This window comes from Uloborus diversus, chromosome 3, assembly GCF_026930045.1.
Source record: "Uloborus diversus isolate 005 chromosome 3, Udiv.v.3.1, whole genome shotgun sequence".
NCBI lineage: Eukaryota > Metazoa > Arthropoda > Arachnida > Araneae > Uloboridae > Uloborus > Uloborus diversus.
The window spans coordinates 17646863-17718951 of NC_072733.1; the positions used below are offsets into that span (position 1 = coordinate 17646863).

A 72089-nucleotide genomic window follows, 5' to 3' on the forward strand; every position below is an offset into this window, starting at 1 on the left:
TATTTGCCCTCATCATAATTAATGTTTATTTAAAAACATCCATGTTCGGGGAATGAGCCTAATAAAAATATGTTCGTAACACTCTATAACGAAAATATGTTCATAATGTTTTGAAACCGAAGATATTTAATTTAAATTACTAACCGATTTAAACAATGCGTCAGTGTTTAATGAAAACCATGTTCCTATAATAATATTACTATTATTAAAAGTAACTTGGCTGCAATAATTCCTAGACTTCTCCTCTTGCAAAATTACGAGCATTAAATCCCACAATTGCAAAATTTCCATCACTATGCAAGTGTAAATAGTCACAATGCTTCTCTGGCCACCGCCATCTTGACTAGGAAGTACTTCTCACCTCCCGAGAAAGCCAACTCACCACCTGTCAACCGGGTGAAAACGAGAATGGTCCTTCTCGGCAGCTAAAGTCGGCAGCAAGACGTTTAGGATAGCTTCATGGTAGGCAGAATCGCCGCGTCACGGAATGTGACGTCACGTGCCGAGAAAAAACGATTTTCTCGCTAGCGACTTCGTTCTAGAGATAATCATTGTAGGGCCCAGGGCCCTATATTTATGATATATAGAGTGATATGTGATGAGGGGAGGGGCTATGGCGAAGTGTGACACTTGGTAGCAAAAAAAGAGGGAAAGTGAAAGATGTTCAAAATAGTGTGACATCGTTTTTGGGCCCTCCTTTACCAAAACTTATCGAGGCGCTTCTTTTGACTACCTCGTAGAGATTCTAAAAAGAATATTTGGAGATAAAGACTTGGATTGTATTTTTCCGTTTCAGTTACTCAAATTATAATTCGTTTCCAACTTCAACCCAGTGAAAAGTATGACTAAACTATCAATTAAATGCATTCTCATTAAGTTAAAAGTAAAACATAAAGATGCATTAAAACTAAAAGGCAAGGTGTGTAATGGCTGGTTCGCACTCAAAGATTAAAAAAGGGGGGTAATCGTATAAAGCTACAAGCCCCATAATAGGTGCTAAGGCAGAATTGCAAGCGAGAATGTCACCGTACAAAATTTTCGCACCGTAACAGTCATAAAATGCAAAGAAAATATTTATTAATACATTCATTATTATTTAACTTATTAACGATAAAACACCTTAATAGAAACGCAATTCTTTAGTTTTTCATAAAAATTGACGCAGTAGAGACTACTAAAAATATTCTATGAAATTTACTCACGGTTGTTGAGGTGCTGGCTCAAAAATAGTACATTCTTTTCGAGTGAAATTTTCGGATAAAAACTGAATAAGATATGGATGAATCTGCAACAAATAAAAAACATTTTTGAACACAACATGTATATGGGAAAAACCGAAGAACCTCGAAAGTAGTTTCGAAAAATATTAACTAATACAAAGTTCTGTAAAACGGCAATGTTACAATGTTACCTCAGGGTCCTCCGTACCAACCACTTTGTGGTTTACGAGTTTAATGGGAAACTGCGGATAGTTCTTCAAATTGTCACCAGAGCAACATACAAACTTTGGAAAAATTTTAAAACATATAAACAGAGAAAGACATACAATCATCATATATATTATTTCTCAAAGGTGTTTTTTGTGGGAGCGCCATAACTTCCTTAATAATTCATCAAACTTCATAAGTAAAGCCTTATTTTAAAGATTCTTTTTGCCACTTTCGGCGAAAATTTAACAAACAGTTCTCATTTGGGTGGTTAAAAAAAAAAAAAAAAAAAAAAAAAAAAAAACATATTTCTTTTTTTTTTATTAAGCATTCCTTTCATGTAAAGCGTCCGCGAGGGAGGCTTAGCTCAGTTGATCAATGCGTCGTGCTAATAATGTGAAGGTCGTGAGTTCGAGTTTTTTACTCCGTTCTCTTGAATTCAAAATGCGATTTTTAACGTGCACAGTAGTTTGTTTATGTACCTTGCTCCAACTAATAGATTATTTGGTTGCAGCACCAAAAATTCATTAAGTAATTTATAATTTGATAATATTTCTTGGCATTGTTTGACATGCAGGGAAATGCTTTATTTTGACAAGGCTGAACTGGATCCGGTAGCTTAACTGTTTTACTGGTAAGACTCATTTTAAGTGGTTAACAATTAAAGCTATCTCTTACAGTTAGGTCCAGTTAATCCACTGGAGTATAGGTCAAAATTTCAACTATCAAAATATCACCAAACCGGCAACTGCTTCGTTCAAATGCAGAAGCAATTTTCACCCGTCATAATTTGACGGGCGATTTTCTAGTTTAAAATATAGTTATAAAAAATTAAGCAATTTCAGGCATTTGAAAAAAAAAATTTAAACTTTAGTTGTGAGCATAAGCTTTGTAAATGTAACATAAACAAGAACAATGTTATTTTACAGAAGATAAACAAGCATTCTAGAATTTTTCCCAAAATAAGTAAATAGTAGGTAGCTAATAAAGTAACGAACGACGAAGAAAATAGCTCAAACATCTCTCAGATTTTTTTCCCCCTCACTTTGTTGAAGAGTTCTTAATATTAAAATTCTGAATTGAATACCTCGGATGTAGGGGGTGGAACAGCTTCATTTTTTACAGGTTTTATTTTTTGCATTGAAATGCATATGAAGAAAAGTATCTCACACTCTGTACAGGAATAAGACATTTCCAATCATTATTCCATAAAATATTAAAGGAAAGGTGTTGTAACAGGTTACGTTTTAAGAAAAACACGATACAGCTCCACAAAAACACAACGTATTTTTTTTTTATTGGACTGCTTTTTTATTACAAGTCTCACATTGTTTTCTCGTTAGAACCAAAATGTTATTTGGATTATGATTAAAAATCCAATGCATTCGGATTATCCAATAATAACAATTAATTACGCTTAGGTAACATTGAAATGTCATTTAACTTGGTTTCCTTGAGGCAAATTCTAACATATATAGTATTAAAAATATAAAACAAAATCTTTAAAAAATGAATTTTTCTAATGCTTTTGTGATTTCTGAAAGTTTTTAAACTGTGCAGCTGTCCCCTTCTTGCACCGAAGACTTCAGTTACCCTATATACTTTAATTAAATATGAATGAATCTGTTACCTAATTACCAGTTTGACTTTATTTTAAATATTACTTAATCCATCTGCACGGGTGTGACATTTTTACGCATTAGTAGGCGTTTATTTTACGCGGGTTTGATTGCACACTGTTTAAGATTTAACGTCTTTATTGCGTTTTAAGACGTCAAACATTGGTGAGTTTTGATTTCACGCACATGCGACATTCCAAATAGATGCCCCCCCCCCCCCTTTTCCAAATCCAAACCTTTGAGATTGCAGATAGCACATAATAAACTGCATTTTGGCGAGCTAATCAGCGAGCTTGGGCCACTGGAGACATTTTTTGATATTCCAGAGCTTTTTCCAAAAAATTAGTTATTAAACTCTCACTATTCAGAGGTTAGTGAAAGAAGAGCTTTTAGAAATGACAAAGGAGGATAAAACCAACGAGGATACCGACATTTATGACCCACAACCAAAAACTTTCACAGTGAAACTTAGTCTTTCCGATTTGCTAGTGAAGGAAAGTCCCCCCCCCCCCCGTCATGAAAGTGACACGAGTGATCATGGATGCATTAATGCCCCACAAAGAACTACAAAGAAAAAATAATTGACTGCCAACAGACTATCATGACCAGCAGCTCTTTTTTTATAAACACTAAGTTAATTCATGTTTTCTTTATGCGCGTTGTGCATATGTGTCGAAATTTGTATGCATTAAATTTAGTATCTATTTATCTATCACAAGAAAAGGATTTCTAGTTTATGGAACCTAACCCATATTTTACCACTACTATTAAACCTTAATTTGTGCGTTTTCAATTTACTCAGCATTTCCTGGATCATAACCCCCTCGTCAAACGAGGGTCCTCTGTATTTGTTCTTTATTCCTGGAACTAAAAATTTCTCATTTTTGCAAATGGATTGAGCAATGTTTAATTTTGTATTGGTTACTTAATATCTTTCATGATAGTTTACAAGTGCATGGTTTGCTCCGTAATTTGCTAATTGTTTTCATTTAACCGTCCTTGATGTCCGGTTCCTTTTTCAACCCCACCGTCTTCTGCCCCAGGCGCGACTCCTCCCGGTAGCCGCTGCTCCTGGTCGGTGGCGTCCATGTCCTACACACACGCACGCTCATACACACACGCGCGCCTTTACACACATACACACACGCCAGCGTGCATACACACAGGTCTACGCACACACACAAGCCTACACATACACAACTATACACACGTAACCGTCCAAGAGCAGAGACAGGAACCGTTTCTAGAAACTAGCGAATGGGGTAGTAACCAATGAGTAGGATCCTGTCGCAACTCGTGATTGCGAAAAACATAATTTGAATTAAAAATTTCAAAATTCCAATTAATTTTGAAAATTCGAAAGTTTTTTTTTTTTTTTTTTTTTTTTTTTTTTTTGTATTAGACGTGTGACAAACCATAATGAAAAGTATTATATTCACCTCCGTCATTGATGAATACCTCACTAACTTCCACGGCCTTTCCGGGTCGACAGTGTTTATTCCAGCACTTTCAGTATCACTATCTTTTCCATCATTAAGGCACAAGCAGTCACTGAAAAAGAAAAATATGCAAAAGTCATATTTTTAGCTGATAACTGAAAAAAAAAATATTAATAAGATGTACATGAAATACACCGCCAGCCCAGTCATTTCCAGTCGAGGACTAAGTCACTTTCCTATGCCGGGCTAATAAGTGCTAATAAGCACGAAACTGCAGTCCTCGGCTGGAAATGACTGGGCTGGCGGTGTATTTCATGCATTTCTGCTTCAGCCCTGGCTAATGGGTCGTAATTTACTGAATATAAATAATAAGATGTCTCTGGCCTTTCCCCCCGCCCCCGAATGTTTTGAATTACTTTTAATAATAAAAGCATGCTACAGACTTGATCAACTTTATTTTGTACTTGTTATTTAGATTTTCTGCAATCGTCATTTTAGGAAAATCATTGCTTTTTCAGCAGCAGAATCTCTTTGCATTTTCTGAGTGGTACAACAAGCGAGCCATGTTTTTAAATTAAGTTTAAGTCGAAATTGTACATTACTACTCTGTTACAATGTACTCAACACATAATAAAGTTCACACATTACTTCTTAAATGCATCGCAAAATACACTTACCACATTTTAACTTTGCTTCAATTCTCTTCAGGTGCCACTCAAGTTTTCCATCTTAGGTTCTGCAATATAATGCATTTATCTTTATTCTTCAAAAAGAAAAAAAACATGCATATTATATACATAAAATCATGCATATTATCCAAAAAAAAAAAAATGTGTAAGTGTTCTTTTAATGCTACAGATGGATGGGTTAGAATGATAGTGGTGTAGGTCAAACATTTTACTGTTTGGGTTAAGAGTGAAGTTAGTTGTTTTTAGTTTATTCTGTTAAGTAAACTAATCACGCAAAAAATTCTGAAATATATTGACCATTAGGAGCGTACAAAATTGTTCACTAAAATGAACTGCTATTCAGGTGAGAATGATAGTGGTGTAGTTAATTTCTGTAACTAAGCAGTCGGAATTTTCTGATACCTTTAAATTTATAACAGTCCTGCATGTATTTGGCATTCTTTCAGAATTCCCAACATAAATATAGAATGACAGTGGTGTAGGTCATTTAAAGTAACTTATAAAAAGTTACACATAAGTTTTGATAAAAGTTGGTTTATAATATGAAATAAATGAATAATCTTTAATTTTAAAATCCTGCTCGTGAAAAAAACTACGCAGTCTTGATTTTTTTCACAGATGTTTTACTGTGGTGGTCAGACAGCAATGTTTTTTTTTTTTTTTTTCTTTTTCTTTTTCCAACTAAATCTCAATTGTAAAAAAAAAAAAAAAAAAACTAATTTTTCCCATTTTCTTTCCAGTTTTTTTTTTAAATTATGCCGGGTAACGAAAAACAATTTCTTAAGCATGACGACTTTATTCTTCTAACTTCTTGTTAAATGTCGACATAGATGAAATCACTGAACGACAAAACACGGTTAAGTGCAGCGATCGGTTTCGTTAGATTTGTCGTATAGTTTTCGCTTTCCTTTCATACAAAGCTCCTTCTTGCTTTTGAAAATCAAGTTCAAAATTATCCAGAACGTCGACAGGCGAAACAAACTTAGACAAAAAAGCTTTAAGGCGCCACATTTATTTAACGTTTAATTACTTTTGATGATTTGAAACCTTTAATAACCGTCTGTGATGACATAATAGAGCAATAAGATAGACGCTATACGTTTTTTAGAAGTGCAATCTAAAAAATAAAAATTACAAAATGACGTTTGAAATCAGAACAATTAAAATACGATGTTTTTTGGCCCCTTTTAAGAATCGACATTAAATACATCGATACATCGAAACATCTCTGTCCGAAAAAAAAGGACCAAAACTCGTAATTATCTACTAAAGCGATTAAGGAATGCCTCTCGTCATTATTCCCAGGTTATTCGTTCACAATAATATTCGAAAAGTAAAAAAGTTCTCAAAGCAATTCTCACAAATTCTTATTTTGAATTATTGTAAATAAAACCTGGAATAAATAGCAACACTGTGGCAAAAAGTAATAAATAAATTAATACACAAATAAAATAATTACAATTAAAGGTTAGTTATTTGTGATATTAAATCAGTATAAATTAAAGCTCTCAAAGCAACTCTCACAAATTGTTGCTCATTATTAATGTAAAGAACCCTTTAAAAGTTAACTGCGTAATGTATCAAAAAGGGGAAAAAAGATTAATAAAATTTAATGTGGTTAATTTATGAACATAAATCAATATATATTAAAGTTGAATTGAAAAAAAAAAAAAAACATTTTTCCTTTCCAGAAGTTTTGTCCAACTTAAAACTATTTTACCTCATATGTGAAATATGTTTCTCAAAGTATTTTATGCGCTCTACACGCACAAAATTTTTCTTCACCCCTAAAATATGTAAAATACATTTAAAAACAGCTAATCTCGAACATGTTTTCGAGAGAAACTTTAAGTAAAGTGGGTATAAGTTAAATTTTTCCTCCCCAAAAATTTAATGCATGACTAAATATTTCACCTCACATGCGAAACATATTTTTAAAAAGTATTTTAGGAACTCTTAGTCCACAACCTGTTTCTTCACCACTAAAAGCATGTAAAATACATTTTAGAAAAGAGCTCATCTAGAAAATGTATTCCCGGGAAACTTTAAGAATGTAAGTGCAAATTAAATTTAAAAAAGAAAAAATGTTTTCCTCTCCAAGAACCTAATTCTAGTTTAAAATATTTCACCTCGCATGCGAAACATATTTCTGAAAAGTATTTTTTACACAACCTATTTCTTCACCGCTAAAAGCATGTAAAGTACATTTAAAAAGAGCTCGTCTTAGAAAATGTATTCCAAAGAAAATTTAAGAAAAGTGTATAAATCTAATTTACATATTAAAAAATGTTTTAATCCCCAGAAATCTAATTCATTTTTTGAATATTTTACTTCACATGCGAAACATGTTTCTAAAAAGTATTTCAGGAACGCTGATTACACAACATGTTTCTTCTCCAATAAAAACGTGTAAGATACATTTAAAAAGATTTCATCTTAGAAAATGTATTCCAGAAAAACTGCAAGAAAAGTGTGTAAAAATTAAGTTTACATTTACAAAAATGTTTTCCTCTCCAGAAATCTAATTCATTTAAAAAATATTTTACTTCACATGCGAAACATGTTTCTAAAAAATATTTCAGAAACGCTGATTACAAAAAATGTTTCTTCTCCCCTAAAAACGTGTGAAATACATTTAAAAAAAGATTTCATCTTAGAAAATGTATTCCAGAAAAACTAAGAAAAGTGTGTAAAAAATAAGTTTACATTTACAAAAATGTTTTTCTCTCCAGAAATCTAACCCAACTAAAAATATATTACCTCACATGCTAAACATATTGCTGAGAAATATTTTAAGAGCTCCAAATGCACGTGCTTCTACACCTCTAAACACATGCAAAATAAATTTTAAAAGAATTCATCTAAGAAAATATGTTCGAGAGAAATTTTAAGAAAAGTATGTGCAATTAAGTCTACACTTCTAAAATGTTTTCTCTCCAGAAATCTAGTCCAGCTTAAAATTATTTTATCTCATATGCAAAGCATATTTCTAAAAAATGTTTAGGGAACTCCAAATAGATATGTTTTTTCACTCCTAATAGCACGTAAATTGCATTAAAAAAAAACTTAATTTACCAGGAAATCATACGATGGTGCAATAATGAAAAAAAATTAAATTAATGACATTTGAAAGAGCACAGTAAAACATTTTTCTGAATGCATAAATTATTTGCCCTCGTGTCCCCGTTAGCGAAGTATAAGGTCTTAGAGTCTATAAAAGTTTTAAGAAAAGTCGCCAAATTTAGCTAGTTTCGGTGAGTATACTGGGAGACATCCAGGGCCGCAGAGTGCCAGGCGGGCCCCTTGTCAGTTATGTCGCCGGTTCCCGCCGGGAGAAAAAAAAGGAAAATAATAGGAAAAAAAGAAATCAAAACTGTTTATTAGAAAACAGCTAACTATTTTAAGTGTTTGATGTCCTATCTACCACAGGCAGACGTTGAAATCGTCGGCGAGAAATTGGTATCTTCAAAAGCCTCGCCACGTCTTTAAATTTGGCGCTTTTCTCACAATTTCTTTTAGGCCCTACGCACTCCTGTTTGTGAAAATTGCAACACCATGAAGGAAGCATCATATTTGAATGAAATTTAATACACAGCTGAGTGGTAATGGTACAAATAAATGATTACATTTTCAAACCAAACAAACAATAAAAAGAGATAGATTTTTTTTTTTTTTTTTTTGTGGCCACCTCGCGCCGCAATAAGAGCTGCTACACGACTCGGCATGGAGTGAAACAAAGTTTGAAAATCTGCCTGCAGAAGAGTATTCCATATTGTTTGTATGCGCAACCAAAGTTCGTCTGTCAAAGCAACAGGACGAGGATCACGAGCGAGACGCCGCCCAACGAAATCCCACACATGTTCAATCGGTGACATATCTGGGAAATATGCAGGCCAAGGAAGAAGCTGTAGCTGCGAATCAAGGTAGGATTTGACAGTCCTGGCGGCATGTGGACGGGCATTATCCTGCTATAATACAGCCCCTAAAGCCGGCAATCCTTGCAGGAAAGGAATAGCTTGGGGCTGTAAAACTTCGTTTATGTATCGGGTACTGTTCAAATTGCCCACAATTCGTAGCAATTGTGATCTTCCATGATATGCTATGGCACCCCATACCATAACTCCGGATGTTCGTCCGCTGTGGCATTCGATAATGCACTCCGGAACGTGCCGTTTTCAAGCATAGCGCTTGACACGAATTCGGCCATCATGGTTCCGCAAACTGAAGCGGGATTCGTCAGAAAAGAAGACCTGCTGCCAATCAGCACGCCAGCTCCTATGCACATTGGCCCATTGTAGCCGCTGGTGGCGATGGTTTTGCGTGAGAGGAATCCTGTATAAAGGAATCCTTACGCGCAGCCCACGCTGCAGCAGACGTCTCCGAATTGATGAAGCACACTATGAAACACCTGTAGTTGTTGATCACTGTGCTGCCAATTGTCTAGAAGAAGCTGTGCGGTCCGTCAGCGCCATACGCACCAGGTGTCTCTCATCGCGAGCTGACGTCACATTTCGGGGTCCACTCCCGGATTTCCGAGCTGTCCAACCCTCGTCCGTCCACTGCTTCCAAACACGCATATTATGCTGCTGTTACGCTGCACACGAGCGGCTACAGCACGATAAGGCAATCCAGCTTCACGAAGGCCGACGATTCTGCCCCGTTCAAACTCCGAAATTTGCTCAAATTTCGCTTTTTTTCGTCGAAGAGGCATAGCAAAAATTCATTTAACGTTTACTCTAGCATATAACAACCGATAATCATACACGCCTTGCTACAGCCGTCTATTTATATTCGGTTCGATCCGCCGTTCAGAGGGCGCTGCTCAGCATACGCATGAGCTACTGGTCTGCAATTCTAATCATTTGCATATCATGCCTTACTTTACATTTCCTGCAATTTTCAGCTCACTCGCGTCCTTCGTGGTGTTGCAATTTTCACAAACAGGAGTGTATCTCGATGACGGAGACACTAAGCCAATAATTTTGTGTCAAAAATATGTGTAAGTATGCTCTTTCAATTGCTACCTATTTCAACTTTTTTCATTGCTACACTATTCGTGTGGTTAACTGGTTAGTAAATGTATTCCAGAGAAACCTTCAAAAAAAAAAAAAAAAAAAAAAAAAAAAACAGGAGTACAATTTAAATTTGCCTTAAAAAAATGTTTTCCGCTCCAGAAATCTAATCTAACTTTAAAATATTTTACCTCACACGCGAAGCATATTTCTAAAATATATATATATACATATATATTTGGAGCTCTAAATACACAACATGTTTATGCACCCTTAAAAACCTGGGAAATGCATTTTAAAAGAGTTCACCTCAGAAATTGTTTCCCAGAGCAACTTGAAGAAAAGTTCATCAAAACGTATCTCGAGTAAATTCCTAGACTGAGTACTACAACTAGGTTACTCAAGTTTTTAACCGAGTTCAAAAAAGGAGGTTATGATTTCGTCTTGCGACTTTTTATGTATGTTTTCGTATTACACCAAGAATACTGGACCGATTTGAAAAATTATTTTTTTGTTTGGAAGGGTATACTTTTCAGATGGTGCCATGTTAATTTTGTCTGGATCTGATGAGGGGTCTTGGAGAAATCTAAGAAACTTTAAATTTCATACGCGTTGTGGCTACGTAAACCAGCTTTCGTCAGCTGTGCGATACGTCACAAGTCACGTGGTTTTGGCGTGAACGGTGCATTTTTTCGACGGAGGAATCTTGTCTTGAACAATATTTAATTCTCAAGCATCGGGATATTTGATTTTCACGGCGCCGCATGTTACTTTTAATTATAGTCATACTAATGTATTTATTACTCATGTAGCAAATCAGTAAATTATATGTATTTTGCTACGAAAATAGTTTAATTAATTAATTTAGTTATTAAAATTTTTTGCTAATAAATAACTTTATTTAGTCATTAAAGTGTTTTTCTTATTTATTTTAAATATTTCAATTTTGAAATATATTTAGTGTTCAATTCAAGGGGAACTGAAGACCTAACTCTCCCCCCTCCCCTGCCCCCTCCGACGATTAAATTTATATTCCTTAATAAATATTCGTAACTGGTGTCCGATTTCTGAAGTTTGACAAGTATTCTAGATTTAATATTTCATGACGCCGTCAGTTTAATTTACAGTTATGGCAATACTAATTAACAGACTTCGTTGGAATTTTTTTATGTACTATGCTCCCCGATTAATAGAAGTTGCCTGGACCGATTAGGAAAATTCTTTTCCTGTTTGAAACGGTATACTTCTCCCGTTCGTCTAATCTAATGGTTTTCAAGTCCGGTTATGAGGGATCCTGGAGAAATCGAGGGAACTCTTCAAATTTCCTACTCGCGCTTTCTTGTTTGTAAATTCATAGCGTCTCACTAAGTGAAACTATTTGTATGTTTTTTTTTTTTTTTGTTTAATGGATATGAGTGATCTAACTTAGGTCCCAATCCTTTGCTTCACCATATTTGTTCTCTAGAAAAATGTTATGGGCCAAAAACAATAAACTTCATTTAATTTCAATATTAAACGATTAAATATAAAATCCATTGATTAAAGTGAAAAACCAACGTAAATAAAGCATAAATTGAGAACTATTCTCTCGCGACTTTCGGTTGAGTTGGTGAGCTTTTTGCACTGAGTAAAGAGGCACCATTGTGGCCTTGAAATAGCTATATGCTGTATTTTCTTCAAAATCTGTGCTTTATTTGCGCTAGTTTTTCACTTTAATCATATTGTAGCACAAAGCTTATATGATATTTTTTCATTTATAAAATCCATTGTTAAAGAAAGTGCCATAGAACAAAAGTACTTTGTTTACTCAGCGTTAAAGAAAGTACCATAAAACCTTAATATTAATCACGGGTGCGGGCGGGGAGGGGGGGTGGGTTGAGAGGTATTTTTCCTTTTTAGGGGGCTCTTGCTTACCCCCGTCCCTAAGTATTTCCCCTGTATTAATCATTAGTAGTCATATCGCGAATTTTGAATACGGACTCCTCTGAAGCAAACAGGAAATTCATTTAGTATCATTGCTCTCTAGCAGTATTTTGATCTTCATATATACAACATCACAGTAGATACTCTGTTTCTAGCGTAGTGTTGATCTATGACGGAGCCAAGTAAAGAGAAATGTGACTTTTTTCACGAGTTACGTGACACGTATTATTGTGAAATGTAAAATAGCTAGGAAAGCCATTGACATTTAAATGGTTCTTATTAAATTAGAGCACAAATAAATCCTGGAAAGTTACATAGATCAGTTTTTAGTGCCAATCGTATAAAATGTTCTGCGCATTGAGATTTTTTCTTTTTTAAACCGACTTCAAAAAAGACGTTCTCAATTCGCGGAATCTTTTTATGTATGTACCCCGTAAACTCAAACACGCATAGACCAATTTGGAAAATTCTTTTTTTTTTCTCGTTTGAAAAGGTATATACACTGGCGTCCAAAAGTTAAGCATAATTAATAAAATGCAAGAAAAATCGGTAAATTTTCGTAAAATTATATAAAGTTACTTATGGAGATTCAGTGGCTGAAGAAGAAACAATATGTTTATGCAAAATAGTATAGTCGATGGTGTCATGTGTGAATTAGGTGCGAGTTTCGGAGTGTGGATAAAACAGCTTGCACGCGCATGTACTCGCTCTGAAACGCGCATGAACTCTCTAGAGAGAGTTCATGCGCGTTTCATGCAATTGCTGTACCAAGAAACATTGGATCTGGTGAAACAGAACTATTAATGGCACAAAGACACCAATTGGACATGTTTGCGAAAGGAAGAATCGTTGGAATGCTAGAATCTGGACGATCACAAACTTAAGCGTCTCGTATTCTTAATGTGCCTCAGTGTGTAATCTCGAGACTGTAGCAGAGGTTTTCAAATACGCGAGATGTTACCCGTCGACCAGTACCAGGTCGACCAAGAGTCACAAACGCAAGCCAAGATCGTTTTCTGGCAATTTCTGCACGACGTCATTGGGACAGCTGTGCCAGAGAACTGGGTTCGGCGCTTAGTGCCGTCACAGGAATAACAATTTCGAGGCAAACTGTTTACAGGAGACTCAATCATGTCGGTCTGTATGCCAGAAGACCAGCAGTTTGCATTCCTCTCACATCAGCGCATAAACGCGCTCGTTTAAACTGGAACTTGCAACATCGGCATTGGAGTCTCGGACAGTGGGCTAATGTGATGTTCAGTGATGAGTCCCGCTTTACTCTACAGAGTGATTCTCGTCAGGTAACAATCTGGAGAGAAAAGGGGACTGGTTTCCAACCGCAAAACATCAGAGAAAGACATCACTTTGCGTCAGCAGGAGTAATGGTGTGGGCGGCCATTATGTTGGATGGCCGCACCGACCTCCATATTTTTGAGACAGGCTCAGTCACTGGTCAAAGATACAGAGACGAGGTTCTTGAGCCTTATGTTCGCTTGTTTCGACGTGCTGTTGGTCCTGAGTTCATATTCAGGACGATAACGCGCCATGTCACCGACCAGCTGTGGTCGATGACTTCCTCGAATCAGAAAATATCCAGCGAATGACGTGGCCTGCGAACTCCACTGATCTGAACCCTATCAAGCATGTCTGGGATATGCTCGGGAGACAACTTGCAGCCCGTTCGCCCCCGCCAAGCTCCGCTCCGGAGCCAAAAAGAGCTCTCCAGCATGCTTGGAACTGTTTAAGCTCACAACTCATACACCAACTCATAGAAAGTATGAGAAATCGTTGTGCAGCGTGCCTAGCAGTCAGAGGTGGCTATACACACTATTGAACTTCAGCATCATCTTTTAAAGAAGAATTTTTGTGCAAACAGTAAACTACTCATATGCCTAATTTTCATTTAAACTACTTTTTGGGATGATAAAAGTAAATATTACCGGTTTTTTTGAGTATTTTCCTTATTTTGTAACCGTGTTGCACTCGCATATCATGTTTCCCCCTATTTCGATGTATATTTCTCACATTACTCACATAAATAACAATTATGCTTAACTTTTGGACACCAGTGTACTTTCCAGGTGATCCCATGGTCATCAGGTCAGTATCTCAAGATGGGATTCTTGAAAGATCAAGAAAACTCTTCAAATTATATGGGCAAAGTTAGAGTTTTCTGTTGTTTTTTAGTGACTCGTGATTTTTTTTCGGAAAGCATACTTTGATAAAGTCAGACTGATGATGAAGACAATTTTCTTTGTAAATAATTGCGCATTTGTTAAAGCCTTTCTTCACAGTCTTCGGAAGTCTCCAAGACTCTATGCTGTATTTCTTTCTCTATTTTGCTCATCTTAGCTGTTTTCAGACTCCTGTGCTTGACGCTTCCTCACTCGAAATGTACGAAAAGAGTGTACCACATACTCTACCCTACGTACTTATTTTATATTTACACCACTAAAAAGCGAAAAATAAAATATTTTCAAATAAAAAAAGAACCGAGTTCAAAAAACAAAGAGGAAATAAAAAATAAAAAATAATGGATCATACTTACATACGATTTCCTACCCAAACGTATAAATCAAATTTATTTTATAATTCCAGTACAAAAATCAACTAAATTAAACAACCAATTATAAAATAAACACTGATTTTAATTACTATACGATGAATTATTTGAATAGCTAACTAATTATATACGATCTCTTAATTTTTAATAACCATTTGAAGTCGGGGCCTCCTATAAACTACCACCTAACGTAATGACAACCCACCAAATCCTGAGTTAAACACTAATTTAACAAAACGCGTAAGTCGTTAAACCTAAACCTACTCAATTATATTAGGTAGTAGTTTATAGGAGGCCCCGACTTCAAATGGCTATTAAAAATTAAGAGATCGTATATAATTATTTAGGTATTAAAATAATTCATTGTATAGTAATTAAAATCAGTGTTTATTTCATAGTTGGGTGTTTAGTTTAGTTGATTTTTGTACTGGAATTGTAAAATAAATTTGATTTATACGTTTGAGTAGGAAATCAATCCTACCCAATCAATTATTTTGAATTGATCAATTATTTTTTACTTTTTAGTTCCTCTTTGTTTTTTGAAGTCGGTTCTTTTCTTATTTGAAAATAACTTATAACAAAATAGAATGCTTCACTTTTGCGGCAGATTTCTGTTCGAGAGAAGACATAAATACTTACAATTAAGATAAATTAAAATATGATTATTTAATTACATTTAAATAAAGTCTTCACATTTCCAAAAAAAAAAAAAAAGTAAAGAAACATTAGTTTATCGAATTTTCCTCCCGGTAGTATGAAAAAAAAAAAATAAATAAATGAAGTTACCTTGTTATAGTATTCAATCTATGAATTAAAAATCTACACTTTAAAGCCGTCTTTTTGCTCTCCAGAAATCTTACTTAACTTCAAAATATTTTACCTATGGTGCGAAATATATTTCTAAGAATATTCCGCGAGCTGAAAAAAAAAATATTTTTATCTTCATCTGTCTCATTACCTGTAAAACACATTTAAAAAGAGATCACCGTAGAACGTGTATTCCCGAGAAACTTTAAGAAAAGTGTGTATCAAAACTTGTCCCGAGTTCGAGCACTTGTTGTCTGTAATTTATATTGTTTTCAATTAGAAGGGGAAAAAAGCTTTCAAACTATAATCATAAATTCTGCTTAGCATTAATGTAAGGAAATCGTTTAGAATTAACAACATAATGCATCAAAATATAATAAAATTCATAAATAGTTCAATAAATAAATAAAATTAATTGTGATTGATTTGTGAGCAAAAACAATATAAATTCATTAAACATTTAATTTATGTTAATTTATGCCCTTTTTTTAAAAAAAATAAACTCTTCCAGAAATCTTGTAGAACATACAAATATTTTAACTCACATGCGAGAAATATTGCTAAAAAATATTTTATTTGCTTTCAATACGCAACTTTTTCTTCTCCCCCCAAAACATGCAAAATTCATTTAAAAAAAGCTCACCTCAGAAAATGTATTCCAGAGAAACTTGAAGAAAAGTGTGTATCAAAACTTCTCCCGAGTTCTTCCAGCCCATGTTGCCTGCATGTGTCCGGAAGTTCTGAATTCAAATTTCAGGTGACCCAATAATAAGGGGCGCAGGTTGCTAGGATACTTGCGTGTTTAGATATTCGCCAAAACATTTGAAAGATGAGAGAAAGAGAGTATTCGCCAAAAATTCACGGTATCGTATTTTGATTATGACCTTAGAAAAAATAGGACTCACTCATTTTTATAGGTTTTACTTTATGAAGCTGGGTTAGGAGCGTTGGTTACTCGAGCTTGAAGGATAGCAGTGAAACAGTGGCCTACTTGTTACTGAAATAGATAGCTACCCTAGTTTGGTTTCGATTTCTACAACGGCCTTTACAAATCAATCCCCTCCCTCTCTTTTTTGATGAAGATAAATGATGAAAATCCGAAGTGTTTCTCTGCGTCATCTTGTGAATCAAGATTATCTGAAGTGTTTCATCTCGGTTTTGAAAGGTTAATGAGTTTTTGTTCGGTACACGTGATCCTATGAATAAATGAATGAATTGAATTCATACTTTAAGTAATTAGCGATAGTAATTCCATTTATATTGTTGGTGGGGACATGGATTTACTATTGAATAAATTCAGCGGGATGTGATAAATTTTCAATGAAAATCACAATACACGTGTTTCCTAGTTTCAAAGAACTTCTTGTCTAACATCGCATTAGATTTACATGTATGTGAGGATTAATAAGAACTCTTCAGAGGAAGGAAGCTTCCGCGAAAAGGCTAGAGCTTAAAATATGATATCATGAAAAAATATGGGGGATGTGACCTCCCCCCCCCCCTTTAGTGAAAGTTTGTATTACATCCAGTAGTAAATTTTAAGTAGATAAGTTGGGGTGGGACGATTTTGAAATTTCCGCAATTTTCTTCATTGGTTGTTCTCACCTATTTCAATCCCCAATACACGTAGAATTCATATAGCAAATTGGTTCCTTATAAATTACGAAATTATTGAAATAAAGAATTTTCACAAAGGTGAGCACGAACGAAATAAATTTAATTCTTAGCGCCGAATTAAAACATTTGCCTTGCAAAAGTAGCGTCTACCGGGACAACTTTAGCCAAATGGATCACCTTTGCCGATTTTTGAAAACTATGATATTTGACACTATACTAAGATCCAAGATCAGCTAATAGATGCGGTAAAGCTTTAATTACACAAAGACACTACCGCATCTAGCTAGTTTTACAACGTAGTAGAGCTTCAAATACATATCATCGCTTTCAAAAACTGGCACAGATGTTCAATCACTTGGCAAAGTTCTCCCGGTTAACGGTTAGGGTAATTCAAAAAAATCTTCGAAAAATTTCAAAAAATTTTTTTTTTTAATTTCCTTATTTCGAAATCGCATTACCTCTCAAAAGTTGCAGTTTGGTATCCTCAACTGGGGAAAAATAATAAAACAATTCTAAGTTGACATCTGCAGTTCGCGCATGAGGCTAAAAATTTGAAAAAATGTGCTAAAAATTGAGTTTTTCAAATGAAATTAGTTTTTTTTTATATTTTTATAACGCAACAGCTATAAATTGTCAGTATGTAGCGTAGTTTGAACCTAAAAAAAATATTTTATAGCTTTTACATAAGATCTTTCGTTTGCGCATAAGCCATAAATTGGGCTAAAATCTCCTGTCCAATGTAAGGCGTATGCGCGACATAAAGGTCTTACGTAAAAGCTATGAAATGCTTTTTAGGTTCAAACTAAGCTATATACTGGCAATTGATGGCTGTTGCATTATAAAAAAATACAAAAACTAATTTTATTATTTTTTGAAAAATTCAATTTTTATCTTTTTTTTGAGCAATCACGATTGCTTATTGCTTTCATTTGACTGTTTTTGGCGTCCTATGATTTTATTTTCCCACCGCCACCCTCCGCACCATCACCGTCGACCGCTCCTCACGATGCTGCTCCTATAGCGAAAGCCGTCTGCCGGTTGCATCCATGTCCTACACACACGCGCATATATACACAACTACACACGCACACACACACACGCACATACAAACACATACACACATACACCTACACACACATACACATACCCCCCTCACACACACATTCATACACACAACTACCCACACACTTATGCCAGCACACAGACACAAACACACATGCCTACACACACATACACATACCCCCCACACACAAACACACATACCCCCACTCACAAACACACACGCCTACATACACACACTCGTGATTGCGAAAAACATAACTTGAATTCAAGATGTCAAAATTCAAATTATTTTTTTTATTTATTTTAACTTTCAGCCTCATGCGTGAACTGAAGATACCAACTTATTTTTCCCTAATTGAGGATACCAAACTGCAACTTTTGAGAGGTAACGCCATTCCGAAATTAAAAAAAAAAATTGATTCTTTCGAACCACCCTATTAACGGTACATCACTTTCAAACTTTCACTTCTTTCAATATGTTTTTTTTTTTTTTCCTCACTTATTTTACGCTAACTACTTACGCTAAACCAATGAACCTTTGGCTTTAATGTCTATGTTTCTCATAAATTTTATTCTAAAGCTCAAATATTTGACCAATTTCGTTGAAATTTTGAAAATGAATCGATGACTTTGTCTTCTAAAATCGTACGACAGTAGTCGAGGAGCGACTGCTAATCTTGGACTTGATTGGAAACTTGCAAAAATTATTTAAAAAAAAAATTTTTTTAAAGCTCTTGGACGTGATACTTTAAGGGATGAGGAGAACGATATCACTTTTATCCCTTGAAATAATAGACTCAGTGATAGACATTTTTGAAAACTGAAGAAAGAAAAAAACTTGCTTCTTTTTGAGAATTTTTTTATTGATCATTTGATATTTGCAATGTTTTCAGTATTATCTTTTTTTAAGGTCAACAATAACTCAAGAATACTTTCTTAAATATTTGTAATTTTCATTGATTTAATCCGTAGTTAGAAATGTTAAAAATAACTTCATTTGTGATTTTATACAGATTACCATTGTGCTAACAGACGAGCACTTGAAAGCGCTCGAATGGGGAGCATGGGGAGAAGTATTAAATAATGTGACGCAACTACGCCAGAACACACCTTGCACCGGTCGTATATCTGCAAGTAGCGAGGCAGACAAAATTGTACAAACCACGCCTGAGAAATGCTTGGTTACTTAGATATGACAACGAGTCACCCTTTAAATGGTACTTCTGTGCCCCCCCCCCTCCGAATTATGTTTATTGTTGCATATGAAAATATGCAAATATTTTCTTGAATCAGCTGTATCATGTGACCCTATGACTTTTGACTGAACCAATTTCACTCAAGAGCAAAATGAAGCATATTCAAGTGAATTCATTCAAGAGGCTCAACTCTGTTGGTTGGCGTTGGCAGAAAATTCAAGTTTTCTCAAAAATTTGAAGAGGGAATCTAATGTGTCTCCCATTATTTAATGAGATTATTATTATTTTTTTCTTTCTGGAAGTAATCGTGATGGGGTGTGAGGAGAGGAGTAGATGAAAAGTTGATAGGAAACGATTTATAGTAGCCGAAAATGAGTAAAGCATAGCAGCGAATAAAAAGTTATAAAATAACAAAATATTTAGAGGGAAAAAGTGATGCCACCTATTGAAAGTTATCCACCAAAACACACACACACCAAAGAAAGAAAGAAAAGTGAAAACAAAAGAATAGAAAGAAAGCATAGCCAAATCACAAGGCAAAATAAGGCTAAAATTCATGGCCAACAGAAAATAAAAATTATTTTTTTTTGGAATCGCGAATAAAATTTTTTTGGATTTATCTAGAAAAAAAAGAAGAAAAAAAGAAAAATTAATTTTAATTCTGAAATTTTGAATTCAAATTATGTTTTTCGCAATCACGAACTGAGACAGGACCCTACTCATTGGAGTTATTGTTTCTAGAAACAGCTCCTGTCCTCCCCCCCCCAAGCCTGCCTCTCCTCCTTGGCGGTTACGTATACATAGTTGTGTGTGTAAGTGTGTAGGCTTGTGTGTGTGCGTAGACCTGTGCGTATGCACATAGGCGTGTGTGTGTGTAGGTGTGTGAGTGGGTGAGCGTGCGTGTGTGTAGGACATGGACGCCTCCGACCAGGAGAAGCGGATAGCTCAGGACCGGAGCAGCCGCGCCGCGTCGCCTGCAGAGGACGGTGGGCGGTGGTGCTGCAGAGGCTTCTCGTCCAAGCTGAAAAAGGCACGGAACATCAAAAACGGTCAAATGAGAAAAATAAGCAATCGTGATTGCTCAAAAAGCAAGAAATCAACGAAACGCGATCTGTTGAAAGGAGGTGTTTCAAATGAGGGCACAATCTTAACTTTATAATAATTAAAACGCACGACATAGTTAGAAACTCGGATGCAAATTATTTTAAAACTCATTGATTTAGTTAGTTTTTAAAAAAGGGAATAGTGAAAGAGTGGATTGGAAAATAGGGTGATTCATAAGTTTTGCAGTAGGGGAAGCTGCGGTACCCACGGACGTTTGTACTTACGGACGTTGGTCGGGAAATTCCGGGTATCGTCGAGAGAGATCCTAATTGGGGTTCAACGTGTGTGTCACAGCCTTTTCCAGCACCCCAGGAAGTTTCAATGCCATCAAACGAACATGTAAGATTCTATCACATTTTTTCGGTTTTAGTAGGATCTAAGTAAAAAAAAAACATGAGCAATTTCGGATTTTTTTCGTCCTTCGTGAATTGTATTATTCATTTTTGTTGTAATTATCATGTTTCCCTATATTTTGAAGGTTTTGTTTCTGATTTTTAATGTTGTAAAACTGTGATACTGTCGATGTGACTGGTTTGCAAAACCAAAATGGCGTACCTTTGTACCCAAGGACACATAACCATGTGTACCCACGGACGGCAATTTTTAGTCTCCTTGGGTCACACCTGAGTCTTCTTACAATATGAAGTACCTCAAAATGGTGCCTTGTCATCAACGTCCGAAATTTGCTTTCAACAATGATGATGAATTTGAAGTGGGGCTTGAAGATATAGTGTTGAAGTAACCCCCACCTGTTGTAGGATCTACAGACCGTCCTGTTTTCATTTGAAGTCGACTTTTCCAGATTTTTGTTGGCTTAATCTAAACTGATTTTTTTGTAATGGGTTAATTTTGTAAAAGATTTCAATTTGCATATGAATTGAAGTTATTATGTAGGTACATAGAGAGCCATACTATCATGAATCTAGATAATTTTTTGTTTAAGAACATATTAATTATTCATAACATCATTAGCTCTCTTAAGAGTAACAATTTTTTTTAAAGAGTTCCACTGATGTTAAAAATTAAAGAAAATTAAAAAAAGGAAAAAAACCTTTGGTTAATTTTCAAAGTTTAATTTCTGTTGTATATTTTGTTTAATGTTATTTTCAACGGATGTTTGAAGTATTTCAATATAAAATGGCTTATGAAAATGCATTGAGTATAATTGAGTTCCTCAGACCTATTTATATATTATTTTTTATATGTCCATGGGTAAGACACCTGTCCGCGGTGTGAATGGGGTGTTGTACCCACGGACAAAAAAGATGGTTTTTAAGAAAAAAATTTTGAAATTGAAAGCTTTGAGATTTTTACCTGACAAAAATTGTCAAATTAGATGATAAGTTGTAGATTCTGTTAGAAAATTTTACTGATCTGTTTTCCATTCCCAGAGACCAGCAAAAATTGAAAAGTAAATTTCGTCCGTGGGTACAGCAGTTTCCCCTACGCTACTTTCTGTAAAAGCACCTGTTTTCGCGAGCCCATCGTAATAGCAAAAATTAAAACTTTGCGAAAAAATATTTTTTTTAAACCTTAAATAACAATAAAAAAACAAAAGTTTTTTCACCTAGCTAAAATTTAATGGGGGTTAAAAATTTAACTTACCCGAAATAAATCCGAATTTTTAACTTACGACTCGCGAAAAATAAGTGCTTTTACAGTGTTTCATTTCTTTAACAATGCATTCTCAAGTTTAGAAGCATTGCTATCTAAAAACAGCCGAACATGTTTTACCATCTAAAGCCATCTTTCAAGCCAGTTCTTCGATACCACGTCGATAATATAAATGTTATTAAAATTATTATGATCATATCATAACCATTGTAATAGTTAATATCAATGTTAATTACAAATGTTGTTGCAGTAATGTGGTCCACCGATCTTTCACCTTTAGCACAGCCTATGTTTCGCGTTTCCTCTGGCTGTGTTATGGCCTAACTCAGACTCATAAAGCAAAAGTCTAACTTTCTTAATTCTTTAAATTTCCAGACGAAAGAATATCGACGAAAATTTTTCATTTGAAGGAATAAAAGAGTTTGAAACCAATTAGGGCTTTCAAGAGTAAATACACCCACCCTCTCAAAATGTTAAAATTCTTCAAAACAATGTTATTTGAAATTAATGTATTTTTTTTTCTTTTTCAATCAAATTTTTTCCGAGTAAATGCTAATTTTATTGAACTATCCTTTGTATTTGTTTTTAGATGATTTTTGAACAAGCAGTAGGGAGATGAGGCGTCAACGCCCAAGTTTGCAGGTTCATAGCACAGAGTTTATATGAATACTAGAGTGCGTGCTCCTTTTCTGTAAGAAAGAAAGAAACTCCTCACCTTCCATGCGAATGCATGCAAGTGCTTCTCGCGGGACAGGGAGGTGAGTCTCTACTCTCTAGTTTCGCAGGCCGGGTCCCGGCTACACAGCCGACACCACGCCCCAGTCAAGGGGTTTACCTACGATGAAACCAAACAATTTTCCCCGCCTGGCCGCCGGGTGGTGGGTATAGACCTACGACCGTTGCGGACGGGGGATCCTTTTCTGTAAGGTAGAAACTGGCTGTCAACTCGAAGAAAAAGTAGTGGTCAAGTAAGAGGAGGTTTCTGTAGAGGGGGAAGTCCCTGTCTTTCTCGCCAGATAATGATAAAGTTAAATTTGCGTACTTGACTGAAAGGTGGACCGTTCCGCTTGCCAAATAGGTAAGAGTACTTACACTAAAAAAATAAGAGATATGCCTGCTTTAGTTCTGTTGATATACTCTATGGTTCATATTCGGCCCCAATCGTGGGATTTTCAAGATGCAGCACATCGTAAGTGTCCTGTCCATGTTATATGATGATGCCGAATGTTAAAGATTCTTTGAGCATCTGTTTAACTCGTATGCCCTGAGCAGGGGCGTCCAGAAGGAAGGACATGGGATATCTTATTCTGCAAATACTGACACACAGTTCGGAAAAATTGAACACATTATACTAATTATTTTAAAATGATTTTTGATGATGCCTAAGGGGCTGTCCACAAACGACGTCACGCTTTGGGGGAAAGGGGTGGTTCGGAAAATTGTGAGTTTGTGACAAAAGGAGGGGAAGGTGCAGAGAAAAGTGTGACATCACACATTTTTTATGAGACTATGCCCATGAAATAAAACGTGACATGCGACAAGGGGAGGGGGTAAGGTGAACTTTGACACTTTAATGCTTGAACACCTTTGACACCCCCTCCCAAAAATTTATGTTCGGCTTGCCACTTACTCAAAATTCCTAGAAAATTTTCATGTACCTCTATCTAGTGGGAAACTGAATGTTAAAAATGCTCAAAGTGGTGATGGCTATCCGTCAATAGTGGTGCCACAAGGATACGAACTCCAGGGAATAAACAATAGGTCCAGGCCCATCATTTGGGCAATCGGCTGTTGTTGTTGTTGACGTGTGCCAGCTAGGCTGGCAATTTGGGTTGCGCTGTTTCACTTTTCCAACTGTACCATAATTTGGTGTAAAGTCCGACTTCCACAGTACACATGCCATAAGCACCAGTTTATAGGTTAGGCAACCATTCACAGCACAACAACACATTCTCACGAAGAAAGGAAAAGGACAGGAGAGAGAAAGTAAATCTTTGCCCGAGCCGGGATTCGAACCCGGGACCTCTTCATCGCAGTCAGATTCCTCTGACCACTAGAGGGGACAATTGACTCCCTCCCCTGGATTTTATAAACCTAATGTTAATTATGCATTTTTGCTTGTATTTTATTGCTTTTTCCTATAGAATGCATTAAATTCACACACCCCTCCCCCAGGAAAACTTTGAAATGACGGGCCTGACTAGGTCTACAAATGATGAGGAGTCAATAAGCAGCTATATTATAAACAAACAACTAATTGTTTAATAAAACTATTATACTTTACCAATGCTTCGAAAGCGAACATTAATCTGAATTTTGTTAATCATTATCAAAACAAACAAAAAAAAAAAGTTTCTTTTACCGAATCATGCACACTTTTACTTTCGTAATTTTTTAGCGAGCACATCTGATTATAAATTCGTCATTATTAAGTGTTTTTAGGCGCTTGTGAATTCCCAAATCTCTATTGCATGTTAAAGGGAATCGGGATAATCTTCTAATTTTAAACCATAACTCGTACGCGGAAGTAAAAAAGAATTGCTTTGGCGTAAGCAGATGAACCGGGGTTTTGAAAATAGACGGATATCATTAAGTGTCCAGGAGGTTGATGACCTTCAGCACTCTGATAAGCAATCAAGATGTAGCGATCTGGGGCCAAATGTGGTTCTCCTAGCTTTATTCCCAAGATAATCACGTCCGATGTCCTGGTTGCATAGCAACGCTTGCACTCCAAACACAAGGGGCACCGCACCCTAGGTGGTTTGATCAAAATAAGAGGGCCAACCTCAGGGCGTGTTCCCACAACTGCAGGTTGCGGGCAGTAAAAGTGGGAAAGGAAAATATAGGTTACGAACTGTCAAGCTTTACAATATCAGAGAGAGTTAATACTATTTCGAAGATATGTATAGGGAGTAATCAATGCACTTACAAAGTAAGTAAATAAATGAATAAAGGGAAAAAAAAAGGTTTTGCATTTTTCCCCAAAATAATTTTAGTGAATGAATTTCGAAATTTTAAAATAATTATAATGACTTTATAACAAGATAAACTTAGAAACGACAGGAAATTCTGCAGTTCCAAACTCCACACTACATTCACCACAAATCAATGCTATGGTCATGATATTTTAATACTATTTACTACCTAGAGCACATGTATAGTACTCTATGTAATCTAAACATAACATATAAACATAAAGTTGTAATATAAACAAACGTATAAACATAAACACTCTATGTAATATAAACATATTTTTAAGCATGTTTCAAAAAAGAAGACACACAATTTAGTTTTCTTTTCCACTTGAATGATGACTTTTGAAAGAAAGGAAAGGGTCATATAATTAAATTTTAAGACTTTTAAATAGAGAGTTAACTAAGTAATGAGTTAACTCTTAACAATTGTTCAAAAGCGATATCTCTGCATTACTGAAACTGAATAGTAATTAAATTGAGCATTTATATTGTAGCTTAGATGTGACTCTAGAAAAGCCAATTGTTATCCAAAACTTTCTTCTGTACACAAATACGTGCGTAGGGGGGGGGGGACAAAAACTGAAAATAATTTTGCTATAATGAATGAATATTTGAATTGTTTGCAAATATGCCTATTTCTTATTTTTTTTAAAAAACTCTTCCCTAATAAAAAAAATAAATAAAATTACCGAATAGAAATAAATGGTAAATATATCTTATACACATTCAAACCTCCATGCATTGTTCTTTAAAAAAAATAAATAAATACCTAGAATAATCAGAAAAACGTAAGAAATGTCCTTCCATCAACCGCGCAGGCCACAAATGTCTTTTTTTTTCGTGGCCTAAGAGTTTTGTAAACAAGTTCGCGAAACTATTTCAGATTTTTTTTTTTCCTTTTTTTTTTTTCTTTTAAGCGCAAACCAAGAGCTCTAGGATTTTAATGGCAAAAGCATGGAAATCATGTTGAGGATTGTTTTTAAATACACATTAAACAAAAATTGACTTCTTTTTTTTTTTTCTTAAACAAAAAGGTAATATTTCGGTTAGATAACCCATGGGTATATAGAAAAAAAATGGTAAAAATATTTCCTTGTTTTTTTTTTTTTTCAAACGGAGAGAAATAATTATAATATAGTGATTATACAATAACTTTTTTAATTTACTTGAAGCTTATTGGTATGCATTTCATACAGCCAAATGCATTTTAAATATACTAAGTCAAGAACATTAGTATCTGTGTTTATTTATGTTTTCGTTCAAGAAATTATCTTGATAAAACAAGAGTAATCGTCAATCATTTCTTCCCAGAAGAATAGAAATTACTTTCGATTCCGTCTGAATAAATTTCCCATTTGAAACCAACATACTTTAATACAAGTAATAGTTATTTCAAGGTATCATGAGTTTATTTTCATCAAGTTTGGATTCATAGGGGGCCATGGGAGTCAAGAACCCCTCTCAACCTTTAATCGACCAATATAGCCTAAAATTGCATTTTGAGAACTTTTGTTCACCAATTTGATATCTAAAAGAATGTTTATAAGCAATGTTAATTAACAACCTCAAACTTCTTTTGCGAATGCTCACAAATTCGCCTCAAATATACATTTTAAAAAGATCCTTTTCTTGAGGTTATGAAAAGTTATGCAAATCAATTATTAATTTCAAGTCCATGATAAAATTCCCTTTGCGATATAGTGACAGACGAAACCCATCTAAATGGCTAAATGTACCACTCACTTTCATGATCATTTTCTGAAAAAACAAAGCAATTTAAAAGTCCAAACATATTATCCTCATATGTATAATAGAGAATGATCGAGTAACGCTCCTGACGTCATCGACAATGAAACTCCCTCCACGGCATGATAATTTGATAATATTTTTGGTAATATTTGACATGCAGGAAAATGTTTTATTTCGACAAGGCTGAACTTGATCCGGTAAATTAACTGTTCATTCGGTAAGACTGTCATTTTAGGAGAATGTTTTATTTTGACAAGGCAGAACTTGATCCGGTAACTTAACTGTTCATTCGGTAAGACTGTCATTTTAGGAGAATGTATATAGAAACGAAAAAGTGGTCAACAATGAACGCTATCTACTGGAGTTTTTTAGGGTTAATCCACTGGAGTTAAATTTAAAAGTTCAACTATCAAAATATCACCAAACAGGCAATTGCTTCGTTCAAATGTAGAAGCAATTTTCACCCGTCATACTTTGACTGGCGACTTTCTAGTTTTGATATATTTAAAACAGAATATCTCTGAAATGATATTTTTTATGAATATTTTCTGAATTCCCACAGGTAGGGCTACTTGTTAAAAGTTCACAAGAAAATATTTCTTGTTTATCAGTGTAATGTATACCCCTCGATATTGTTTTAATCTCGTCTGTTCATTTGATTTTAAATTGAAATTTTTTCAGAAGTATTCCTCCTCCCTCTTTTTTTTTGCGAAGCCTTGAAATGTACAAAGTTTTCCATGACCATTAGAAAAATCTAACTTTCATTAAGATTCACGAAACCCCGCAAGAGGTACGCACTTCTTTACTAAACAGTATACAAAATTATAGTGATAATGCTAGAAATTAACTGCGACAAAAGTTTGAGTAACATCGTGTGATCGTACACTGAAACAAAAATACGGGAATACTTTGATAACTTCTGGTCTGGTAATGAAGAAGAGCAGGAAGAAATAGAAGACATTAGGGTCAAGTTGGGTTGAATGGGTATAAAAACAGGTATTTTTGAAATGATTATTAAACTATTCAACTTTGATATCCAACAATAAAAAAACCTTCACTGAGTTTTTACATTTCAACAATACACTTCACATATCCATAGTTATTATCACTGAAATACTTTTATCATTAAGTGAAAAAGATATTTTCACTTAATTTCAAAGTCTGGTTTTATACCCATTCCACCCGATCAGGTGGGGTGAAATGAGTAGTAGTTTTAAATTAAATTTCAGAGTGAAAACATGAATTTATTTATTAATTTTTCACAAAAATATATTAATATAAAGGTAAAAATCTATTAGTCTGTAATTTCACTGCAATTAAAGGTATAATGTCCACGATTATTGAGGATTGGCTGACATAGGTTTTGATGATCTGTTGATCTGTTCTTCTTCAATCTCTATTTTCAATTTATTCGGGATGACTAAAAAATTTCCCATCAAAGACTTCTTAAGAATCTTTACAACATAAGCACAAGTATATAACGGTTCTAGAACTTGAGCAAGAAAATACTTTTTAAATTTCTTAACACTGTATTCAACTAGCCCCCAATCTCCTGTAGATATTGTACTTCAAAATAAGCTTAGTGGAATGGGAGTTTGATCAGACGGGTTTTTAATTTATTTAGTCAGCTCTGGCGTTGTCTAATGGTTGCATGGTAGGACTCGTATTGAGCGGTAGGCAAATGATAATTTCATTATCGATAGCTTGCTTTACAGTTTCATAGGTCAGCTGGCTTGAATGTCTTTTCAGATGCGTTGCGAAAAGTTTGAACCATTCTTCAAAGATTGTGTCTTCCATCCAATCAGATTCAGTGAAAACCATACGCAACTCCATAACAACATAAGGATTTCAGAATATATTACTTTCAATAAAATGAACAGCTTACTTTAGAGAAAAACTTTTAATGTGAAAAAAGTTAATTCCACAGCCTATGTCATTAAGTCTAATATTATACCCATTCCACCCCACTTAAAAAATTTTAACATATTTCTTAAAATCAATGGAGTTTTTCTTTTCTAATTTTTTTAGTTGACAAAGGCGACTTCCTTTAATGAAAATAACAGCAATAGAATGCTATCTAAATACAAACAAAATCCTGAAAACAAAGTTTCAACGATATCAGTTAGTTTTGATTTTTACAATATAACTTACAAGAAGGCTGCCACTAAACTGACTGTTTCCATTAAGTTTTTTCTTGAACCAAAATAAAGTCAACTATTGTAAATAACATGAGTGTTTTTATTTAAAACGAGCTGATGTGTTCCTCTCATGGCTTCCTTTTACTCAAATTTAATGTCATTTTCCCATTATTCGTAATTTTAATGTGATTCAATAGTTTACTCTCTAAATATCACCAACAGTGGCCAAATTGAAACCAGATTATTTTTAAAAAATCGTCAAATTTGTTGCAAGATGGCGACAAAACTTAGCGACCAATAGACTGGCGATATATCGCCAAGTGTCCGCCAAATTGTAACATCACTTGAGTTTACATCGAAATTAACAATGATTTTCCCCCCAAAAGGGGCAAAAGACCCCCTTAGAAACACCCGAATGCAACCAAAAGGGGGAAGTGCACAACTAGACCTCACTAAGAGTCTACGTACCAAATTTCAACTTTTTAGGACATACCGTTCTTAAGTTATGCGACATACATCCGTACATCCGCACATACATACATACGTACGTCACAAGAAAACTCGTTGTAACTAACTCGAGAATCGTCAAAATGGATAATTCGCGTATCTAAACGTTCTTAGGCACTTATCCACGTGTGGTCGAGTCGGGAAAAAAAACTCAACATTCATTCGGGGGTGAGCAAAATGGAAATTAAGGTCAATTTTTGAGTGAAAATGTTTTCGCGAATACAATATTTCCTTTTTTGTAAAAGGAAGTAAAAATAAAATAGTTTTTTTTTCTGTAACTCGTAAGATTAATAAACTACCCATTCCACCCCACCTGACCCTACTGTGAAGTATGAGTACCTTTTCGGGATTTACGAGAACTTACGAGTGCGAAAATAGGTTTTAAAAATTAAGTTATCTGAAGAACAAGTATAAAATAGATGCAAGTTTATTGTTAAGGATGTTTTACGAACGTATTTGTTTAAACTGGAGCCAGAAATGATGAACTTTGTAAAAAAAAAACGAATCCAGAGCTCCCACTAATCATTTCCTAAGACTTTTTCAATTTATGTCTGATTAATAAAAACTTTAATTTATTATCATTTGCAAAAAAAAATTCTTGTTTTCAATTTAAATTATCTATCCTTGACTAAACTTCAAGTTTAATAGTTAAACTTTAACCACTGTATTTTTTTACACCAAAGCTGTGGGTACGTATAGGTAACGAAGCACACAAGAGGAGCACGTAGGATGGGATAAGTTGAGAATCCCTCATTGAATAGGCGTTCTTATGAAATGATTTCCGGGCAGATTTGCTACAATGGGCCATTCCACAAAAAAGTCAACCCTTTGTCCTAATGTGATGTTTGTCCATTTCGTGATGGTTCTTATATTTCATTAAAAAGTAATCATTTTAAAGGGTAATGATGAAATTTTTTGCTTAAGAAATCACAAACATGTTTGTAATTGTTAAGCAGAAAAAAATTGTTCATTAATATTTTAAAGTATTATTTTTAATGATATATATGAGGTGTCACGTGTGGGACGAAATGACCGATTACGTGGAATGGCCCTTATGCTGCCCCCAAGTATATGATGAAAGGCCGCCCCTCCTACATATTTATCCCACCTCTTCTATTTCACATCAACTTTGCTTACCTCCTCAATGAATGGCTTACCGTTTATTTTTCACCTAAAAATAAATAAATAGTTAAAAGAAGAACTGTTCCAAAATTGGAGACATTTTTTATGTTCATGTGCTTAATTGCACCCCTCTTATAAATTGGTTTAAATACAAAAATTTCTAAATTCAGATTTTGACGCTCCTCATAAGCCTGTGCATAAAACCGCCCCTGTCTTATTTAGGGTAGACCGACCAGTGAATGAACACTTAAGCCCAATTTCAAAAGTTCATAATATCGTTAAACGTTATGGCGTTTAGTACATGATAGTTGAAAATATTTTAATTGATAAATGAAATGGCTTTTAAAATTAATTGGGAGATTCTGTTTCGTATCAGGTTTTATTTCAGAGAGAGGGGGGGGGGGAGTTTGAAATATAAAAAAAGGTACACCATCTCAGTTAATGAGCATCTCAACCAATAGACAAACACAGCATTTTCTAGTCATTTTCTTTTTGCAAATAAGAGGAAAGTAAATACTGTCAATTCATCTAAGAAGAAACTTAAAAAAAATTCTTGTCCTTAAAAAAACACGAACTGTCCACCAGAGGGGTGTTCACAGTCACTAGTCGGTCTACCCTACCTCATACTTGAATAATTGTGAGGCATGCTTCGACAAAATCAATTGAAAAAAAAATATAATAATAAGAAGAAGACAGCTATTACATTGTTTATTTTTCATTGGTTCTCATAAAAGAAATATTTCCATTTTGACTAGAAGCCCTTGCTTTATATCTGATGCAAATCTTTACATTGATAGAAAAATAAGACTAATTTTAACTATAAGAAGGTCATTCCTTGTTCTGGAAGAAGAAGTCCATCAGCGATAACTCCGTAAACACACACTTCAAGTCGATACTCCGATTAGATCCCATGATAAAATCGCAGTTTCATTTTCAAAACTATTCTTGACCGCATTCTTGCGTTCAGTGCTGTTGTAGTAATGTTTACCCCCTATTCTCAGAAACTTCTCATCCTTGCCATCATCTCTCTTTTAGATATTCGTGTTTCATACTGTGTACAGAACATCGAGCCGTGCTCATCTTGCGATCGCAATTCTTGCCAACCTCCTAGGAATTGCTTGGCTGGTCTTGTCAAAGACTCTTGTGAATGCTGCTACGTTTGTGCTCGAACGGAAGGCGAAAGGTGCGACCATGAAGATTTGCATTTGGAAGGTTTCGGACATTGTGGGGATAATTTGGAGTGTAGAGTCAGGAATGATCTAGATTGGGATGATCCTCCGGAAGCTGTGTGTGTTTGCTCGAAGCAGAAACCTTTATGTGGAAGCGATGGAGTAACTTATGAAAATATTTGTCAATTGACCGAAACCCGATATAGAAGGCGGGATGGACTTCGAGCTGTTTCAGCTGAGCCATGTGTCAAACGTAAGTTTGATTTTTAACATATTTCTTGCCAGTTATTTTGTGGCGCTTATAACTTGAGGCATTACCTTGTCAATGTGTACTTCATTTTGTGGAGTTCAGGGAAATTCGGACGTGTTATTAATGTCTATTTGAATTGCAAAACTACTGCGCAAGTAATCCAGTCAACTCTGTTATTTACGCTTCCCTTATTCCCTGTAAGAAGTAAAGGTTGTCGCGGCTATGGCTTAACTAATAAGAGCGACAATATACCCGCTGTGGGCTATAATCAGGATTTAATTTCCATGGACGTTCAAGGGAGCCCAGCTCCTACGCTTCTTGTTTTTTTTTTTTTTTTTTCAGTTCATTTTTAGAAATTAGACTATAAGCAGCGGAGCTCATTGATACTATTGCCCCAGAGAGCCCACAAATAGATCAATTCTTAAGACTAAGCAATAGTCATTTCTTTCGTTAGAGAAATGTTTACATATGTGAAATCACTTGAAACATAACTTAGAGTCACGGGTAGGCTACCGTGACCTTCTAAAAAATTTTCGTATTCGGCAAATTGTTTCTGACGATTCGGCAAAATTCTCATCATTCGGCAACCATTTTTTAGGAATGAAAACATCTTATTGTAAGGTATTTTAATAACAATATTATAAGTCACTTTTTATATTAAATACTATATGTGGTGGTTATTGGTTTAAGAGTCATTTCATAAGTCCCTCTTTGCCCTCTTTTGACCTTATTTGAAGTAATCTCAAAAAAAAAAAAAAAAAAAAAAAATTATATGCTCAGTGACTCTACTTACAAGAGAAATCGTCTTAACTATTACTAACTATACACAAAGCAATCAACTTTACTTCCTACAATGTGAGTTTCGCGTGCAGCATTCTCGAGGAGATTACTACGCTCCTAAACATAATGTTTTTTGTGTTGATCAACTTAAGATTTAAGAAACGTACGTATCATTAAATAATTATAGCATAAAAGTTTCGAATGACCCAAATGCTTTTCAACCTTTTTTCCAACAAATGTTTAAAGAGAGAGAGAGAGAGAGATAATGAAAGAGGAAACAGCACGAAAGAAAGCTCTTACGCAGGAGTGTCCACCTGGGGGAGGGGGGTTAAAGGACATTTTCCTCTTTTTTTTTGGGGGGGGGGGGCTTTCGATTTGAGGGATCTTCGTGGTGTTGGGGGGGGTGCGCCCTTGCTCTTAACTGGGGTGGGCACCCCTGTTTAATGTATCGAAAAAATATCTCTTTAAACAAAACACAAAAAAGGAAAGGTAAAATGAATATTGAAAAAAAAAAAAAAGAATGGCTTTTAGACGGGGAAATGTGTGACTGTCCCCCTTCTCCAAACAACATTTGAGGAAGTAGTGCAATACGAACATTTTTTTTTTTCGTTCATACCAGATCAAAGCGTCAGTCTCCGATCTTTGTCGGATCGATCATCATAATTATTTATTTTGTGAAACACAAAATCTTGGATTTTACCAAGATAAAAAACTTTTATTTTAATATTTTTTCGAATATTTTATGACCATTTCAATTTTACCAAGCACTAGAGCAGCAAGAAATTTCTCGTGGGTAGGGTGGGGGAGAGAGATTTGGTCTTGCCATACGTATAAATAAAATAACTTATAATTGTCAAATTTAAAGGATGGGGGGGGGGGAGCTAAAGAGTCCTGCTCTGCTGATTCACAGAAATAGATTTTAAAGTAGAGGGTAACGGCACCAGTAACAGACATGCTTAAGACGACGTTCTCAGGTTAATTCAATTTTCTGAGACTTTTTAACCGACTTCAAAAAGGAGGCGGTTATCAGTTCATAACGTATGTATGTTTTTTTTTTTTTTTTTTGTTTGTCCACTCACAGCGTCTCACCTAGTGAACCGATTTTGATGATTATTTTTTTAATGGATAGAGGATGGCTCAACTTAGGTCCCATTACTTTGTTTGACCATATTTGTTCTTTAGAAAAAAGGTTATGGGCAAAAAACAGTAAATTTCCCTATTAAATGATTAAAATGATATTGTAGCGAAGTTCGCACTTTTCATCCGTGGATAACGGTGGCTCAGTGGTAGAATTCTCGTCTCCCACACGAGCGACCCGGGTTCAAATCCCGACTAGGACAAAGTGAATTTTACTAAAATTTCGTTTCTACTGTTTCCCGTATTTTCTCGAATGTTCTATTAATTTCTGTATCTTTTCAAGTCTGAAAAGTTCCAGCACTTTTTCAAGTTGTATATAAGGAGATGTAACGTTCATTCGTCGTTCTGAATAAAGATCTCGAGTTGAGACTAACGAGTATTCGCTTCATTTGGCTTTCACATTGTCTTCGCTATCTTCATCTACGCGACAATATGAAACTCATTGTTATAAAAGTTTGGTGCCATATAACTGTAACATTAATAGTAATTGTAATGATAATTTTGAATAAAGGCTTTTCTAAAGCAATACAGTGATATAGAGCCGCATTTCTTACTAGGTAACTTCTTACTTTTACTGAAATATCTACATTTACTCTAAAAAGAATGAAATAAAAAAAATTTTGAAAAAAAAACTAGAACCGACTTCAAAATTGCTCTAAAAAGTGAAAAATAATTTTATTCTTTAAACACCATCGATAATACTTTTAAACATAATTTTTGAAGTTGGCGCAAAAACAAAAAATAAAATCCATTGTAACCATGCTTCGTTCATATTTTTATCAAAAAATCATCCAAACTTAGGAACGAAACATTTATATCGTTACTCAAATATGCTGTCATCAATGCGTAATGCATGTGGTAGTGAAGAAACTGGACGTGGTTAAATTTATACTTGTAGTTGAGTTATGGCTGTGAATGATTTTATCGATCGTTTTTGCGCCAACTTCAAAAAATATGTTTAAAAGTATTATCGATGGTGTTTAAAGAATAAAATTATTTTTCACTTTTTAGAGCAATTTTGAAGTCGGTTCTATTTTTTTTTTTTTTCAAAATTTTTTAATGTATTTAGAATTTTTAAACTATTTTTCTCTCATGCAACTACATCTCATCTAACGTTTGGCTGCTTCTGGATCCTCTAAATTAGTTAATTCTATTTTTATTTGCTCAATTCCCAAAAAAAGTTTTGACCCCCAGTAACATACCAAAAAATCAGATGATACCCAGTAACAGATAGGATGAGGAAAGGACAAAATTCCCCTTTTCTCTTAGCCCCACATTCCTTTACATAATTCTTCAGTAATAATAAATTGTCAAATGCGTATAAAAATCATTACATTCTTCATAAATGACGTACATTCTTCATAAATGACGATTACCGTTACAAGTACAGCAGCTTACTAGGAAGCCTGACTAATAGAAAATACCTGAATCATAAATTTGGGAAGACATCTGGTTTCAGCCATACACAAAGAGTAAATGACAAACATATAGGGGTTTAATCTAGATAATGATCCAAATAGTGTCGGCAAACCTTGACCTGTTTTGAAACAGCTACGCACTACTGAGTGACAAATTATTATGTATGTCATTTTTATTTGTTCTTTAACTGTTATTGATTGGAGATAAATTTATTGGTTTAAATTAATCGTTTTTCACATGGAAGAGAAAATATCGCAAGAATATGCTAAAAACTAGAAAAAGAAGCTGAAGCGAACTTCCTCATTACTGCTTCAAAAAGAGTTGAGTATTTTTAGATATGAATAATAGTACAGCTGAGACAGTCAGGGAAGCCCCGAATTAAAATTTTTGGGAGGAGGGAAACTTTCAGTTTGACGAATGATAAAATAAGGGCATGCACACTTGCGCACATTTAAGGAAAAGAGATATTTGAGGCCGTGATAAGCAAAGGGATGTAAGTGGCAAAATTAAAAATTTGGAGATAACCAGTACAAATCGTAGGTGAACCTCTTCTCTGTCTTGGGGCAAGAGGTAGTACGAGTAGCTCTGGTAGGTGCTGTTGTACAGCATGATTCAGGGGTGCCCACGGGGGGGGGGGGTTCAACATGGCGCAAGTTGCACTATGACATTTTTTTTGGGGGGGGATTTTCATGTTTTTTAAATGTTTTTTTAAATGTATTTCTTGATTTATTTTTAATTTTCATTATTTATTTTACTTTATTTTATTACATTCTGTTTATATTTTATTTCATTTATTTATTTAGAAATGTTTGTGTGAGTGTGGTGTCATTGGCATAGCAAACAACTTTTCTATTTAAGTAATAATAATAATAATAACTAAAAATTAATGATCAAAATAAAAATAATAATATTTAAAAATAAATAAATAATTAAAAATATTAAAAAAAATTAAAAAATATTTAAAAATACATAAATGAATAATATTTGAAAAAAAAATGAATAAATGAAATAAAAAAGGGAACTAAAAAATAAAAAAGGAAAACAGGGTTGAGAAAAATGGGGGGGGGGATTTGCGCCATTGAGCTTGGGGGGGGGATAGGCACCCCTGGCATGATTTATAAAAACTTTTCAATGAAAGCCTACCTAGGACCTTATCTTTAAACGCTTACTCAAAACTTGAAAATGTCCACTTACATCCCTTTGCTTCTCACTGCTTCATTTGGGCATTCAAAAATTGCAGTATTGCAATTGTATCTCCAAATTTGCAGGAAATGTTAGACAACGTTTGCCGAGTAAGGACATTTTTTGGGGGGTAGCAGCAGTGCCGCCGAGAGTCGAGTCGGACCCTGGGTCAGTTTGGCCCCTCAACCCCCATAAAACTCACAAAATTAAACTACTCTAATTTCAATCCGGGTCCCACCAAGGGTCGGGCTCCTAGTTTCCGACATGCCCTCTCGTCGGCCCGGGGTAGCAGTGACATGCCGTGACCTTTCACCAGGGCGGCCTTGAATGTAATGAGGAAATGAAAAATTAGGTTACTAAAAAAAAAGATCGTGCATTTAGCACCGTAACTATAAGTATTGAACAGTGTTCAAATTATATATTCAACACGAACTCTAAATACAATAGACCCTCTTTTACGTGGTTGTTACGTTGCACGAAAGCGATGCGTAAATCAAAATCACGTTAATTAAGACTTAATAGTCGTGTTAAAATAGGGGTTAGGTTACATAGATAATTAAATATAAATCATTCTAGGGATAGATAAATATGTAAAATTTAATGAGTAATTATTTAGATACATATGACCGACGTGCATAAAGAAATCATTAATAAACTTTCTGTTAAAAAATAGTTGATTTTGTTAGTTAATTGGCAGTCATTAATCATTTTTCTCTTTAGTCCTGTTTAGGGCATTTCCGCATCCATGATTTCTCGTGTCACTTCCATGGCAGGATCTTCCTTCACTGACAAATTAGAAAGATCAATTAACATCTATGCTTGGCATTGTCAAGAAATGGCACAAAACTTTCAATGTGAAAGTTTTTAGTTGTGTCATCGATGTCGATATCCTCAATGGTTTCGTCCTGATAAAAGCTTTCCTCAGTGAGCTTGTGAGTTTAATAAATTTACCTCTCTGGGAAGAAGGAGTTCTAAAAAGCCTTCTCAAAAATTGTCTCCATGAACATAAGCTTGCTTATTTGCTCGAGAAAATGTGGTTCATTGCATAATACATATTTACAATCGCAGGAGTTAGGATTTTAAGAGAGGGGAAAATTTTCTCTGTCTGCAATGCCGCTTCCGCGTTACCGCATAATCAACTCATCCGCGTAAAACAAAATAAAGAAGTCAAATCTTAAACTGCGTATAATTAAATCCGCGTAAAATGAGGATCTCTGTATTTACGTTCTTTACCACGATGCTACTATTATATACATTTAACACTGTTCAAAGTACGTATTTAACACTAATTATAATTTTTAACCACTTTTAAAAGTTCGTATTATATTAATACTAAAACTATAAATATTTAAGTGTTCAAAGTGTTATAGTTAACACTAACTATAAATATTTAACTAGGGATTAATTTTCATAGGCGCTCCCGGGAGCTGAGCTGCTGCACTTCTTTGAAATATCATGCAAATTTTAACATTTTAGGCGAAATTCATGGTATTTACGCATAAAAAAAAACTTGTGGGTGCTATAGCGCTCCTGCATTTTTTTTGGTAGAAAATAAACGCTGTATTTTACATTACTATAGTATACATTTAATACTGTAATGATAAATATTAAACGTCGTTCAAAATTTTTGAATAACATTTATTCTATATTTCTCCTTTTAAGCTCCCAAAATTCTATCGCCGCCCCTCAACGTGAGGAATTCAACTGGAAGTTATGCTGCCATGACATGCGAAGCAAATGCGTGGCCAGCCCCAGATATTCAATGGCATTTGGAAAAGAATGGCAACCTCATCTTACTGCCAGGTGAATATTCAGAAAATATTTATATTTTCATAAAATATTTTTTTACTATTTTAAATTGAAGCTTCCAGAAATTTAAATGCTTCCGAATTTATAATAATAATTATTATTATTTTAAGAATAACACACAGTTTCAATGTAACGTTTCACTTCAAACGCAAATTGAAGGCAGTGAGAAGCAAAGGGATGTAAGCGCAAAAATTAAAAATTTGGAGATCACCAGTGCAAGTGGTCGGAGAACTTCTCCTCTGTTTGGGGCAAAAGATAATTCTAGTAGCACTGGTAGTTGCTGCTATACAGCATGATCTAGAAAAAGTTTTCAATGAAAGCCTACCTAGGATTGGAACTAAACGAGCTGATGTGTGCATCACATGACTTCCTTTTACTCCAATTTAAAGATAATAGTGCCTCGGAGTGAGCAAAAAAACATTTTAAATACTTTCATTCCAAGTCTGTTGCGAACCGAAGCAAAGAAAACGTTTTAAACAGATAAATTTTCCCAATATTGGCAGTTTTAATGTGATTCAATGGCTAACTCTCTAAATATGGCCAAACTGAAACAGATTAAAAAAAAAAAAATATAATAAAAAAAAAATATAAAAAAACGCCAAGTTGGCGACAAAATTTGGCGACCTAACGCTTGGCGATATATTGCCAAGTGTTTGCCAAATTATAGCATCGCTTGAGTTTACATTGAAATTAACAATTTTACCCCAAAAAGGTGTAAAAGACCCCCTTTGGAACATCCGAATGCAACCAAAAGAGAATGTGCACAATTAGAACCCACTTGGAGTCTATGTGCCAAATTTCAACTTTCTAGAACATACCGTTCTTGAGTTATGCGAGATACATACACACATACCCACATACATACGTACATACTGACGTCACGAGAAAACTCGTTATAATTAACTCAGGGATCGTCAAAAGGGGGATTCAGGGATTCAGGGGGTCACAGGGATTCTTCAGGTGTCTATACGTTCTTAGGCATGTATCCACGTGTGGTCGGGTTGAAAAAAAAAATCAATATTCATTCGGAGGCGAGCAAAATGGAAATTAAGGTCGATTTTTGAGTGAAAATTTTTTCGCGAATACAATACTTCCTTTTTTGTAAAAGGAAGTAAAAAGCATTTTACTCGAAGCGTTAAAACTTTGCAACTACCTTAATTGATAACTTTAATGGCACGTTTACAAAGGAAATGAAGTGACCCGGCTTATTGCCGGTGCAAGAATTTTCGATAGCCCCCTTTTACACTACTTTCTAAATCCGTTTGTATAAATGACACATTTGTACAGTCATATTTGCGCTTTATTTTCGGAATTTTAAACGTTGGTTTTTATTTGGGATGTATTCGAGAAAAAGGAACTATTATGCACATATGTATCAAAATGATAACTATCAATTTCTTAACAGTTGTCCTGTATTTAAAAAATAATGCTTTGTACTTGTAGCGAGACACATGCGTATCATTATTTCTCCAGTGCACACCGGTGCCCATCTATGGGGAGGGGAGTTCAAGGTGCAGACTGACCCAATGAAATTTTTAGATGGCTACGTTAAGCAGTATTTTCTTTTTTTTGGGGGGGGGGAGGATCTTAGTGCTATTTAGGGGGGTGCCCTTGCTCTTGAGAGGGTAGGCACCTCTGCCAGTGCAAAATATCGTTTTAGAAAGTTGATGCTGTATATCACGATTCATAGTGACTCTTTCATTTGAATATTTGAATATATCACATGTAAAAGCCAAAGTTAAAAATTCCGGGAATAGAGTGAAAATATATGCCTAAAAATTTCACACTCGTGCAAAAGAGTTGAACATACTACTACTTGCATTCAGGGGCAGAATGCGTCCCGCAAGAGGGCGCCAACCTTGGCCTCCAAAGGGCGCAAAAAAAAAAGTGCAATAAGGAAAAAAAAGGTGCAATTCAAAAAAAGATGCAGAAAAAAAAGAAAGAAAAGAAAACGATGATACACAGGTTTAGGAGTTTAAAGAAAAGAAAAAAATAGCGAAAAAAATCGCACAGGTTTGTGAACGCATTTTTTTTTTTCTTTTTTTTTTTTTTTTAAATAAGGAAGTTGCACTAAAAAATTGAAAAAATAAATACATTTAATTATTTTTTAAATAATAAAAAAAGGTGTTTAGGCGTGAGGGAGCAAGAGCGCCGATGAGCCAGTCCGCCCATTCTTGCAGTTGACCTCATCTACAACCATCCCGTTTTACACATCACTTGGTAAGGAGTAGGTTCAAATTTCGATCTGCTTGTTTTCCCTCTTTTGGGGGAATTTTCCTATTGCAACTTCGAAGTATACCTGCAACGAGTCGGTTTTTGGTCACTGCAAGCTGGTCTAAGATTTTAAATCTAAAGAAAATATTTTTTAAATCGATGAATTTTATTATTTGGTAACGATCGTTATTTAAAAATGTTGTCAAATTGTAGGCCATTGCTCGAGCATCTGATACCGTGTACTAACTGGTTTATGTGTAAAAAATCAGCATTTGAAAAAGAAATATTCTAAGACCACAACTTTAAGCGTCTGTTTAGACGAACACGAAACGGTAAATTCCGTACTTCGTGGCCCAAAATACGCACTGTTTTACTCCAAAATGCACCCTAAAACGTCGTCTTATTGGCCGAGAATGTAAATTTGTTCTGTATAAAACACAAGTCGATTAACGGAGAAAAACCCTGTTGAATTTTTCAGTAAGTTACAAATATGAAAAAACACTTATTATCACGAGCCGTAATTTTCACCAAAATATGATTCAAAGCTGAAAATTTAAAATTTTCGTGATAACGAGGGGTTTGTGAAAATCGCGAAAATTAAAGACTCGCGACAATAAATACCTTTACAGTACACTGTCAAAACTACGGGTGCCTCTGGAAAACCATTTGGCTTCCTGGGATGAAAACACGGTGCCTCAGGGTGCAATGGAGGATAGGAAATGTGAATCAAGGTGAATGACGCTAATAAATGTGACGACGGACCTCCTAAAAGAGAGGGTGACACGTTGGAGCATGCGCTCTGGCTTTGACATACATTCAACCACTTCAATATGGTGGACGAATGATAGGTGGCATCTATGTTTTTCACATTGAATGAAGTACACTATTGGATTTAAATTCATTTTTTCTAGGATTTATTTCCAAAATAACAAGTAAGTACAGCTTTTGATCACTTTGCAGCTTTTAGGGCTTTCAAACATAGTTAAAAGTGTTAAAAAGTACATTTACTGCTTTTCAGTTATCGTTACTGTTGTTTAGTTTCAGTTTACCATTACCGTCATGAAATTTCCATCGTTCAAAACGCTACCAAAAATATCTATCATTATTTTCTTGAGTACTCGATAAGCAACATTTGATCATCAAAATAAGAACCGGCAATAAGATTATCCATAATCAACAAGTGAGAACCTGAGGGAAAAAAAATGATTCTTGTGCTTCGTAGATTATAACAGAGAAAGAGAAAAAAATAAACAGAAAAAAAATCTCTCTCCGTCTAGCTTTTTTGAGCAATTACGTTGCTTATTGTTCTCACTTGACCGTCCTAGGTGTTACGCTGATTTTATTTTCCCCCCACCTCCCTCTGCTGCAGCACCGTCGACCGGTTCGCTCCTCTAGAGAAAACCGTCTCCAGGTTGCGTCCATATCCTACACACACACATACCCACACAAACACACACGCCTACATATACACACATACACACACCCACACACTTATGCCTGTACACAGACACAAACACACTTGCCTACACACACACACACCCATATATACACACTCGTGATTGCGAAAAACATAATTTAAATTCAAAATGTCAATATTCAAATTAATTTTTATTTATTTATTTACTTTTTCAGCTTTTTCATTCAAGTGTTTGAATCATTTCCTGTTAGCGGTTAATGTCTCGATAGCGTTAGAAAATTCTTTTGGTTTTTAAAACTGTCGAAGAACTTCATGTGCATTTTATTTTGTTACTCTGTCACGTAGTAGTAAATGTATAATTTCTCATATTATTGAAATAATTACTCGTCTTTAAATTTTAATGTATTTCTGAACCCTCTTTGATACCAAGGGGTGGGGTAGATATTTATTCTTTTATTTATTTATTTATTTATTTATTTAATATTACTTTGTAAATAAAAAAAAACTCATCACTACGCAGAATTTTTTTCACAAGTTTTTAACGGCCCCAGCGCTATTATTATTATTATTTCTCATCACTCATTCAGACGATAGTTTTATCACTACGGTTTTCCGTAAACCGTTTGCTGTCACTCTTCCCCCACATAAATTATCTGTTCTTTCCCCTCAACAAAAATAAGCGACATTCAGAACCTTTGTTTTCCGGGCATTAACGATTTGTCAACCGACTTCAAAAAGGAGGCGGTTATCAGTTCATACCGTATGTATGTTTTTTTTTTTGTTTGTCCACTCATAGCGTCTCACCTAGTGATCCGATTTTGATGATTCTTTTTTTAATGGATAGGGGATGGCTCAACTTAGGTCCCATTACTTTGTTTGACCATATTTGTTCTTTAGAAAAAAAGTTATGGGCAAAAAACAACAAATTTCATGCAATTTCCCTATTAAATGATTAAAATGATATTGTAGCGAAGTTCGCACTATTCATCCGTGGAAAACGGTGGCTCAGTGGTAGAATTCTCGCCTCCCACAGGAGCGACCCGGGTTCAAATCACGACTAGGACAAAGTGAATTTTACTAAATTTTCGTTTCTACTGTTTCCCGTATTTTCTCGAATGTTCTATTAATTTCTGTATCTTTCCAAGTCGGGAAAGTTCCAGCACTTTCTCAAGTTGTATATAAGGAGATGTAACGTTCATTCGTGGTTCTGAATAAAGATCTCGAGTTGAGACTAACGAGTATTCGCTTCATTTGGCTTTCACATTGTCTTCGCTATCTTCATCTACGCGACAATATGAAACTCATTGTTATAAAAGTTTGGTGCTATATAACAGTAATATTAATAGTAATTGTAATGATAATTTTGAATGAAGGCTTCTCTGAAGCAAGCATTAAATTTCTTCAAGGGATACTTCGATAATGAGGAATCTGGCGCTGTCGCCTCATTTTTGGCGTAAATAATTTTATTTTAGTAACCCTGCTGATTTATAGTAACCCTATGTGAATTATCAAAATATAGTAGGGGTAAACCATAGGGGTAACTCCATAGTAGGGGTAAACCTAACCTGGAAGCGAGGTGATGCAGTAATTAGGATCTGCTTAGCCTTCACAAGGTTTGCCTTAACTACTCTGTAGTATTTTTATCGTTATCGTCTATGCCGATAACAGATGATCGGGGCTAAGTAAGAAAATACAGGATTGCATCATGAGCAACTTAGATGCTGTGGAACGTAAATTAGTTAGGAAAACAGCAATACTTAAATGGTTATAATTAAATTAACTACGCATGATTTCCAGAGATTAACAAAGATAAGTTTTTAGTGCTAACCGCTTAAAGTTTAACGCGTGTCAAGAGTTTTTTTTTTTTTTTTTAGTATGGAACATTTTTAAGAAAAAAATGTGAAGTTTCGTGATGGTAACTTCTTACTATTTCTGAAATACCTACATTTACACTAAAAAGAATGAAATAAAAAATTTTGAAAAAAAATAGAACCGACTTCAAAATTGCTCTAAAAAGTGAAAAATAATTTTATTCTTTAAACACCATCGATAATGCTTTTAAACATAATTTTTGAAGTTGGCGCAAAAACGATGGATAAAATCATTCACAGCCACAACTCAAATACAACTATAAATTTAACCAGGCCCAGTTTCTTCACTATCACATACATTATGCATTGATGACAGCAAATTTGAATAACGATATAAATGTTTCGTTCGTAACTTTGGATGCTTTTCTGAAAAAAAGTATGAACGAAGCATGGTTACCCTGGATTTTACGTTTTGTTTTTGCGCCAACTTCAAAAATTATGTTTAAAAGCATTATCGATGGTGTTTAAAGAATAAAATTATTTTTCACTTTTTAGAGCAATTTTGAAGTCGGTTCTATTTTTTTTCAAAATTTTTTTTTTAATTCCAATTTACTCCGCTGCAGAATTGAATTATTTAAAAAGTGTTGCATTGGATCGGGGGTTTACAATTGACATCATTGACACCCTACACAGGAAACTTATCAATTCAACTAATTAAAATAAAGCACTGTCTAAGATGAATTATTCTAATTTGGTTGTTTTACCTTTTTTTCCAAGAATCAGTCTTCAAATTGCAAAAATTTTAACAAAGTTTAATTTTTTAGTTGCATTTTCCCCTATCAACAAACTTAAATTTTCGCAACTAAAACACCCGGTTCCGGAACTTGACCGATGGGGCATTTATAGTATTTCTTGTCAGTGTCAAATGACATACATAGGACAGACCCGACGTTCTCTTAAATTCCGTATTAAGGAACATGAAAATTATGTCAAGAAGCAATATTTAAAATGTTCCTCGATTGCACAATACTTTTGGTCTTTCAATCATATTTTTGATTTTTCTTCTGCCAAGGTTATTCATGGGTGTTCTTCGATTTATGATTTAGATTTTTGGGAATCCTATTACATTTGGAAAAATTCTGCTTCAGTAGTTAATGATTTGTCGAGTACTCCCACTTTCCCTGGTGTTTGGAAAGCTTAACTTTAAAAAAAATTTCTGTTTGTGATGTTTTTCCGCACTATAGGTGTCGTTGCTGTTCTGTGACGCATGTGTTGCCGGTTTCCATGTCTATTTACTTTGCTTCCTTCCATTTTTTGTTCATTTGTCGTTCGGTTTACATTGTGTGGACTTTTCGTTCTTCTTTTTTGCACTGATGAAGGGGCTTGCATATGACAGTCCCGAAACAGCTGTTTGTTGAGTTTTTAACTCTATTGTATTACTTTATTTGTACTTTATGCACGTTGTTGTCATTTTTACTCATTCCATAGTACAAAGTTTTCGACTATTTTTTTTACAATTCAGATTGGTGTTTTTGTATTGGTGAAATTCGCTGGCAAGAAAACTATCAAATATTTTCTTGCAGAGATTATTTCTATCGCTGATGATGGATATGAAGTTAAATATCTGAAAAAAGATCCAAATTGTCAGAAGTTCACCAGAGAAGATTCTACCCTTTATGAAGTTGACAAAAAGGATATCATATTCAAGCTACCAGATCCAATACTAACTGGTGGATCTGAAAGGCAGCTCGAGGAGTTAACATTTGGAATTGACTTATCCGATTACAATCTTAGTTAGAAATAAGTGTAGCATAAAAAAATAATCTTTAGTATGGTTTTTAGAAGCTAGAGCGTCTTGTTATTTTATTAAAAAAGTGAACCGTAATAAGATAATAAGATCTAAATTTTTATTTATCTTTGAAACAAATAAAAAATGTATTTTAAAAATTATGTGTGGTTTACTGATTGATAAATAGCAATGTTCTTACTGAAAATCATGTTTTCTTTACCTGTTATTTATTGGTCCAAGGTACACCATCCCAAGACTCAAGGTACACCACTGGAGGCGTACCACGGTACTAATTGCATTCTTCTGTGTTTTCTTAAAAATGTAATTGAAATAAGTTAAATAAATTTTTAAGATAATTATATGTTGTGTAAAATATAAAATTTTAACTAAAGGTATTTGTATTTAGATTTGGCAAATAATTATGAAACTAAAAATTGAAAAGTGAAAATAGGTCCGAGGTACCCCACCTTTCTCTATAGCTTTGAAATATGCCAAAAAAGTATGGAACAGTGTATCTGAGAGATAGCGCGACTTTTCAAATTAGTATTCAGGTAGCACCGGCTAGAAGGTTGATATTTTTTTTTCTTTAAAAGGAATACCCCTTTTTCGCTGTAATTTAATTTTTCTACGCGAGAAAGCATGAAAAATAATTAATTTTCAAAATCAAATGGTTTAATACTTGTATATGAAAAACTACATAATTTTGAAAAAAAATGGGTATAAGCAAAAATTATTGAAAACTTTTTAGTCCTCACTTATAAGATGAAAAGTGTAGATTTTAAGGAGTGCGAAGCTTCAATGAAACTATGATTATTTTATTCATACTTCGGACTGCAACTACAAACTGCCACTACAAACTTACTTTTTGAGCCACTTTTTATTCAAAACTGTCAAAAAGTTAGAGCCAGGTTATAAAACCATTTATTTCATTCTTATCAACTGTGTATTATGAGTACTGAGAAAAAAAAACCGCACTAAAAAGTAAGTGGAGACATTAACCAGAGCAAGAAGAATGACAACGTGATATACGACCGGAGAAAAGTAGAACGGGTTACTCTATAAATGTTGAATGTCGTGTCATTGTCAAAATTGTTACTCTCATTAGAAGATTTAGCATTATTCATTGTGTATAAACATATCGTTCTTACATTTTTATTTTTTCTCAAAAATAAAAAGTGGGTTATCTTACTTCACTTATGGATACTATAATATTTTTCGCATTAAATTTTAACGTAAAAGTACGAATAATTCAAAGAACTATTTCTCAGGGGTACACCCACGTAGGGGGTTGGAGTCATGGCGCAGATTGCGGCATTGAAATTTTTAGGGGGGGGGGGAGGGGGGTTGTTCAGAGGTATTTTCTCATTTTGGAAAGGAGCGATCTTTAGGAAAATTCGGAGGGTGCGCCATTGCTCTTGGGGAGATAGGCACTCTCGTATTTCTCGCACATAACGTTCCAGTCAAAAAACGAGCTGATGTGTGCATCACATGACTTCCTTTTACACCAATTTAATGTTATTTCTCTATTATTGCAATTTTAATGTGATTCTCTCTCTAACTCTCTAAATATCACCAACAATGGCTACATTAAAACCAGATTTTAAAAAAAATAGCCAAATTTGTCGCCAAGTTGGCGAAAAAATTTGGCAACAAAACGGCTACCAAAAGACTGGCGATATATCGCCAAGTGTCCGCCAAATTGTAACACCACTTGAGTTTGCATCGAAATTAACAATGAATTCCCCCCAAAAAGGGGCAAAAGTCCCCGTTAGAAACACCCGAATGCAACCAAAAAAGGAGGTGCACAACTAAACCTCACTAGGAGTCTACGTACCAAATTTCAACTTTCTAGGACATTACGTTCTTGAGTTATGCGACATACATACGCACATACGTACATACAGACGTCACGAGAAAACTCGTTGTAATTAACTCGGGAAACTTCAAAATGGATATTTCGAGCGTCTATACGTTCTTGGGTACATATGTACGTGTGGTCGGGTCGAAAAAAAAAAACTCAGCATTCATTTGGGGGTGAGCAAAATGGAAATTAAGGCCGATTTTTGAGTGAACATTTTTTCGCGAATACAATACTTCCTTTTTTGTAAAAGGAAGTAAAAAAGAGTCACCACTGAGCTGAATATATGTTTTTTTAATCTCATTCTTATAAAATAACAAATCAGGAATGGCTAGGTATATTTGGCAGGAGAACAATTAATTTATAAGAAGCACAAAAAAAAAAAAAAAAAAAAAAAGAAATCGTCGCCAAGTTGGCGAAAAAACTTGGCGACCAAAAGCTTGGCGATACGTCACCAAGTGTTTACCAAATTATAACACCACTTAAGTTTGCATTGATATTAACAATGATTTCCCCCCAAAAAGGTGCAAAAGACCCCCTTAGGAACATCCGAAAGCAACCAAAAGGGGAGGTGCACAACTAGACCCCACTACGAGTCTATGTACCAAATTTCAACTTTCTAGGACATACCATTTTTGAGTTATGCGAGATACATACGCACATACGCACATACGCACATACACACATACGCACATACATACAGACGTCACGAGAAAAGTCGTTGTAATTACCTCGGTGATGGTCAAAATGGATATTTCGCGTGTCTATACATTCTTAGGCACTTTTCCGCATGTGGTCGAATCGAAAAAAAACTCAACATTCATTTGGGGGTGAGCAAAATGGAAATTAAGGGCGATTTTTGAGTGAAAATTTTTTCGCGAATACAATACTTCCTTTTTTGTAAAAGGAAGTAATAATAATAATGATAAAGAATTTATATGTATAAATATTTGAGCTTGTAAAAGGAATTGAATTTGCTCACAATAGGTAAAGGGTTATTCCAAGGAAAAAAAACGACCAGCATTAGAAAAATTTGGTGCTCTATAGTAAAAAAAATTAAAAAAAAAAAACATTACTAAAACTTATGGTAGTGAAACCCTAATACACTCTGTCGCAAAAAAATATATGCACCTAGAAGAATAAGAGGCACAATCATGAAACCTGGCACAAATGCAGTTTGGTAGCCGATATGCAAATGATTAAAATTTCAGCGCCAATGAAACAAGGCTAAGCGCGCTATGAGCATGTGAGTTGCACAGATGGGAGAGTTTAAAAGCATGAGTACTTGTGCCGTAGGGCTATTTAATCGAATCTGTTGACTTCGGTAGACTGTATTGTGACTTAATATGCCTCTAAGACGTAACCGGCGGCAGTACGACCAGCTGACGGAGTTTGATAGGGGCCGTATAATAGGCGTCAGAGAAGCAGGTTGGTCAAACAGGAGTATCAGCCGCCACCTCGGTCGGAGTGATTGGTAGTTGCTCGGTGTTGGCAACAGTGGATCACGGAAGGGAGAGTCTATCGTCGCGAAGGGTCAGGGCGTCCCAGGAACACAAATGAACGCGAGGATCGCGCAATCAGAAGAGCGGCCACGTCGGCATTGACAACGACGCTAGCGTCGATTCAACGCCACTTACCTCCTTCTAGGCATCCGGTGTTATCAAGGGAAACCATTAGGATTCGACTGGCCGAAGTTGGCTGAAAAGGAGCCGACGTCCATTAAGACGCTTGCCACTGACCTCACATTACAGGCAGTGTCGACTGGATTTTGGCCGACCTTGGGCAGCTTGGCGTGTAACAGACTGGAGGCGTGTGATCTTCAGCGATGAATCCCGATTCAGTCTCAGTGCTGATGATCACCGCACGTGTGTGTAGGCGCACCAGCCAGCGCTCCGATCCGGCATTTGTTGTCGAGCGGCATACAGCTTTTTCACAAGGTGTGACAATGTGGGGAGCGATTTCTTGGGACACACGATCACCTCTAGTTGTTTCCCAAGGTTTTTTGACAGCTCTCAGATACGTGGACAGCATTTTAACACCGATTGTTCTGCCTATGTTATCAAGTCACCCAGGTGCCATTTATCTGCAGGACAATGCTCGCCCGCATACTGCGCGGCTCTCTCAACTTTGTCTTTATGGATATGACGTACTCCCATGGCCTGCCAGGTCACCAGACCTTTCGCCAATAGAGCATGTCTGAGACGTGCTGGGAAAGCAACTGCGGCCATCCCGGGATACAGGGGAATTAACGACGCAGTTGCAAAGATTATGGCATGATCTTCTGCAAAGGGTCATAAGTGACCTAACTAATTCGATGCCACGTCGTGTTTCGGCTTGTATTGCTGCCAGGGGTGGCTTTACTACTTACTGATTTGTAACCTTTTGCATGCTGTAACTGCTTAATAAAATTATCTTTCATTCTGAATTTTTAATCATCTCCTTATCTCCTTATACACTATATGCCTGTCAAGTTTCGTGAGTGTAGCTCAATTTCTTCTGGGTGCATATATTTTTTTGCGACAGAGTGTATATCAATTCGTAAATTTTGTCCATTTTTGACCGAGGTATGGACACTTGAAAAACGATCATTTTTACTAAATTTCAGCCATCTGCGATTTGGCACTACTGTTAAGAATTGCATTAACTTGAGAAATAACAGCTCAAATTCAAAACTTTTGGTACTAACTTAAAGCTATTTATTTAAGGAACATGAATAAAATGCTTGAAAAATGTTAAATATATTTATTTTGTTTTTATTTTCAAGAAAAATATTAAAAAATCGTCTTCAAAATTTAGCCAAATAGGCTTTAAAAACATGTATCATCACATACTTTTTTTTTCAAACTTGGTACAGAAAGACCAATCAATGTGTGTCCTTTAAGTATAACAAATTCAGGAAGGTAATCTTTCTGAACTAAAAACATCTTCATTAAAACCCAGAATACCAAGGCATAAAACTTCTTATTGCTGGAATATGCTAGCGAAAAGGTTTCTAAAAATTTTAGTTTCCATTCTTGATTGCATTATCTGAACTTTAAGTATTAAAAAAGCATTTAATTTATTTAAAATATTACATTTATAGAAATAACTTTAAAAAGCACGATCTATAAACTGATACATATTGCATGGATGGAATTAATTTTTGGACTAGAAAAATTGTGGAGGGCTGTGATTCGTATAGGAAGGAAACTTGGACAACGTGCCTCACGGATTGAGAATAGCAGATGTAATGAAAAATTCCTCCATTTCTATTATATTTAAAATATGCAAATTATTGTTTCTAAAAAGCTTTTTTGCCAAGTACAATGATTTTTTTTTCTATTTTTAACAGTTCATTTAAGTTGGTTTTAATTAGAAGATATTTTTATTTTTTCACACTTTATTATATAAAATACTTAAAATATTAATTTAATGGTTTTATAATAGTAAATTCACTACCACTGTTCTCACTTTAGGCAGAAAAAAAACCCGAGATAGAACACAAGTAAACATATATCAGTTTGCATCATTTAAAGCAACTTGAAAGTCATGCAATTTATGAAATAATTGCAATAAATGTATTTTTATGAGTACAATAAACGCTTTTTCAATATTAATACTTAGTTTAAGAAATGAAATAAGAATTAAAGAGTTTATTTTTTATTAAAACTTAGAAACTTTCTCATTTGCATATTCTGGCCACGATCGCCTTTGAAGTAAATTATTTTTTTTAAGGGATTTTAAAAAAATACTTAAGAAAAACTGTTATGAGAACTCTCTTTTGAAAAAGATTACGATTAAGAACCATTTTACTCCCTGGTGCCCTCGCCAGAAATTATTTCTGGATCCAACCGTCATATGTCAACATTTAACCTTAAAAATACAAATAGTTCATTACTTGAAAAATACATAAAGTACCCAAATGACATCTATGCATGCATTTATGCAGATTAACGCAGCATGACGTCTTGAGGACGTCCTGTGATGCCATGCGTCAAAAAATCATATAACGACCGCAGGGTGTCACGTGATTCCAATGGGTTAAAGCCTAGAGAAATCAGCATGTACCTCAATTCGTTTTTATTTTTTACTTCAGCAATACTGCTAGATTTCGCCTTGGTTTTACCAGGTGTGGTGTTACAATTAGTTTTCCTTCTCAAGTTTATAATATGTGCAGTTCGGGAAGGAGAGGTAAAATACGAAACACTCCTTCTTATTTGAATAATTTTACCCTAGAGAAGCATATTTACCAAACATAATGTACTCTATAAAATACCATTAATATGAGTTTGTTAAGGTTTCTTTGTATTCAAATGAACATCAACTTTAAATTTTCTAATTGCAAGCAGCAATTTTCATTTCAGATTTGTAACTAGAACCTCATTTTACTCATGTATGCCAATTTTTGTGTTTTTTGGTGAGTTCGTTGTTTCACAATGCTTGTTTTTTGCAGATAAGTGCCGGAGTTGTATATTCTTCAGAGCTCTCCCGGTATAAATAGCTTGAACTCCGTGTAACATGTAAAAATGTACAGAAAATTGATAGGGAGTATAGCAGGTGAACTCCCATGCGCTCCCAAGCGCAGAGTTAGGAATAATGAAATTATTAGGGTGAATCACAAGTTCTTCAATATTTGACATACATAATTTTTCGCAACGTACTGTTTACGTGTGCTCATGCGCATGACGTTTAGAAGATAGCCAGTAAAAAAGCAGTGCTTCTCAAACAACATCATTCAGGTCCAGTAGCGGATTTTAAGGGGGGGAGGGGGTCAGAGGGTCCGTGCAGGCCCGTCGTTTGGACGAGTATTCAATGTTTCTTTAATGATATTTCCATAGACTAATAATAAGAGTAGACCGAGCTTTCCCGGACTTGCTGATGAAAAAATTGGTTCATGGATACATCATGGGACTGATGGGAGGCTTGGCGAAAACTTTGGCAGCATGGTTGCTAGATGGCAACATTATCTATAATTTGGCACTCGACATGTATTTTAAGACGTAATGTGTTTTCATTATAGTTTTTTTTTTTCCAGGTGCAGAGATTGAACTGTTTTTCTTTTAGTTATGCATTATTTTGACATTAGTAATTAGTTTTGATCACAGTTTTCAGTAACTTTTATTTCATTTGGAACTGCTACGTCAGCGTTGGCGTGAACATAATGGCGTAAACGTTTTGCCTTAACGCAAAAATGTACTAATCGGTATCTTAAATTGAAATTGTAGGTAAAAATCTTACCGTTTACCGATTCTTTTTGGGCACTTGCATCTTTAATTGCTTAGAGAGTTATTGAAATTGACTAAAGAAAATGCACAGTACTATCTAAACGAAAAACTCACTATGTTAACAAAATATTCACAGCTTAGAATAACAAATTTACAAATCGGACTCCATAAAAGATTATTCTTCCGTGTTCCATCAATTCTATTTATTTTATTTCTCGCGGGCGTTGATCGTCTGCTACGGAACAACGCCCGCTGTTACTAGGATATCCACCAGTCACATGGTTTGGTTTATGAGCAGCAAAAGGGTTGCCATAGCTCGGTCTATTCTTATTATTAGTCTATGGATATTTCTTTATTGATTAACTAACTTTTAGTGAATGAAATGTGATTACATACTATTGTACATTGTCAAATGTGAATCATTTCTTTTTTCAGCAATTTACAAACGTATTGAAAATGTGTTACAAAAGTGCATAACCATAAATTATTGATTTCAGGCAATAACACACTCCTAGCTGTACAATATCGAAGTGGCCCTGGAATGGATGAAGCGACAAGCTGGCTTTTGTTTCTTCGTTTATCAGAAGAAGATGAAGGTATCTACACATGCAAAGCTCATAATGATGCAGGAGATGACACGGCATCTGCAACTGTTAGCATTATTAGCAATTAATAAAATAAAGCTTGTCAGTTGATTAGTTATTACACATGTGATACCAAAAAACTTTTGCCCCATGACGGCGACTAGGCTTTGCAAGGCATAAACTGCACAAAATATTTCCGTTTTCATGAAGGAAGTAAGCTCCACTTTAGTGGACAATACTAGATTTTAAAACAAAATGATGGACTTTTCACGATGTGAATGATATGAACAACAATGATATGAATTTACACAGTTCATAAACCTTAATAAACCTTTTTTAGAGTACGTTCCCAACTTTTTTTGTTATGAGTTTCGAAGTTCGAATAACAACAAAAATATTAGAAAAATATCGCGCTAATTTCTTATGAAATAGTTTACACTTTCGTTGTTATATTCCGGAACAATAAGTCAAGTAACAAATTTAACTTTACGCAATATGCGCAATTGTTGGAAATACAGGACTCAAGTACTACGCAATATGCGCAGCTTCCGGAAATGTAGTTTGGATCAACTTTTCTTCAAACTAAAACACGCGAAGTATTCGCACAGTATATTGTTGGAAATACAGGACTCAATTACTCAAGCACTAACTGAGATAATGGTTTCAAAATGCATAATCTGCGTGCTCAATGAGCGCATGAAGCTTCAAAAAGTTATTGGCATTCTTTAAAAAGTTATTAAATTTTTTCATTAAGCACTTGCAAAGTAAGAACATCCTAACACAAAAAGTATCAAACGATTAAAAATCAACCAATTACGATATCAACAAGAAACATGGTTCAAAAGTAATGTAAACCATTAAGACTGCTCATAACAAAAAGCTTAAACAAAATACTGAATAGAAGTTTTTTTTTTCTTTTTTTATTGATAAACTTTTCCGAAATTTTACCGCTATTGACTCCATCTAAATGGCAGCATAGGTCTGCTTAAAAGTTCAAAAACAAAAGGAATGAATTCATCCAAAATACGGCTTTTTAAATGTAGTTTTTCGAAAAATATCTGAAAGGTGATTTGTTATTTATATTTCCGTAGCAGCGGTGAAAAAAACCTTTAAAATGATGTCTTACTTATTAATTTTGATAAAATATTAAGGACGTTATGGTTTACCACTTACTTCCCCCCCCCCAAAAAAAAAAGTTACTATGCTACAGACAACAGCTCATCCCTTGCAGGAGGCCGCCTTTTATTCTGGAAGTAACAACGCAAATTGGTACCCTTATCAAATTAAACAATTCAGATCAGAATAGGCATTTTTGTTTTCTGATGAATTTTTGACGACACGAAATCTCCCCCCCCCCCCCTCGGCGGGCCTTTAGTTTCCAACTCGGTTGACATGGCCTCTCGTCGGCCCTAATGTTAATAGTTAAGTTTAACAGTTTAAAAGTCATTTTTTTTAAAGCTGGACAAAGTGAATGGGAGCCTGATAGTTGACACCTTCGATTTTCCTGAAACTTTCAGAATATGTTGCTAGTATTGTGATAAGACAAAGTGTAGCTTCTTTCTTCTCAAATTTGACGTGTTGGCAATTCAGTGGAGGTCAAAGTTTAAGGACGTGAGAAAAAAGAGCTTAATATATGATTCCTTTGCTTCAAAACCAATGAGTGTACCAAGCCAATTTTTTTTTTGTGGATACTACTTGATACTAGGTACATGCTAGCCGAAATATTTTGGTCGCTCATTCATGGCTTTGAGGGCAAAGGTCAATCGAAAATGCTATTTTTTTTACTTTTTTTTGCCTTGTTTGGGCCCGGATATCTGCTAAAGCCGTGAGTAACCCTCGGAAATAAGTATATACCTAACTACTCACCACAGTATAGTACTAAGAAAAACATGAAATATCATGGGTTACTCTTTGCTTTAGTAGTTAAACGGTCTCAAAGTCGATGATTTTTTAAAAATAGCCAAGTTTAGACGTCAATAACTCTGATCGCGACGCATCAACAACTTTGGGACACAGCTGTAGTTATAGTCCAAGTGGTCTATTTTAAGGTCCAGGTTAGAAACCCATGGCAACTAATAAACTTTTTTAGTTATACGGCCTCAAAGTTGAAAATTTGAGCTATAATTTCATTTTTTTTTTCAATTACTCTATGATTGGTGAGTTAGTTACTTAGAAAAACATCTGTAATTACATTCAAAGTGATATAGTTTTAGACTCAGGCCAGAAAACTTTGGGATCTAATCATCTTGTTTAGTTAAACGGTCTCACAAAAATGATAATTTTAACATAAAGTGTTAGTTTCAACTAAGCTAATCCACGAAAACAAGACTTTCAGACACAGCTGTAATTGTGCTCCAAGTGATGTAGTTTTAGAATCTGCTTCACACCCATGACACTTTTAAAATTTCAAAAAAAAAATATGTTTTTAATTCGAACTTTTACTTGTTCAATATATTTAATAGCACGTGTTGAGTTTTCTCCCTTTTCAAAATGTATTTCTGAATTTTTGAAAAGTTTCGTACTTTATTTTATAGATGGCAGCATTAAATTATATGTAAAACCTATAAAACCGGATAGTAGTGGCTGATATTCGTTCTGTACAACAAAACAATGCCAAAATAGATGCCTTTGAAAAGTTAAATGACACTACTAGTCTATGGATCCGATACTGGGCACAGAAAGTTCTTCCCATAAAATACCGTGAAGGTCAAGCAGATTATTTTGGCAAGAAAGGGATCTCTGTGCATGTTGATGTGTTTTTTAAAAAATCAAAAGCATGTTTACAAAAGTCAGTTTACTTCACTATATTATTCCGTTGCGAACAAGATGTTGTTGACACGCTGTCAGTTGCCGATATTGTTTTGAAGCAGTATCGTCAAGATTTTCCAAGTGTGGTGAATATGTATGCGAAATCAGATAACGCTGGTTGTTATACTGGGAATGGTTACGTTGAAACAGAGTATAACATTTGTAAGAACTACGGTATTGTTCTCGTCCGCCATGATTATAATGAACCTCAAAAAGGAAAAGATCAGGCTGTTTGGGAGAGTGCGGTGGCAAAACGGTAAGCATACGTAAACAGTGGTCACGACATAGTAACTGCTGAAGATGTAAAAAATGGCATTTTGTACCAGGGAGGGGTCCTGGACGGGTTTTTGTCCAGAAATTGAATGCAGTGATGCATTTTTTGATAGTATTGAATTGGAAGAACATATAGCTTCAGGAAAACACAAATACATTCAAACTAAAACCTCCTTAGACAATGTGAGAAAATTGTATGCAGAAAAAATGAAAGCTTCTTGCTCTGTAACCCGTACAATAGCCGAAACTCAAATCCCACCATTATCTACTCGCAAAATAATGACTGAGAAGCTGTATGAAAAAATATTCTTTGATGAAACTGGATGGGCATTGCCAGTTAGAAAATTTTCAAAATTTAGCGATAAGCAGAAGAATTTTATGCGTCAGCTGTTTTTGGAAGGAGAGAAGACTTCCATAAAAATTACTCCCGAAAAAGCGGCAAAAGAAATGAGAGAAAAAAGAAATCAAAAGGGAGAAAAACTATTTTCGCCTGATGAGTATCTGACGACTCAACAAATTAGGAGTATGTTCTATCGCATGGCGTCTAAGATGAAAAAAGGAAAACTTGTGGAACATGATCAGACTCTTGAAGACAATGAGCAAGTAAGTTACTATACATAATGCATTCGCATTGAAAATTTAAAAATCTAAGATTTCCTTTTGCTTAATAGAATCGAAATATTTTTTTTTAAATAATTGATTAGATAAATATAAGGAAAACTTATTAGCTGATAATAGCTTTTTTTTTATAATGGTAACCTTTAAATTTGAGTGTCTCTATCTTGTTAAACTTAAGTGTACTTTCCCTAGGAAGAAGATAGAAATGAAGTAAGATCAATTATCCAAGAGATAAGGGCATTGGAGCTATAGGAAAGCCACCTTCATAAGTTTCAAATGTAAATTTTTCTCCATGCAACTCCAAACCTCGGGTCTGCAAGAGCAAATCTGTGCTGTATTTTGAGTTATATTTTGCCTTTTAAGTTTAGTAAAAAAAATATTTATTTACTTTCAATTGTTTATTATTCATGTATGCAAATTTCTACTGTACTTACTTTATTGTGCAATTGAAATCCTTTTTATAAAATACAGCATTGACTTATTTTGATTATAAAATCAAGAGTGACATTAGGAAATAGGAAAATTGATCGTTTTGCGCAAATGAAGAGTGAAAAAAAAGGCTGCATTTGCAAAAAAAATTAACAAGTCCCATGGGTATATAATCTGGGTCAAAAACTGAATGCTGGGGACTGAAGCTGTAATTACAGCTGTGTCTCAAAATTTTGACTCGTGGATTAGCGTAGTTGAAACTTGACATTTTATGGGTAAATTATCATTTTTGAAACCGTTTCATTAAGCAAGATGATTAAATCTCATGGTTTTCTCACCTGAGTCTAAAACTACATCACTTAGGGTATGATTACAACTGTTTCTCGAAGTTACTAACTCATCAGTCATAGAGTAATTGAAAAAAAAATAAGTTGAAATTATAGATCCAATTTTCAACTTTGAGACCGTGTAACTAAAAAAGTTTATTAGTTGCCATGTGTTTCTAACCTGGACCTTAAAATAGACCACTTCGACTATAACTACAGCTGTGTCCCAAAGTTGTTGATGCGTCGCGATCAGAGTTATTGACGTCTAAACTTGGCTATTTTTAAAAAATCATCGACTTTGAGACCGTTTAACTGCTAAAGCAAAGAGTAACTCATGCTATTTCATGTTTTTCTTAGTACTATACTGTGGTGAGTAATTAGGTATATACTTATTTTCGAGGGTTACTGACGGCTTTAGCAGATATCCGGGCCCAAACAGGGCAAAAAAAGGTTAAAAAATAGCATTTTCAATTGACCTTTGCCCTCAAAGCCATGAATGAGCGACCAAAATATTTCGGCTAGCATGTACCTAGTATCAAGTAGTATCCACATAAAAAAAATTGGCTTGCTACACCCATTGGTTTTGAAGCAAAGCAATCATATATTAAGCTCTTTTTTCTCACGTTCTTAAACTTTGACCTCTACTCAAGGGCAAACAAATCAGTTTTTAAAAAAAATAAACTTCACTTTTTCTTATCATAGTACCACTAACACATCCTGAAATTTTTACGAAAATCGAAGACATCAACTATCAAAAGTGTCCAAGCTTTAAAAAAATGACTCTTAAACTCTTAACTTATGTAACACATTTTAAATCGAACTGATGTGTGCATCACATGACTTCCTTTTACGCCAATTTAATATTAGCGCCTTGCGGAGTAAGCAAGGAAATACTAAATATTTTCACCCCTAGTTTCTTGCGAACCGAAGCAAAAAAAAAAAGTTTTACACAGATTTATTTCCCCATTATTGGCAATTTCAAAGTGATTCAATGGTTAACTCTTTAAATATCACCAACAGTGGCCGAATTAGAAACTAGACTTAAAAAATAAAAATATATAAATATCGCCAAGTTTTTCGCCAAGTTGGCGACTAAACTTGGCGGTCAAAAGCTTGGCGATATATCGCCAAGTGTTTGACAAATTATAACATCACTTGGACTTGAGTTAGCATTGAAAGTAACAATGATTCCTCCCCCCACCCAAAAAAAAAAGGTGTAAAAGACCCCCCTAGGAACAGTCGAATGAAACTAAAAGGTATGGTGTGCAACTAGACCCCACTAGGAGTCTGCGTACCAAATTTCACCTTTCTAGGACATAGCGTTTTTGAGTTATGCGAGATACATACGTACATACGGACGTCACGGGAAAACTCGTTGTAATTAACTCGGGGATCGTCAAAATAGACATTTCGGGTGTTTGTACGTTCCTAGGCATACATCCACGTGTGGTCGGGTCGAAAAAAACCTCAACATTCATTCGGGGGTGAGCAAAATGGAAGTTAAGGCCGATTTTTGAGTGAAAATTTTTTTGCGAATACAATACTTCCTTTTTTGTAAAAGGAAGTAAAAACATAAGTGTTTTTTTTTTTTTTTTCGGAGGGTACGCATAGTCAATAATACACAAGAAGGGGTATGTCTGTTTTAAAAGGTTGAGGACCCCTGCTCGACGTTGCAATATAATGCAAGACAATATTTTTTTAAGAACATGACTTTTCATATTTTATTGAGAATAGTACGCTTCTGTGAAACAAAAAGTACGAAGGGGTTAAAGAGGCGATTCAGTGATTTTTAGTTATTTGAAATGTATATGCACACTACACAGGAACACAGGAAGCTTTTTCATATCCTGTAAAGGTCATGAACATCACCCCAAGGAAGGACTAGACATGTAAAAGGAAGGGTTTAATTCACGACATGACTACGCTGTGGCAGGAAGTGTAATAATATATAAAATGAAACGAAAAGCCTGTAATGTCACAGTCACAGGAAATTTCGTCCAAAAAAAGAAGTAGAGAGCATATAGAAGTGTTTTATCAATATTGAATTTTGTGACGAAAAAATTCTTAATCTCTAGTTTCATCTTTTCCTCCCAAAATTATTTCTAAGTTTATTATAAAATTAAAAGCACGAGGACAAATTAAAAGATCCCCCCCCCTCCAATGAGAATGTTTTTAATGCATGCTTTCGTATCTCCATATACAATGGAATATAAATGTTGAGAATTAAACTCTTCATTTCATACATTTTAACGCATTATGTGAAACTTAATGCAAGTGAATTCGAACAGGAAAGATAAAATTAAAATATTTGTGAATAGTACATTTTTTTCCCCGTTTACAGTGTGTTTCATAACAGACAGGCAAAACTAGATCCAAAAAGCCAATTTTCATCACAGAATGCAAGGTCGGGATAAAAAGGCTAAGGGATGTTTTAGCCCTAAGGGATGTTTTAGTTAAGGCTAAGGGAAGTTTTAGCCCCAAAGGCCTAGGGCATTTGGAAAGTGGGTCCATATCTATATATATAAAAATGAATGTTTGTCTGTATGTCATCCATGAACTCAAAAACTACCCGGCAGATTTGGCTGAAACTTTCACCGTTTGTTATTTTTGGTACTGGGAATGTTTATAGACCAGTTCGAAAAAAATCCGATCGATAGTTCCTTTTTTATTCCAATTTAAGTCACAATCCATTGGATAAATACGAATAAAATTATCGGCTGCAGAAATTAATTCGCGTGAAAGATCTCATTGATAAGAAGTTAGCTGTTGCCATTTCTCTTGAGTTTGAACAAATAAATTCTTTCTTTATTGTTTTATGGCTTTTCATGCAACGGGGGGATTTAAAACTTTTTCTATTTGATATTTTTAGCGATTGATTGATCTTGCAAACTGCGTGAGTACAAAATTTGAGTATAGTCACGGCTTCACTTGATACCTGGACCGATTATTATGAAAACTGCTATATATATGTATTTTTCCACGGAGAAGGTGCATAATATGCTCATTGAAGCCACTCGCCACCAGGTGGCACTGCAGAGTAGCAACTTCTACCCTGTTCAACCGATGGTCATGAAAATCAGTATAATGATGTATTTTTTTGTTGGCGTAGCAACGCGCGTCGGGTACAGCTAGTTCATCATATTTCCTGTGGAAATTAAATCTGATGATAATACTTTCCCACACATTTCTTACACTTGTATTGAGCATTTTTCCAAATTTACGTTTAACATCGCATTGATTAGATCTACTATCTACTCGCAGGCGGGCGAAGTCGCTTTTGCTGTAGGAACGGTGATCATTCTACCAGAGATAGGGTCGTGTTTAGGACCCTAGGCCTAGGGGTTAGGCGAACTGGGTGGTCTTCCAAACCCACTAAAATCTAAGGTCGCTAAATTTTTCTTCCAGTGTTATTTTAATGAAATATTAAGAAAATAAAATCGGTGTAGAGGTTTTTTTTCTTCTCTCCAAAACACGTGAACATTAACAAATCAATAATATTTTAATTGATCTTAACAAGTTTGATTCAAATTATCAAAACTTTTTCAACACGTTTAAGAGAGAACTTAAAAGGTGAAAGTGCGATAAATTAAATACAATCGAATAAGCTGTAAAATACATTTACTCCGCATGTTTAAACAAGAAGGTTCATTAACCGGAATAGCAAATGAGCTCGAAATGAATGCTTCTGATATGCATTTTTTTTTACGAAATCTCATTACGAGGAAAGATCATGAAACCGTTTGAACGTAAGTGAAATGACGAAAGCGTTTCTGATCACGAAGAAAACTAACGATTTTTTTTTTTTGAGCAATCACATTTCTTTTGTTCTCATTTGACTATTTTGAATTCCTATGATTTTATTTTCCCCCCGCCTCCCTCTGCAGCACCACCATCGACCGGCCTCGCGATGTTACTCCTCTAGCGAAAACCGTCTCCAGGTTGCGTCCATATCCTACACACACAAACGCATACATGCACACCTACACACGCACAAACCTTCACACATACTACACACACACCTACACACTCATGCCTGCACACAGACACAAACACACACGCCTACATACACACGCACACGTGATTGTGAAAAACATAATTTGAATTCAAGATGTCAAAATTCAAATTAATAATTTAATTTTTCTCTTTTTTTTTGAGCAATCACATTGTTTATTGTTCTCATTTGACTGTTTTGAATTCCTATGATTTTAATTTCCCTCCGCCTTCGTCTGCAGCACCACCGTCGACCGGCCCCTCCCGATGCTGCTCTTCTAGCGAAAATCGTCTCCAGGTTGCTTCCACATCCTACACACACACGCATACACACACATATACATACATACATACACACATACACATACGCACACACACTCATGCCTGAACACAGACGCTAACACTCACGCCTACATACACACACACACGCTCGTGATTGCGAAAAACATAAATTGAATTCAAGATGTCAAAATTCAAATTATTTTTTTCTGTTTGGTTCATGTGGATCAAGTTACAACGTCAACTAAAAATTCTATATCTGAATGATGATGATCAACTGCAGATACAGAAGCTTGTCCTGCTTAAGGCTTCATCCTAAAAGTGTTGAATTGTTGGAGAAACCATCATTGCAATTCAACAAAATTGCACTTGTTAGAGGAAGAAAGGAGAAAAGATAAAGAAAATAACCACGTGTGGAACATTTAGACTAAAATTTTACAAATATTTATGTTTATTAATTATCTATGACTAAAATTAACCTTGTAAGTGCCAGATCTACGGTTTTTCCGGCGGGGTAAATCTTTAAACTGCCGGCTTTGCCCTTCTTCCGCCAAGTTTTTACAGCGAGTTTCAACAAAAATAAAAAAATACAGAAATGGGAGAAATTTGCCACTTTTCTACTGAAGTTGCCGTGTACTTTGTTTTACCACTAGTTTTTTTAAAAGTTAATTTCAAAAAGAAAAAATCATGGGACCTTAAAATAAAAATCAGAAATTTTGTCCTACAAGTGAGTCTTTTATTTCATTTTAAAAGTAATATTTCAAAAATTACATAAACAGTAAAAAATTATTAAATAAAAACAAAAAACCCGACTGCGTAAAAACCAAAAAAAAAACTAAAAAGAAAAATGTATGAGCCCAGTAGTTTAGAATGTTATTAAGTACTACTGAATAAATACCGTTGAAATAGTTTTATAACCGTACACAGATAAGACAAATCATAAAATCAAAAGCTGAATTTATGATTTGTCTTATCTGTGTCAATCGATCAACAGTCGGGGCCCATTAATTTCTGATTCAAGGAACCCCGTAAAATTCGAATGAGCCCCGACTATTGATTGATCTATTCTGCTTTTGAATTTATGATTTGTCTTATCTGTGTACGGTTATAAAACTATTTCAACGGTGTAGTTATTCAGTAGTACTTAATAACATTCTAAACTACAGGGCTTATAAATTTTTCTGTTTAGTTTTTGTGGTTTTTACGCAGTCGGGTTTTTTGTTGTTATTTAATAATTTTTTATTTTACACTTTTTAGTTAATTTTCATTGACTTAGTTATTAGGATTATAAGACGGTACATTTCGCAATCTTGTCATTTCATTGAGAGAGTTTGTTTGTATCGTGAGGTTTATTAAGTAACTTGCGGTGGTCTAAACTACTGATAATTAGTCCCTCTAGGGACCTAACTCAGCTTAAAGCTACATGTGCTTGACCTTCTGCAAAAATGCGCGAACATAAGTCAACCACAACACAGCTATATAAACAGTCTGTATAACTCATGATGACGCGAAATCGGAAACGTCGTCAGCCGAATCTTTCTCGCAAAACTAAAAAAATCTGGCAAGAAAGTACACGTCGCGAAACTCAGTCCCTTGAATCGAAGCAAAAACAAATGCAACATGTTAGAGATGAAAATCGAATTAGTTGACTTTCTTTCTTTTGGTGTTTATTGCACGGGTTTATTTTGATGACTACAATTTTGATGAGGACTACAATCTGAGTGTCTTTTGCCTTCGTTACGCATAGTATATTTTTTATTACAGTACAGAATACACATAAAGAATACATAAAAGAATTTACATTAGAAAGATGGGAAAGTACATCCGGAGCGAATGTGTCTTGACCCACCGCCTCAAGTGGGAGAAGCAATCGCTTAGACCACTTGGCCATTGAAACCCCAATTAGTAGAATTAGTAAACAAAAAAATTCAGGCAGCGAAAACTAACTGCATTTGTCGCACACAGGTAGCGTGCGACACAGTGTGCAACACCCAACGTACGCCGATCCCGAACTGACAAAATATGGCAACTGGTTTTTGATATGGTGAATTTTGATTACTGTTATCAGAAAAGACATTCCAATAGTGATCTCTGAAGTGAACTAAAGAGGAACCTTGCTAAATGCAAACCAAAACTGTAAACTGAAACGCGAACTTTCAAATCCAAACCAAAACTTTTTCATTCTTGTTTCGCGTTCCGCGTCCATATTGTAAAACAGTCAGTCTCTCTCGAACCACCGTAGCATGTAGATATGTGATGTAACGTTAGCTAATAAATGTCTTTAATTTCTTTATTTTTTAAATTATTGAGCAGTGACTACATAAAGCATGTAGCAATGACTACACTACACAATTAAAAGAAATATAAAATGATTATAGAGAGAAGTCTCAACGTGAACAACAGATGAACAAATGAAGGTAAGCTCTTTGCTTATCTATTACCATCTTGTTTTATTTAAATTGATTTCATATAAATGGATAATTATTATTAGAATGGCCTACCGAGTTATAACAACTGTCATGTGTTTAGTGACACTCCCAAGATTAAGACAAATCGATTGACATAATTACCAAAATTGGTCAAGGCATTTTACCCCTAGAACGCCACATAGGAACAGACATATATACATAGACTTATAAACACATTAACCGCCTTTGCGTCACGCACGCGCAGTCGGGTAAAAAGCTTTTGCCAAATAACTCATTGTATGAGGAATTTCTTAAGCAAAAAAGAAAAGATAAAAGAGTGTATTGCACGTTTTGAAATGAAATATAGAGTTGTGACGAACAGGACAAGATATCTGCCATCTGCCTTTTCGTGAAATGGCTCACAAACCTAAAATACAGGGAAGTCTCGACTTACGCGAAGGATGCATTCCAAGATCCATTGCGTAAGTCGAAATTTCGCGTTGTGAAAAAAGGCACGTTTCGACTTCTTGATAAACGTGTACTATTATTTTTGACACTAGTAAACATCCCTCAAACTATCTTAAACCATTTCTTAACTGTATAGGTACCGTTTTCTACATTTTCAACTAAATTTAAATTTTGTTTTTTAAAAGCTGTCTCATTTAACAAAAAATGCTATTACGATACACAAAATCTTTCTTTAATTGAAAAAAACTTTCTTTCAATACCCATTTTCGCTACCTTTGGATGAAGTAGAGCGAACGAGTGCTATTTTGTCAAAGTTTTCCATTTTTGAATAAAAAATAAAATAAAAATACGGAGTGGTTATTCGTACAAGCTAACAAAGCAAAAGATTGACTAGTACGGCGAGGGAAGTTCGGCTTTCAGGTACACGAAAGGGATGTAGGTCCGATCATGAAGCCAATATTTACTAACCAATAACAAAGCAGATACTTACACCCAGTGGTTGGAAGTAGCGCGCTACAAGTAGCGACGCTACTGTAGTAACTACATTTTTGAGTAGTTTGTAGTGTAGCGCACTACTTTTAAAAAAAAGTAGTGTAGTGAGTAGTTAACTACAAAAAAATAGTAGTTTGTAGCGACTTCTAGAAACTACTTTCAAATAAACTGAAAAAAAAAAATCAATGTTCAAACGAATTTGACTGGCGCAAATTTTACACAAGTACATCAGCAGATGCAATGAGAAATAAGACTAATAAAAATACGAGCTAACCTCAGGTATTTCATTTTGACGCCATACCTGCTATCTGTTCGACGCTTTTAGTTTGTTTGCCGTCGTAATTTTTATATTTCACCAATATTTACATTGAAAAAAGCACTTATTTTCGTGAAAATGAAGATATAAGCGATTTCGAGAGTTGAAAATTTGGTGAATTTTATATGAACAGACTGAAGATTGAAAAACAAAAATATTTTAGCGAGGCTTAAATTTTTGACAGTATTCACCAAATAAATAGAAGCTACTGAAACTGTTATAGAAAAGAATGAAATTGAACTGTTATGGAGGACTTACAATAAATGCGAGCATTACAGTGTATGAGAGTATGATAACGGATATTTTTCTTAGTGTCTTCTGATGAGCTAATTTATCAATCTTTTTTTGTTCAATAATCTTACGGTGTGTTTGTGTATTAGGGTGTCCCCCCCCCCAAAAAAATCGAAAGTTGATTTTTCAAGTCGCACACTTTCTTATATTTATATCCTTTTACGTCAAAAAAAAAAAAAATCATATAATTTGAACAACGGCAACAAGTGCCGATTATGTCTGAAAGTGTGAACCAGCACTTGTGTAGTACTAGGTCAAATTAAAATAAAATGTTTTTCTTAGAAACTCAAAAATTCTGTTGATAAAACGTTACTCCTATACCCCACATATGCACCATAAAAATATTTATTCAAAACAAAAACCATTTAGATATCCCACATGTGGCCTAACATTTATAATTTTCTTCAAAAAATTAAGTTTTTGATACATATTTTCAGATATGTAAGATTTTACAAAATTATCAAGCTGAAAAATATAAACAGTAAAGTAGAAAAGTAGGGAATTAGCGTTAAATAGACATTTTTGTTTTGCTGCGATTTTTAAGTCTCCCACATAGTGCTCAAAGATATGGATTTTTTTCAGGTTGAGTTAAATTTTTCATTTAAAATAAATTATTTTTTTTATTATTCGTTTGTAATTGTTGATCTGTAAATGTGTTCGCCAGTAATGTTTGAACTTGATATTCTATTTAAATTTATATGTAATTTTTTGAAAGATAACGAAAAAAAAATCATTTTTTTAAATAAAATTATAAATTTCAGGTCAAATGTGGCATATCTAAATGTTTTTTAATTTGAATAAATGTTCTTGTGGTACATGTGGGGTGTTGGGTATAGGGGCAACGTTTTATTAACATAAATTTCGAGTTTCTAAAAAAAGTTTTTTTTTTCGATTTGGCCTAGCATACAAGTACTGTTTTACACTTTCAGGTGCAAGTCGACACGGGTTGCCGTTGTGCAAATTATATGAAACTTTTTAACCGACTTCAAAAAAGGAGGTTATGATTTCGTATTGCGGCTTTTTATGTATGTTTTCGAATTATTCCAACACTACTGGACCGATTTGAAAAAAAAAATTGTTTGGAAGGATATACTTCCCAGATGGTCCCATTGTATCTTGGTCTGGATCTGATAAGGGGTCAAGGAGAAATCCAAGAAACTTTAAATTTCATACGTCACGCTCACGTGGTTTTGCTGTGATCGGTGTATTTTCACACCTAAGGTTTTGGCTTTCTCTTGAACGATATTTAATTCTCGCGGCACATGGATGATTAATTTTCGCAACGCTGAGCTGCCTGCTAATTTATTATTATAGGTGTTACTAATGTATTTATTACGGCGTAGCAAAGCAGTAAATAAAATATATTTTGCTGCTTTAATAGTTGAATCAATTACCTTAATATTTTATTTACTAATAAATAACTTTATTTAGGCACTAAAATATAATGTTCTTTATTTAATATTGCAGTTTTTAAAGATATTTAGTGTTCAATTGCGGGGGAATTGAATACAGACCACCCCTTTCCCACGATTTAATTTATATTCTTTAATAATATACATTATAACTGTGTATGATTTCTGAAGTTTGACCAATATTCTAGATTTACTATTTCACGATGCCGCCAGTTCAATTTGAAATTAGGGTTATATTAATTAGCAGGCTTCAAAAAAAAAAAAAAAAAGGTGGAGGTTCTGAACTCATCGGATTTGTTTTTCCTTTGTACAATGTTCCATAAATACTCGAAGACACCTGTACCCAGGGGCGTGCACAGGGAGGGGGGAGGGACACCCGTTGGCCCGGGCCCGAGCCTAAAGGGGGCCCAATATTTTTGTAACTAAGGGTGAAATATAGGGTTAACAATATGGAGAGGGGTCCGGAAAAGTCATTTATGATGGGCTTCAAAATTTCTATGCACGCCCTTGCCTGTACCGATAAGGAAAATTCTTTTTTTGTTTGAAACGGTATACTTCCTCGGCGGTCTATTGGTCATCAAGTTCAGGTTTGATGAAATCGAGGGAACTCTTCAAATATCATACTCACATTTAAATCGATTTGTACTTTATTAACTTTGTATATCGTCTCACTTAGTGAACCGGTTTTTATGCTTTTTTTTCTTTTTGTTTAGTGGTGGTTTTGTTTAGGGGTGGTCTAACTTAGGTTCCAAATCTTTGATTTACCCTATGTGTTTTTTAGGGAAAAGTTAAGGGTAAAACAATAAATTTCATGCAATTTCCCTCACAAACGATTAAATATAAAACCCATTGATAAACAAAGGCCATAGAACAAAAGTATATACTTTCTTTACCTACAGTTAAAGAAAGTACTAAAAAAATATATTATTAGGAGTAATGCTAATGAAAATTTTGAATTAAAGATTCTTTGAAGCAAACATAAAATTCATTTTAGTGGAAATTTTAAACTTCATCTATAGTGAGACCATGTGAAGAAACATGCGACTTTTATCACGAGTTACATGACACGTATTGTGAAACATAAATTACAATTTACACTATTACAATTTTCAAATTTACAATTTTACAAATTTAAACTTAAAGCGATTTCGTTTATTATTATTTTTTTTTTAGTGACTCATGAATTTGCTTGCGGAAAGCAAACTTTGATAAAGTTGAACAACTAATGATGAAGACAAATTTTTGTAATTAGTTACGTGTTTGCAAAAGCCTTTCTACACAGTCGTCGAAAGTCTCCGAGACGCTCGCCGTGTTATTTACACCACTAACAAGCAAAAAATAAATTACTTCAAAAAAAAAAAAAAAAAACCGCCTTCAAAATATTCCCAGGAACTAAAAAGCAAAAAATAACTGATTACACTTACATTCTATTTCCTACCAAAACGTAGAAATAAAATTTATTTTAATTCAATGAAATTCCAGTACAAAAATCAACTGAACTAAACACCGAATTATAAAATAAACACTGATTTAAATTGCTATACGATGAATTATTTTAAATACCTAACTAGTTATACACGATCTCTTAATTTTTAATAACCTTTTGAAATCGGGCCTCCTATAAACTACTACCTAACGTAACTGAGTAGGTTTAGTTTTTTAAAGACTAATTTCGCGTATAGTTAAATTAGCGTTTAATTCAGGATTCGGTGGGCTGTCAGTTGCGTTATGTAGTTGTTTATAGACGGCCCCGACTTCAAAAGGTTGTTAAAAATTAAGAGATTGTATATAACTAGTTAGGTATTTAAAATAATTCATCGTATAGCAATTTAAATCAGTGTATATTTTATAATTCGGTGTTTAGTTCAGTTGATTTTTGTACTGGAATTTCATTTAATTAAAATAAATTTTATTTCTATGTTTGGGTAGGAAATAGAATGTAAGTGTAATCAGTTATTTTTTGCTTTTTAGTTCCTGGGTATTTTTTGAAGGTGTTTTTATTTTTTTTAAATTTAAAAGCAATTTATTTTCACGATTGTTTTTACACAAGAGGAAAAATACAAGAGTGTATGCAATTTGAAAAATTGACTTTCATCTTTTGAGGGACAACCTATTGTATATGCTTTGTATTTACTTATTTTTTGGAAAGTAGCGAAGTAGCGACTACATTTCAGAAGTAGTTTGTAGTTGCTACATTTTGAAAAAAGTAGTTGTAGTTTTAGTTAACTACATTTGTAACAAAGTAGTTGTAGTTCGCAACAAAAAAAATGTAGTTTTTCCAACCACTGCTTACACCCCGTGTCTCTAAAAAATCACGTGTTATGCGCGAGAAGTTCGCGTTATCTCTGAGATATGTTACTCGCGAAAAACCTTTATATTCATTTCGCGTGAGGGAAATCTCGTTGTAGCACAAGTATGCTGTATTTAGTAGCCAATAACAGAGCAAATACTTACGCCCAAGATTCTTTTCAGAAATGCCTGAGAGGAATTCGCATTAGCTCTGAAATTAGTTACTGCTGAAAAATGCGCGTTATAGCCATTAAGCCATTTCGCGTAAGTCGAATCGCGTTGTAGACCGCATCCACAGTACTCAATTTGAAACGGAATTATAACCTTTCTGAAACCGAAAATCCTGAACTTAGCAAGCGCAAAAGTTCAACAGCATGATGTAATGGGAGCGACATTTACTTCCTGAGTCATGTAAAACACAAAATAAAACTGCAGTTTTTCACTCAGAAATGAATGAATAAAATACTGATAAAAATATCAACCTGTTACTCCCAAACAAATGATTCAATTTCAAAAACATAACACATATCCAGTTCCATCCTTAAAAATACATTAATATATCCCACAAAACCGTAATTCATTTCCGAAATGATATAATATTACCGACGTCTCGACTTGACAAGACCATGGTAAATAAGGGCCTTTAAGAAGAAGAAATCATATTGATGATGCACTTTGGCATCATTTTTCAACTAAATGGAAAGTATAAAAGAAGAAACATGAGTTTCTCAGCATTACACATTCAAAGCGCATCTTAAGTATTCTTTGTTGTAGATCAAGGCAATGACCAGAAGGTTTCATTTTGGCACTTTACTCGTGGAAAATTCATATCCACATGATTTGCGGGTTCTGTCACTTTCATAAAGTACAACCGTGAAGTTGTTAAGGTTTGAAAATCTATTGTTTAGGGAAGATCAAAAAATGGCAAAGAAAATAAATAGCTTTTCCGAAAATGGCAGTTTTGATTCATTGCAACAATAAGTGAAATTTTTTACCTGGTTTTTCATTTGTATTCATATCATTGAAAGTTTGAGTGTATAGTAAAATCATATGCAATGAAGAAACGCCCTTTTTTTTTAATGAGTATTCATGAGTTTGGCGCGAGACCCTTACCACTCATTAACTAATCCATGCATTAAATTTGCATTTTACCGCTTCCTGCTTCCCATGGAAATGTATTCATTTTAGTCTCTTATGTGTTTGAATTATTTTTCTAATGTGTTCTCAGTGTTGTTTTAGTAAATACAAGTCCCGAGTTTTCAAGGCGTTCGGATTTGGTACATTTTAGACACTTTTTCTCTTTAAGGACATTTAAGGCAGTGAGAAGCAAAGGGATATAAGTGGCAAAATTAAAAATTTGGAGGTACCAGTACATGGTAGGTGAACCTCTCCTTTGTCTTGGGGCAAGAGATGGTACTAGTAACTAGTAGCCCTGGTAGTTGCTGCTATACATCATGATTTAGAAAAAAATTTCATTGAAAGCCTACCTAGGATGTTATCTTTAAACGGGTTTTACTCGAAACTTGAAAGTGTCCACTTACATCCCTTTGCTTCTCGCTGCCTCATTTTTAAAGGTATATTTTTTTAATAATTTTGCACTTTTCGGCTTGGGATCATTTTCTAAATGTGAAATGTAAAATTATTTTCAAGTGATTTTTTTTCTTCACATTTGCAGGTCTCTTACAAAATCTCTCTCGCATTTAATCTGATAGGAAATAATCACAAATTTTTGAAGAGGAACTATGTTTCTAAACACTATAAGAAAACTTTGCGTTATCTTAGCAGCAGAATCGGGATTTTAAATATGAGATGCTGTTAAAAGAGCTGTAAAAATTAAAAAATATATCTTTAAAAAAATAAAATGAAAATTATATTCTGAATGATGTTAGTTAAATACCTTTAGTAAGATATTGCAAAAATAAAAAATAAATAAATAAAAAATAAGTAAAAAAAAAAGAAAATAGAAAGCTTTACTTTTAAATTCAAAAAAAAAAAAAAAAAATCAGACGATAGGGGAGACTATTGTACCTTGGACCACTTCTAAAATTTTTTGGTTTTCAAAAGAATGTGTGATTTTTATTTTTAGTTATTAAAACTTAACTTCAAGCCTTTTTGCATAAGTAAAAAAAAATTTCAGATTACAAAAAAATACTTTTCCATTTTTGTATATTTTTCACAAATTTTATGTAATTTGGTCCACGGTACATGATGCTCGTGTACCTTGAGACAGACCTCTTGTACTTGCTTAACTGCATAACTTACGTTATAGTTAAGTTTATTGGACCCACTTTCATACAACTTTCTTAAATGACTAGTAATGGTTGACCTGCTCACTTTGACTACTTTTTCGGCCTCTCTAAAAGTCTTTTTTTTTTTTTTTTTGTCAGGAACATTACTTCTTAGCATTTTGCAATGCTTCAACATCTACTGGATCTTTCTTGATTCCAGTTTTACTTCGAGGCATGATGAAATCCTACCTAAAAAAAAACAATCACTACAACCTA

General features: G+C 34.5%; 1 protein-coding gene across 2 annotated transcripts; it reads left to right on the plus strand.

The window, feature by feature from the left end:
• The first annotated feature begins 22703 nt into the window (after positions 1-22703).
• Positions 22704-53486, plus strand: LOC129218570 (insulin-like growth factor-binding protein-related protein 1). 2 transcript variants are annotated; one of them, XM_054852880.1, is made up of 4 exons: positions 22704-22830; positions 31599-31985; positions 38163-38303; positions 53100-53486. In XM_054852880.1, the coding sequence occupies exons 1-4, from the start codon at positions 22803-22805 to the stop codon at positions 53273-53275; spliced, it is 732 nt and encodes a 243-aa protein (XP_054708855.1). In that variant the 5' UTR covers positions 22704-22802; the 3' UTR covers positions 53276-53486. The 2 variants fall into 2 exon arrangements, with proteins under 2 accessions (XP_054708855.1, XP_054708854.1); XM_054852879.1 differs by lacking the exon at positions 22704-22830 and having other exon boundaries at positions 31539-31985; positions 53100-53485.
• The last annotated feature ends 18603 nt before the right edge of the window (positions 53487-72089 follow it).

Excerpts from the sequence above, each read along its gene's own strand:
- LOC129218570 (XM_054852879.1), top strand. The coding sequence starts at position 31,544 with ATGTTTACCCCCTATTCTCAGAAACTTCTCATCCTTGCCATCATCTCT. Across the intron at positions 31,986-38,162 it reads AGCTGAGCCATGTGTCAAAC|CTCCCAAAATTCTATCGCCG; the intron begins GTAAGTTTGATT and ends TCTCCTTTTAAG. Across the intron at positions 38,304-53,099 it reads CAACCTCATCTTACTGCCAG|GCAATAACACACTCCTAGCT; the intron begins GTGAATATTCAG and ends TATTGATTTCAG.